The 68406-nt window shown below is 46.0% G+C and overlaps 7 protein-coding genes across 18 annotated transcripts in view; 4 read left to right on the top strand and 3 right to left on the bottom strand.

Annotated features, from left to right (window-relative positions):
* Positions 1-243: 243 nt before the first annotated feature.
* Positions 244-5209, bottom strand: LOC113578805 (G-protein-signaling modulator 1). Its single transcript, XM_027012267.2, has 5 exons — positions 4774-5209; positions 3808-4368; positions 3236-3392; positions 2597-2841; positions 244-2351 (listed from the first exon to the last, which is right to left on the bottom strand). The coding sequence occupies exons 2-5, from the start codon at positions 4318-4320 to the stop codon at positions 2211-2213; spliced, it is 1056 nt and encodes a 351-aa protein (XP_026868068.2). The 5' UTR covers positions 4321-4368; positions 4774-5209; the 3' UTR covers positions 244-2210.
* A 734-nt stretch (positions 5210-5943) lies between these two features.
* Positions 5944-13523, top strand: pbx2 (pre-B-cell leukemia homeobox 2). 2 transcript variants are annotated; one of them, XM_027012306.2, is made up of 9 exons: positions 5944-6232; positions 6999-7072; positions 9320-9564; positions 10187-10377; positions 10735-10870; positions 11370-11511; positions 11945-12015; positions 12274-12330; positions 12763-13523. In XM_027012306.2, exons 1-9 carry the CDS (start codon positions 5994-5996, stop codon positions 12835-12837), a joined length of 1230 nt encoding a protein of 409 aa, XP_026868107.1. In that variant the 5' UTR covers positions 5944-5993; the 3' UTR covers positions 12838-13523. The 2 variants fall into 2 exon arrangements, with proteins under 2 accessions (XP_026868107.1, XP_026868108.1); XM_027012307.2 differs by lacking the exon at positions 12274-12330.
* Positions 13233-19950, bottom strand: notchl (notch receptor, like). 3 transcript variants are annotated; one of them, XM_027012295.2, is made up of 11 exons: positions 19654-19950; positions 18569-18713; positions 18141-18473; positions 17556-17770; positions 17021-17339; positions 16522-16664; positions 16365-16420; positions 15879-16008; positions 15012-15109; positions 14588-14922; positions 13233-14367 (listed from the first exon to the last, which is right to left on the bottom strand). In XM_027012295.2, exons 1-11 carry the CDS (start codon positions 19709-19711, stop codon positions 13890-13892), a joined length of 2310 nt encoding a protein of 769 aa, XP_026868096.2. In that variant the 5' UTR covers positions 19712-19950; the 3' UTR covers positions 13233-13889. The 3 variants fall into 3 exon arrangements, with proteins under 3 accessions (XP_026868096.2, XP_026868097.2, XP_026868098.2); XM_027012297.2 differs by lacking the exons at positions 13233-14367; positions 14588-14922 and adding an exon at positions 15434-15491 and having other exon boundaries at positions 15041-15109; XM_027012296.2 differs by lacking the exons at positions 13233-14367; positions 14588-14922 and having other exon boundaries at positions 15018-15491.
* A 601-nt stretch (positions 19951-20551) lies between these two features.
* tap1 (transporter 1, ATP-binding cassette, sub-family B (MDR/TAP)) lies at positions 20552-29263 on the top strand. Of its 7 annotated transcripts, none has more exons than XM_027012298.2 (13): positions 20552-20709; positions 21350-21675; positions 21804-21996; positions 22329-22443; positions 22965-23095; positions 23584-23789; positions 24130-24327; positions 24722-24850; positions 25014-25202; positions 25319-25492; positions 25948-26107; positions 26231-26367; positions 27845-29263. In XM_027012298.2, exons 2-13 carry the CDS (start codon positions 21358-21360, stop codon positions 28082-28084), a joined length of 2190 nt encoding a protein of 729 aa, XP_026868099.2. In that variant the 5' UTR covers positions 20552-20709; positions 21350-21357; the 3' UTR covers positions 28085-29263. The 7 variants fall into 7 exon arrangements, with proteins under 7 accessions (XP_026868099.2, XP_026868101.2, XP_026868100.2 ...); XM_027012300.2 differs by having other exon boundaries at positions 20552-20693; XM_027012299.2 differs by lacking the exon at positions 20552-20709 and adding an exon at positions 20746-21002.
* Positions 29264-29549: 286 nt separating this feature from the next.
* Positions 29550-39276, top strand: brd2b (bromodomain containing 2b). Of its 2 annotated transcripts, XM_027012275.2 has the most exons (12): positions 29550-29678; positions 31470-31767; positions 32056-32193; positions 32449-32596; positions 32877-33049; positions 33323-33802; positions 34012-34140; positions 34368-34658; positions 35242-35486; positions 35842-36176; positions 36528-36656; positions 37050-39276. In XM_027012275.2, the coding sequence occupies exons 1-12, from the start codon at positions 29578-29580 to the stop codon at positions 37178-37180; spliced, it is 2598 nt and encodes an 865-aa protein (XP_026868076.2). In that variant the 5' UTR covers positions 29550-29577; the 3' UTR covers positions 37181-39276. The 2 variants fall into 2 exon arrangements, with proteins under 2 accessions (XP_026868076.2, XP_035382228.1); XM_035526335.1 differs by lacking the exon at positions 31470-31767.
* Positions 39277-46202: 6926 nt separating this feature from the next.
* On the top strand, positions 46203-48674 carry LOC113578811 (vitelline membrane outer layer protein 1 homolog). Its single transcript, XM_027012276.2, has 4 exons — positions 46203-46473; positions 46943-47281; positions 47750-47862; positions 48280-48674. Exons 2-4 carry the CDS (start codon positions 46997-46999, stop codon positions 48587-48589), a joined length of 708 nt encoding a protein of 235 aa, XP_026868077.2. The 5' UTR covers positions 46203-46473; positions 46943-46996; the 3' UTR covers positions 48590-48674.
* A 1357-nt stretch (positions 48675-50031) lies between these two features.
* LOC113578815 (raftlin) overlaps positions 50032-68406 on the bottom strand; it is a 49032-nt gene continuing 30657 nt past the window's right edge. For both annotated transcript variants that reach the window (XM_027012285.2, XM_027012286.2), the window contains 5 exons: positions 66488-66691; positions 62446-62552; positions 58207-58310; positions 54908-54983; positions 50032-54719 (listed from right to left, as the gene is read on the bottom strand). In XM_027012285.2, the coding sequence (XP_026868086.2) occupies positions 54162-54719; positions 54908-54983; positions 58207-58310; positions 62446-62552; positions 66488-66691 (1049 nt within the window). In that variant the 3' untranslated portion in view covers positions 50032-54161. The remainder of the gene's footprint in view (positions 54720-54907; positions 54984-58206; positions 58311-62445; positions 62553-66487; positions 66692-68406) is intronic.

Consider the following 68406-nt stretch of genomic DNA (forward strand, 5'->3'; position numbering starts at 1 on the left):
TAGTGCAGCGTGTATAGTCCGAGCTAAAGGCGTGCAGGGGCCTGAACAGAAGCGGTGTGACCTCATTACAATTTGGCCTCTGATGCAACAAGGAGGAATCGGGCGCTGCAGTCTCATTCACCCGCAGATTAGACAAGGCGCTTGTTTCAGCACACTTTAACGGCATCAGACCTGTGCTCGCGTAGGTAAGAGGAACTCAGCAGGACACTTTAAACTGCAACAAATGCACAATATTGGCACACCTCATTTTTAAAATTTATTTATTTTTTGGCATGTACAATTGTGGCCAAGACAGTCTAAGATCTTACATGCCATATGAGATATGAAAGGTCCCACGTGGTCTATTTTTCAATATTCAAGAACAAAAGGCAAGAAAATCCAGACCATGATAAATGAGGATAACCTTCGAATGAAGTCTGACGCGTAAGGTTCTGTTGCCATCTAGTGTTTGCTGAGTGTACACTTCAGATGACACCTAGACAAGGTGCAGAATGCTAAGCACGTGGGTCTTGGTGGTGAAGATCATCACATACTTTAATCATTACTTTGCTTTTATAAGAAGTAAATATTTTTCTGATTAAAGCACAGAACAACTCTGTCTTACAACATGTTCAAATTACCTCCCAACAATCTGTGGCTAAAAATGGATAAAACCTAGTGGAGAAACATTGGCATGGTGCTATTAGCTTTATGCTAAGTGTCCCTACTAGTAGGTATTCAAAAGCAAACCCGGCGGTGAACTGTACGTATGTTCTTATTTGCCAAATGCTAACTCTGCCTTCCTGGTTGTTATTTAAAAGATACATTAGCATTTTTACAGTAGCATTTTTGGGTAAAGTGTGATTGTGGTAATTTCAATGATAGTGAGATTTACTTATGTATATTCAGTGCTTGCATATGTACAAAAATAACTGAAAGACATTTTATGTTTATTTTTTATTTATACACTTATATTAATAAAATTGTTTGTTTTTAAATACTGCAGCAGAGTAAGTTATACTTAGAGTAAATGGAGACATATTGTGTCTTTGCATTCTATGAAGAAAATCAGGCAAGTATAGCCCTTCAAACTTGGCAACACTGTTCAGTAGTGCAAGTTGTTTTTGTACCATAGATTACTTTCTAGATCATTTACAATTACATACACAAGGGATTATTAATCCATACTATGTATCATACAAAAGTAGGTGTAGAAGTAAATCAGACATCACAAGTTTGATACTCATCTTTATGTTAAAATAAGAAAACAACCGACTTTTGTAAGAAGTGGTTAGGAATAAATGCTATGGTTGGCCTCTTCTCAGTACAGTTCCCATATATCAACATATCGAAATGTAGTCTATCCTACATTATAAAACAGTCATGCCGTGTCTTTAATGGGCAGCCTTTCTGTGGCGTAAACAGTAGAACTGGGTAAAGTCTGGCCTGGTAGACCCATCTTGTACCCCCACAGCAGGAAACGCAACCAGGCCTCAGCATGCAATGGCACCGCACCTGCGTGCTGAAGTTTGACTGCATGAGCTGGCGCCCTGCCCACTTTGACTTGGCCATTCTCAGCATCGATCGGCTTTGACAGCAACATGTGTGACGTTTAAAAAAGAAAAACCTTCACTGACTCACTGCCCATGTATTTCCTGTTATTATGTGTGCAGCAGCAACAACTCACATAACTCTAACGCTGCTAACTCAGATATCTGCAACACCCACCAGATCTCGGCATCTGGGTATGCACTGTTGCAATACAGTACACAGTGAAGCTGAGCTGCCTACAACTAGCTCCATCTCCCACCACCACCACCACCACCACCACCACCACACACACACTTCTCCCCGCAGTACACCACCAGTGTCTGTCCCCTCATATCAGCCACGATCACCAGCCAGGACAGGTATGGGAAATCACTGCCTCAGCATATGGCTTACTGTGTTGAATCAAGCATACACCTTCTGCTCCACAGTATGTCCTTGGAAAAGCCATTATTAAAATACACTTATAAAATTATTTGATGTATATTTAAAAAAAAAAAAAAAAAAAAAAAAAAAAAAATAGAATAGAAGCAGTGACGAATCCAAGTTTTTTTTTCTTTCAAGATATGAGTCAGATACAAATACAAAACCCTTAGAAACGAACCAGTGAAACTACTTTAGACGTATGTAAGTGATATAGTGCCCGTTTCCACCTCGACACCGTGTGCTAGCCATCGCATCCGTCAATACTTAAGTGCTACGGGGAGCTCTGTTCTCTGCTCATCCATGCGCCCACCCTGGACCTTCAGCAACAAGGAGAAAAAATCTTCATCATCCATGGGGCCAGGGGCTGCACTACGCTGCTCCTCCAAACGCCCCTGTGCCTGTGTGTGTGTGTGAGGGAGAGAGCGAGACAGACAATAAATAAATATATAGAGTTAGACAGAGGTCCTTCCAACAGGGCTTGCGGTCTTTGAAGTTGTATTCTGCCATCAGTGGTTAAACACAGACATGTTCTCTTTTTCACTTCTAGCCTAAAGTGTCTCGGAAGCTGAGACAACATTATGAAAGATGTGAGTTGGGCAAGTGGCATCGGTGGGTTGAGAAACGCGATGGTACGAGGGCACACCTGAGAGATGACGATCATGTTGTAGAGCTCCTCCTTGTGCGGTGGAGTGGGGGCCGTCTGGGGAGCAGCCGGGGTCTTGCAGCTGCCCTTCCTCACCTTTGCCTTGGAGGCGCTGGAACGGCGTCTGGGCACCAGGGGGAGACTATGGAATTCGGCACGCTGGTCGTCCAGCCGGCGGCCCTGGGAGGTGGCCACCAGCTCAAAGAACTCCTCCCGCTGCAGAGAGGTCACGGAGGAGAACACCACTGCATGGCGTGTGGTGAGAGGACAAGCACAAAGGTCAGGGTGTTAACATAAAGTTCACGTTTACATTCTTGCCAGTGTTAACAGTATTGATTAACCACGTAAAAATCACACAGTATAGGGATACAGACTTGGGCATTTTTACAAAGAAATCCACCATAACTATGGAAAAGAATTTGAAAATGAACTTTCTAAAATGTATTATTACATTACCACGGTATTGATAGTGGCTGTAATAAGCTGAACTGAAGTTTTAAAAGGAGTACAATACATATGGCCCGTGTTAGAAATGTGAGCTCAACAACCAGTGGCTCCTTGATTTAACCCATGTGTGTAGCTACTCCAAAAGTGTCCCTTCATTGGACAGCACGTAGGAATAAACAGCTGGACCTGCACCTTTCTGGCTGTGGCGGGGGGTGGCTGGCTCCGAGTGGCACCTCCTGCGTCCCTGCAGCTGGAAGGAGCAGCGCTGGTCGTTGAGGCGCCGGCCCTCCTGCAGGGCGCACAGCAGCTCATACAGTGTGTCAGGGAAGTCGTGGGATGACCTGTGAGCCTAGGGAGATGGAACAACCATGCACTTTGCTTTAGCTATCCCACTCACATAACTATCATGCCAAACACACAGGGGCTGTTCTGAATGTGATTGAAAGTCTGTTTAAAGTAAAGAACATTTAAGATTATGACTGTAATCTGTCTTTAAATCAAATAAATCACAACTTTAATAACATGGATTGTAGTACTTCTGTGAATGCAATCAACACACAAAATAACAGCAAACAAAATCCCCAAAATCCCCCACTCCTGGGCATGCACTGCTCCAAGGCACCTACCCCAGCTCATAAAAGGTTTGGAAATTAGGAATAGGGTTAAATTATGCACACAGGAATGTGCAGGGAAATGGAGTCTGTGCATGGCAGCCACTGCTGTAAGCTTGATCTGAAGCGCACGCGGCTTATTTGAGCAGTTACCTTCTGCTGTGGGTCTTCGGGCTTGAGTTGGTCTCGGCGTCGTAGTTGCACTGGCGCCTGTGCGTGAGGAGGAGCGGGCGGCTCTTCTTCAGCTGCCGCGTCTATCTGCAGATGCGTCTCCTCCTGCTTCTCACGTGCTGGCCCAGCTTCACTTTGGGCTGATGTCACCGCTGCGGCCTCAAGCAATGTTCCTGCCCAGCACTCCACAGTTTCCAGGGAGCGTTCCTGCGTGGCTTTGTCTTCCGGCCCTTCCTCCTGCTGCCTGGATAGCTCCTCCTCGTTCACTTCTGCATCCCGGCGTGCACTCCTACCATCTCCTGCATCTGGTTCAGCATCTGGGATGCCCTCCACACTCCCTTCCATCCCACCGATGTCTTCCTTGGCCTTCCTCATCCTCAGCACTCCCTGCTTTCTGTTTGTGAATGCCTCCGGATCATCCCCCTCCTCAAGAATGAGAAGGGGCTCCAGTTGCTCCTCAGCAGGGCTTTCACCTTTGACCTCTGTGCAGTCCATGTCAGTGGCCACTGATGCGTCCCTCAGTCATCCAGCTGACGTGGGAACCTTGAGCAAACATCAGTTCATGCATTTCTTTTTTGAGGATATTTAAAATACAAGGCAAATGGGAGTGTTTGTCTTTAATCCAGTGTTTATCTAGCACTCTGCCTGGTTGTGCAATAGTAACTCTGAAGTCACACAAGTTTTATATTTAATCTTTATTTACTCCATACAGCATAGAGACTTCTCTCAAACATATATTAGGCTGACAGAAGCAAAAAAAAAAAAAAAAAAAAATCATTGCACAATGCTAACATATGTCTCCCAAATTAAGAAACTACACAAAGAGAAATTACAGGCCAATGTATAATACATTGGAGTTGGTGATATCTGTTGATATGTGTTGTGATATATGTGATATATGTTGAATTGACCAACTAAAAGACGAATGAAGGTTTCAGGACCACTTACCTTCTTCAGACTTAGAAAAGTTTAAATAAGATCCTCTATACTGTAATTTATGTGCAGTCTTCATAGACTTCGCCTCCTTGAGCCAACACAAAAGAGATGCTTCATAACGAACGCAAACCAGCCATTAAAAGAATGGCTTTTTATTAAAAGAAAATAATCACAAAGCTGAAGACTGACACGGCGTAAAGTGGATTTGCACCCTACACACGCTCTTCCTGTTCCTCTCTTAAATCTGACCCACCCCTATTGACTTGGCCCATATGTTTGGCCCAAAAAAAATAAAAATCATGGAATCACCATGATATTCCACAACACCAAGCGAACGACCTGGAGCGGTAATTGAAGGAACTTATTATAAGACTTAACATAAAGCTGCTTGGAGGACACGGAACAAGCTTTCATTTGCGTTGCGTTTGTTCTCACTTGACAGCCTATTCGCTAGAAACGGTGGCATGTTGAAACTAGCTGCCTGTTTGTTTCACACACAGAACGTGTGGTTTTGCAGACTTCCTGTTGTCTGACAGCAAAACGAGAAGTTCACTGTAAAAAAAAAGAGGCAACCTTTGTTAAACCATGCATAATAACAGCAGAAATGTGTTTTATGAGAACCGCAAATTAACATAATAATTAGCAAATCATTTGTATTAAACCTTTTAAACATTACCATGTCTGTGTCTATGTCTTTGATATATTCTGATATGTTGGCATAACTACTAGTGCTACCAATATGTGATTGGCCATTTGTACTAATAGCCATTGAACCTTGTACAGGTCAAACAGCCAAAACCCATAAGCCTGTATTATGTTAATACAAACGTGTCCTCTTGTGTTAAGCTCAGTATCTGGGCGCTTAATGAGATGAGCCCAACAATTTGATAGAAACATGAAAAAATGCTTAGTGAACCTGATATGAACAAATATGAAATTGCTGAAATAGACAAACTTAAAATCCTTTTATTAGTGTTAAACTTGTCATTTGCCCTCTGGAAACAACCTCATAATATTGGTATTTTAGGAGCAGAAGTAGCTTTTGTTGCAAGAGCAACGATCCAGGCAATACAGGATACGTGTACATTACAAAATTTGGACGGTGTCATGTGTTTTCCCTGCCAGCGGATCCAATCGCTAGGGCACCCCCGTGTTGCGATCCATGGGAGGGTGTGTACGTACGCCTGCTGCCACACATCTAGCTGGCCTGTTAGATTAATGTGCGGCACAGGATGTTGCAGCAGCAGCCTATTACAGGCAATGGGCCCAACTCAGGCCGGGGGATCGGGTTGAACGCTCACCCCGGAATGCATCCCCTAAACTCCGTTCATCCACCAACACAACACCGCCCCGATGGCGATTCGGGCCTCGAAGGGACAGAAAATGGTCACGAAAACCGGAGAGACATTGGGGATATCTTGCAACAAATCATGACCATTACTGACCAAAGTTTGGACGAAGCTCAAGCAAAGTAAGCAGTAATTAGGTTTTATCAATTGTACATCGTTAATTAATATGTATTTGGCTCCGTGCCCAAAAAACAAAGTTTGACGATAAGCGTAGCCAGCACAGTAACTTATCCTAGCAAGTAGCTAACTAGCTAGCAGCGACAAGTTTAGAAATCTGATCAGAACCGTTCAAGAACAACGAAAGGCAACTCTTATGAAATACGCGTAACGATTTTTACGTTTATGTGCTACAACTACAGTTCAGGCATCTTAATTAGCCTCACTCAACTCTGAAACCGAAAATAACAAGCCGTGTAACTATTGTTTACATGAGCATGGTAGGTAGCTAGGCTAGCTAACCCTATCCATCTGACCCATCGAATAACGATTAATATCATTGTGTCTCTTGTGCAAGCTTGCTGAATAATAGTGGGTTTGATCTGCGCTAAATTGTGCACTAACTGCAGTAATGACACCCCTTTCCTTGTACCCTACGATAAAGATATGTCACGGTAGCTAGTGCGAAGAATTTAGCTAAAATAAGCTAAGCTAAGAAACTGGCCAGGGCAGAAACTCCACATTTTAGTAACCCAGCCAACTGGCTTCATCTGTGGTAGTAACTCCAGCTAGTTGATTTTAATCTGTATTGGCAATGAAAGCCGCACACACATTGAGAATATTACGTACTATGTGGACGTTTCTTCACATAATGTAGTCTAGGTTAATATATAAGTGGCACACATTGTTAGCTAGCGGTTGGCTAACGCAGTTTGTTTATTCCCTAAACAGAAAACATGCCCTGAACTGTCATCGGATGAAACCGGCTCTGTTCAGCGTGCTTTGTGAAATCAAAGAGAAAACCGGTGAGTTGACTTATTCCCCACCAGTTCCGCACCGGGCTCCGTCGCATCGTGCGAACTCGTAATTGAGTTAAAAGTTGACGTTAAATGTCTGGACAGGCCGTTTAGCGTCAGTGGCACCAACGAGCGACGCCATGTTAAGTGGGGCTCTCCCAGAACAAAGCGAGAACTACTGCATGGAGAAAAACTACTTAAGACTTACTGACATCGACTCTGACTCACTGGAAATTAAAGTTATTGTGGTACATCTGTACCGTAAAACTATTTGCGCTTATTCTCACGATGCCTTATCGGTTTTAAACGAGACCGGTTGTTGCGGGTTTGATAGTTGGCTAACTAGGTAAACTGGCTGGCGTTAAACACATGGGGTACCTTGGATTAACTACTTTAGAATTAGTTTATAGACTACAATAGGGGAAAAAATAGTTTTTACTTTAGTTTTTAATTGTTAGTATGTTATTCGTAGACTATAGAGCACTACAACGTAGACTATCTGTGAGTCTGCGCAAAACTGGATTTATAAGTTATGATTTCTTAATGCGCAACGCACCATTTATTATGTTGGAGTGAAATATGCGCAAATTCCTAACTCATGCGTAAATGTCATTTGTCACAAACAACGATATTCCGGTGTTTATCTAAAAGCTTTATTGGACAAAATAATAAATACATAGGGATTCACAATTTAGCAACAAAAATGGCCAAGAGTTACAAAAAGCATTTTACAGCGGGTTGTAAGTAGGCCTGCAGCCATCGATTATTTTAGTAATCGAGTCGATCACGACATCGATTAAGGAAGTAATCGGATAAGAAATACTTTTGCTTTATTAAAGCTCGATAGTAAATATACAAAAAAGAATGTGACCGGTCACGTAAAATTAATAACGAATTGGTTTCTATTTTAGAGGCAAAAAAATGTATTGCTTAAATTGCATGCAGTGTCTTGTCGAAATGAAGCTTATTTTAGTGTATTTACGTGTCATGTTACATTCTGGGGTTTAATTGAAACATTTTCTGAAATGCAAAAACACACAAGTAAATAAAATAATTTAAAATGATTTTTAAAAAGGTTTCCATAATATCTTTCAGGTGTTTTTCGAGATATGTGCAGAAAATTTATGAACGGGAGAGTCGTTAAACATTTTGAGGGTGTGATTCAACAATCACTTAGTGATGCTAAGTGATTTGTTGAAATGAATGGCAAACACAATATAGCTTTCTTTACACAAGTAATTTCCCATTGGCTCTTTTCCCTAACATTTACAGTGCACTCAGTGGGCCTCAGCATTTGTGTGAAGGCAGAAAGAGTTTTTGAAAACAGTAGCAACTTTGCCAGCAAACCTTCCGTAAAATAGCAACGGCATGGCTGCATGATCTCTCGTGTCATGCACGAGCACCCTGCTGTGTGAACCTCTCCTTTCTCTGCAGCAACATCCAAAGCATGATGGGACGGACCGTTCGGACTCTGGCTCGTCTTGATGTCTGCTTTTAAGTAAACATGTTTGTCTATCATAAGAGAAAATCATAAAGAAAGAAGAAGAATCATAAAGAAAATCACACAGAACTCATTCCAAAACGTTTTGCAGTAAATATAATCCCAAAAGGGATGTTTTCATGTTTTCAACACATTGGTCACAAAACAATAAATCTGGCAGGATAAAAAGTTTTCTGGGTAGCAATTCAACAACTTTATTTGTAAAACATTCAACCTTTTTCTAATTAATGTTATCAATTTTGTTTTTATTCCAAAAACTAATACAAGCCTGGACAGAATCTTGACCTTTTATGAAGAATACATTGTATGTTACTGATTTGTAAAATATTTCTTTATTTAAAAAGGCATTGGTCAATAGAGCTGAAGAATCTAACGAGGATGGGGAATAAGAAATGGCCTCTGGGCCTGACTGAAGTAATATTTTAACACCACCAGGAATCAGACCCAAAAACTATAGCATATTTTGGAGGGAAACTGGAAAGGAGTCTTTTCCAGTTAAATTTACATAATGAAACTAAATCCCATTACTGTCTGAATGGTTTTTGAGTGGCACTAACACCAACATGGATTTCGCAGGTGGAGGGGCTGAGAATTCTTATTAATTCAGCACATGTACTGATTTAATGTTGGCTTATATCAGTGAAGCCCTAGGACTCAGCCAAGATCTTTGATTTCCATTTGCCAATATTGTGCATCCACAGCTGTGATAGTCATGCGTAATTGGTAGATAACACTGGTCATGATTGTTGTTTCAGGTCTGTCTATGCGAAACACCCAGGAGGAGGAGCCACCAGACCCTCAGCTTGTGCGACTGGACAACATGCTCCTGGCTGAAGGCGTGGCCGGCCCCGAGAAAGGAGGCGGTGCCGCCGCAGCCGTCTCTGCGGCGACCAGCTCGGGGGGTATGTCGCCAGACAGCTCCCTGGAGCACTCCGACTACAAACAGAAGCTGAGCCAGATCCGCACGATCTACCACACTGAGCTGGAGAAATATGAGCAGGTACACTCCTGCCTGTCAGCCATCAGTCACAGTGCTGCACAGCTGCCACTCTGAGGCGGGGGTATACACGTCTCCTGAGCTATGTTTAGACAGCGGAGCCTAATGCACAAATCAGATTTGGTTCTCACAGCTGTTTGTTTTGGGGCGATGTTCTCAAATAACTTGTGTGCACAGAGGCAACTTGTTTGTTCTCTGTTTTTGGTTGGAAATTGCACGCAGGATCAATCAGGGAAATTGGTGTGGTCAAGATGCAAATTAAAACAAAACTTCACACAAACACCTCGGTGCATGAGGTTGTTGTCATATTATTCTGATTCTTCTGAACATGGAAGGCAAATATTAGTCTAGATCGTCTTGCAATCAGAAGTCTGATCCTGTATTACATGTGTACAGATTAGTTTTCGTATCTAGATTAGATTTTGGGGTGGGGGTGCTCGAATGACATCTTTTTGCCCTAGTTGAATGTCATGGGGTGTGGTGTCATTATTCACAACAGCAAAAAATTAAACTTGTGCAAATATAATCCACTCACGCAGTCCCAAGCAGTCAGTACACACAGTAGAGACACGGACCTCTGCATGTGTTCATTCGCACTGTGCATGTGTGTTTTCCCCTTCCACAGGCCTGTGCTGAGTTTACAACTCACGTGATGAACCTTCTTCGTGAGCAGTCTCGCACGCGGCCTGTGTCCCCGCGTGAGATTGAACGCATGGTGGCCATCATCCACCGCAAGTTCAGCTCCATCCAGACGCAGCTCAAGCAGAGCACGTGCGAGGCCGTCATGATCCTCCGCTCCCGATTCCTGGATGCCCGGTACGTGTGGGTGTTGGTGTGCGAGTGGGTGGATATTTATGGAGTGTGCACACTTAGAGATATTTACAGTCTGTTGAAGTATACACAGAGAAGCAATCCTCTCAAGCTCAGTCTACAGTCAGGGTGCTGAGCTCTGGATTGTTTGCTCTACACTGCGTGCTTTATTGTTGAGCCTGATTTATCTCATAAAGGGCTTAATAATTTAGCTCCTGGGCTGAGTTAGATTGATTTCAGCCAGAGACCACAAGCACTTAACACTATTGGCAGACTCTGACTGGACCGCAGCAGTCTGTATGGAAGTGCTGATTTGCGGGAGGGCCGTGGCCTCATTTTCTCCTTACCGTGTCCTGCCTACAGGCGTAAGAGACGTAACTTCAGCAAGCAGGCCACTGAGGTCCTGAACGAGTACTTCTACTCTCATCTGTCCAACCCCTACCCCAGCGAGGAGGCTAAAGAGGAGCTGGCCAAGCAGTGCGGCATCACCGTGTCTCAGGTAGAGTCCCCGCGGCGCCAGGGGCACAGCCAAATGTTGTGAACTTCAGGCCTTGGCCCGAACCTAGGTGGTCTGGGGGTGAACTCAAACACAGTCAAATCAGGTAAAGGCAGTAACAATTATGCTTAGTCACCAATCACTGCTACTAGCCTAAGTGTGCTGAAACCGAACCACTTTCTGTAGATGTGGTCAAGTTTGACTCCACTTGAAAAATGTTCCTATGTCCATAATTAGCTTGCTAGCTAACCCCCCCCCCCCCCCCAGATAATGTTAGGGTGAACCTGTAGATGGTGGTATTTCCCCAGAAGAACTTTTGTTCCACTGATCTGCTGGTCCAGTAAGAGAGATTGAGGGGAGGTTTTTTTTAAAGACTAGAAAGATTTAAGAACTTTTGAGAAAATACTAAAGCCACCCCCCCCAGCCGCTCCACCAATGCTGTCTGCCCACGGTGCCTGATTCTGGCTCGGCTCCGCCTACTTTTGTCTTTGACCTGCGACAGGTGTCCAACTGGTTTGGCAATAAAAGGATCCGCTACAAAAAGAACATCAGCAAGTTTCAGGAAGAGGCTAACATTTACGCCATGAAGACAGCCATGGGGGCAACTCAGAGAGAAGGTTCTCCCCACACTCCCAACTCCACCGGTTAGTCCAGACCCCTGGATGCGCGGCCCACCACACTTCGAACCTCTTGGCCTGTAATGTTACATGGTAGCTACCTCAGATGGGTAGTATGGCAAGACCTTGGCTAACAGTACATAGAAGCTAGTGAGAGTCAGTTGCTTTCTTGCTTTAAGTAGCCCCTAATAACCATTGTTTACTGTCAGTAAGCTTATTAAACACTTTGTTTTACATAGATAAGGTTTGAATGCAATGTGCTGCAATAGACTGAATTTTCGATTGAACATTTCGTGATTTGTACACTGCTATCTGATATATCGCTAATGTTACAGTGTTACCGGGGAAACTGAGCATGTGTTTACACAACGTTTTGTTCCACACAACGTTTTGTCACACACACACACACACACCCACGCGCGCACACCTCTCCTAGGCTCAGGGTTCTTCTCGCTCTCAGGGTCAGCTGATCTCTTCCTTGGAGCTCCTCCAGTGAATGGAGAACAACCTGGCTACCACATGGGGGCTCAGGTTAGACATTTCCCACATAATTCTGGTATTTAAGTGCCCTGGATTGCATGGGACCATTCTGAGCACGTGCATGCATGCACGTCGACTCAGCATTTTATGTTGTGTGTGTGTGTGTGTGTGTGTGTGTGTGTGTGTGTGTGTGTGTGTGTGTGTGTGTGTGTGTGTGTGTGTGTCATAGAAACTTGTCATAGGAACAGAGCTGTTGTTTGTGTGTGCGTGCGCATGTACCTAAACTTCCTTGTCCTCTCTCTCTGGTAGGACTCAGTCTCTCAGTCCCGCTTTGCAGACAGACTCTATAGTCCCAGAGAGAGCCGGGTGAGGAGCTCATCACACGCATGGTCATGCTCATGGGATCGTACTGTCTCTAACAAGCTCACACCAGCCCAGCTGGCTGCTTGCTGGTCTGTCACGAAAACCCAACAGGCTTCCTGAAGCTTCCCATTCAGAACAGGCCTATTTGGTTTTGTATTCACTAATTCATACGCTCATACACGCGCATGCCACTTTGCTTTGTGGCGGTGCGTGGAGAGGGCCTGCAGGTGTGTCAGACACTGACATCGTCACGACACCCTGCAGTTGCTGCTGTTAGTTCTAAAGTTGCTTTTGTCTTACTGGTAAAAATGCTATTGATAACAGAGTGGAGTAGGATGAGTGGAGAATTACTGGGTATTTACACTCATGTTGTCTCTTTCTCTTTGTGTGTGTGTGTGTGTGCACGCACGCACATGTGTGTCTTTGTGTACACAGACTAACGGGACCTGGCAGGAACAGAACACGCCTCCCTCTCCACCTGGAAGTGAGCATTCCGACAACTCTGACTGATGACGCTGCTCCTCCCGCTGACCGTCGTGTCGAAGACAACCAAGGACAAAGGAGAAGACGGAAAGAATGATGGTCACTCTTCTGCCCAAGTGCAGTTGGTTTGGGTTTTGTTTTTTGTTTTTCTTATTGTTTACTTGTTTGTTTGTTTGTTTTTGGTTTTGTAGATCATATTGTCTAACGAGTATGTCTGTACATGTGCGAGAGAGAGAGAGGGTGGGAGAGAGGAAAATGCCGGTTAGGGGCGTTCGTGTATTTGACCGTTCTACTTCTCTTTGATTCTGTTTTATTTTTCATGTTTATCACTCCACTACTTCCGCTACTCGTTACTGCAATATTTGGGTTCTGAAGAGGGAACTTTGTAAACTGCATTAAGACTGCTTTCTTTATGACTATAGTCCTATTGTTATTATCACTGCTATTCTAACTCATATTGTTTCATTAAAGTTCAGATAGAGAAGAATTGGCATGGGTAAAGGGGGCAATAGAGAATAATCCAAAGATTGTTTGTTTTTGGGTTTTTTTGTGTGTTTCTCTTTTTTACTGTGTGTACCTATTATATGAATGGGGTGTGTTTGCTGTCTTTATTTACAGTTTGAATGCGTATATCAACAGTGCTGTCTTTTCTCTGTACAGTGAAACACCTGTATTCTCTACCTCTTTTACAATAAAGACTGTGTACACATTCACTACCTCTAGGAGAAGGCTTCTTATTTCAGAGAACTTACAGAAGCTGTTCCTCACACGCATGTGTCGTGTCATACAAACCCAATGCGAGCCCCAGGCGAGCTGTCTCGGGGACCGTTCTGTGGTTCTCTTGTCGAAGGCATGAGCTCTGTCTCTGACCATTGGAGTTTTTATCATTTCTTTTTATTGATTGAGTTGGTCAACAACTTAATCATTTTCTTATAGTTAAGCCAAAATAAAACTTGATTGGAAATGTTATGGTTATCAATTTCGAAATATATTCATACACACTATATTTATATTATTGCACTTAATACATATTTTGAACTCAAACATGTCACATAACAGTCTGGACTGACATGGATTCGTTACTGACTGTCGGTTTTCTGTTCACAGCTCTTCTTGCGTTCTCTTTCAGAGTCTGTTGGAGCCATGTTCGTGAACATCCATGCACTTTTACTCTCTGGTTGGCTGGGGATTGCCTTAGGATGGGGCACGATCACTATCTCTACGTGTTCATTGGCTCGTTTCTCTGGTGCGATGGGTGCAGGCAACTCCGATTGGTTGCTAGTCGAGCGGCGCTGCAGCGCATGCTGAGTGCAAGAAAAGGAACGTTGCCGTGGTGCTGGCTGGGGAGACAGGAAGTGATGTGACGTCACCCTGGAAATGTCCTGCGGTTCGCGTTCTTCTTCCTCCGCTTCTGAAGTCACTTCCTGGAGTGTGCTGATTGGCCGGGATGGGTGACCGAGAATCCTGGGGCTTACCAGAGCCGTGGCGGATTGGTTTGGCATGGGGCGCCAGTTCTGGAGAGAGGCGCACTGTGCTCTGCTTGTTAGCCAGTCAGTGCTGAAAAGACCAATAACGTGGCTTAGAGACATTCTGGCAACACAGCCGATGAGTGTCATGAAGATAATGCTGCATTTTAGAGTTCCAGTCACAGTTTTGAGATTTCTGCTCCAGAACTCCTCTCACCAGCTAAGCGTATAGACATTTGTGAGCCAAACTGAGCATAGTGAGAACTGAACAGTGAATTTTAGTTTACTGAAAGGGGTTGGTTGTAGTTTACCTTGGGGGTGGTGAAGACAGGTCTCGGTTACCTATGACCCCAGAAAAGGACGAGCTTCTTCCTGGTAGGCTAGGAGGTGATGCCGCCCACGGGGAATACAAGTAACCACGATCGTCCCACAGCACCTCAGTGGCTGAGTCCACAGGAAATGGACTCCGCTGGAAACTGTGGGCCAATAGGAGCTCGAGCACCTGATGATGCAATGCTTCCTGAGCCACATCTATTGGCCGACGGCCCCTGCGGTCTGTCAGGTCTTGGTTTGCCCCATTTAAGAGGAGGAATCTGGCAGTCTCGTAGCAACCATGAAGGGCGGCGAGAAAGAGAGCAGTCTCACCCTGAAATTGGAAGATGGAAAGAATTTAAACTGACAAGATGACAAAGATTTAGAAATGTTTGCTTTTTTTTCAAATTCTGTTTCGTTTACCTTGTTATCCTGCAGATCTACTGCAGCACCGTAGCGTATCAGTATCCGAGCCAATGAGAGGTGATTTACTGAGCATGCCCAGTGCAGGGCAGATCTCCCTGGCAGAGAGAGTGGATTTAGACAGGAGGGAAAAAGGAAAGAAAACAAGGCCGGAGAGATTCCATCATATACAGAATAACAAAGGGAAGCATGCAGGATGGTTAGGGAGTTATGAAAGAAAAGAGACTCAGACTAATGAAAGCAAAGAGTAGAACTGTTGGAAATGTGAGAATGGGTGTGGCCTCGAGTGGGAGTGGGCGTGGCCTCAAATGGTTAAAGAAGAACAATGACAATGAGAGAAGAAAAAGAGGCCGTGTCTGAGGGAGCATGAGAGAGAGAGAAGCAGGGGAAGCTGCTATTTATACGTATTAAAAAACGCCCACGCTGAATGCGCCAAAGCACGTTAACTTTGTTCAGAACTGTCGTCAGGTATCAGGGGTTCTGGGATAGACAAGCAGGCACAGTGTGAGGGGAGCGAGGGAGCCAGTGCACACGTGTGAGCAGCGGGGGGGGGGGGGGGTTCAGAGGGATAGGAGGAGGAAATAGGAGAGGAGGGAAACGCATATGTTACTCCCCATCCACCAAAAAAAAAAGAAAGAAAAACACAAACAAACAAAAGCACTCTATCGTCCATAGTGACTCCTCCTGGCTGGAATTTAAAAGGCAAACATAAGTGCCACAGTAAAACAAGTGGCACATAAAATGCCAGCGAGGTCTGGCACCGAGAGGCTGGCAGTGTGTGACAGAGCTCAGCTTGCCCCGGCAGCTCTGGCAGAGCTGTGGTTCCCGCGGGTCGCTCTACAGGTTGAATGTGAGATCAGTGCCCACCGGTGTGGTCGGTGTTGTTGACGGGCACGCCAGCCCTCAGCAGTTCCAGCACCACCCGATCCAGTCCGCTGCGCACGGCTCGGATCAGTACGACGGAGCCGTCCGGGCCACACCACTGCACCGGGGCCGACTGTATGGGAGGAGTCACAAAGACACAGCGTGAGCCCAGCTGGAGAAATGCCCGTATCCTTTCTGCTGAGCGGCAAAAGGGCGGGACTTCTGGAAGTGGTTTGGACTTGATTTCTTAAAAATATACATTGGTAGACTACGATTACTTGCAGATCTAAAACAATTAATGAATTCATTAAATACTAGAATAGATTTTCAACATAAAGAATACATTATCCTTTGATATTCATTAAGACTAACAAAAAAGCCTTTACATTATATTTTGCTCAAAATAAAAGACAAAATACTGGCATCCCTGAAGACTGCCTTGGCAGGGGTGAAGGCAATACGTTTTCCCCTCTACGGCCCTCCACTCACGTTGGCCGTGGTCCGCTGCTGTGCAGGAGCAGGGCTCCTCTCCCACCTTGGCGCTGCTGTTAACGCAGAGAAATGGCAAGAAGGTGAAAGGAATCGGCATGAAACTCGTGCGTGTGAGAAGCTGTCAGTTTCTCCTGAAAAGGTGCACCCATCCTACCTTGTGTGGTTGGCTGCTGTTGGCTGAGCTCGAAATGCTTCTGGGCTGGCGACCTGTGGTCGCAGATTGTCCGAGTGATGTCCTCCATGGAGCTCTGGGTGACGTCTGTGTCGCTTCCGATGTCCAGGGCTTTCCTGAGAGGCCTGGAATCAGGGTCCAGGACATATTGCAGTAAAATATGGCACTGCCTCAGTTTCCTCTGACGTAGCTTAAGGAGTTCCTCTGGCTAAAGCGGTACTAGTTACGGAAATAAGAAAAGTAAACGGTAGTTTTCCCCATCCTGTACGTGCCTTTAGGGGTGGGAGCAGGACGTATGGAGAAAAGGCTATTTTTGTCTTTGTTGCTTAACGAGTGGGAAATGTTTCCAAGACCTCTGCAACCCACCTCGCTCCCTCCGCCTGCTATCAAGCACAATGAGGGTTCTTGGAAAAACTACGCTTAAGGAGCAACAAGATCAAGCTGGACAAAATCAAACCCTCGTCCAGACGGATGGGCTCACCGCATCTGGATGGCGTCCTCTCCGAGTGGCTCGCTGCGTCTCTTCCCCGTCTCCTTCCCTTTCTTCTTCTTCTTCTTCTTCTTCTTCACACCGCTCCTGTCCCTATCGCTGTCCCTCCTGCCCCGCCCCGAGCGCTGAGTCCAGGCCTTGCTGCCGTTGCTGTCGTCTGTGGCGGCGGACCTGTGGCGTGCTCTCTCGCCTCCCCCTCTCCTCTCCCTTCTTCTCCTGGTCCAAACAAGCAGTGCCACGCCCACCACGGCTAGGGCCACGCCCACGCCTGCTGCCACACCCACCACAGGCCACAGCCAAGCGGGCGAGTCTTCAATGTTTGTTAGAGAAGAAACGGATCGAAGAAAGAAAATTACGGTGGCCGTAAAGTGCCAAAAGCCATTTGTCAGTAGAGTGTATAGGGTAACGAAATAAACCATTTACAATCTAAACCCAAGTAATTATACACAAAATGTGCACATTGCTTATGATCCAGAGATCGTTGACATCAGTTGTCCATTAGTGTGTGTGCTGAACCCGGACGTACCACTGGGCACCCCCGCGATGGTTTCTTTCACTGCGATCTCTTGTTCGATCCCCCGGATGGCGACTAGCGAGACGAACTCGGACCGGACCAGGTCCGTGGCATGGTTCAGCTCCAGCATGGCGCTCAGGAAGCCCGCTCCCTCAGCCGCGTATGGGAAACAGGCGTGCTGCAGACGGGTGCATGGTCTGTTGTCCACCTGTAGGAACAGCAGTGACCTGGGCCATAATGGCCCAAATGCTCCAGTTTACTACCGCAGTCCTGAGATACCATGGCAAACATGCCTGGGTTCCTCCCTCCCAACTCTGCAAAGCTGCGGAGTACCGTGCAGTTCAGCGTCTCCCGTGCTTTAGCAGAGCTGACTCGCGTTAAGAGCCCAGACTTCTCTGGACAGGATACTACGTTTAAGACACAGCAGCCCGTCGGATCCTTCATATAGGAGACACCTCACCCAGGCTGTTTGGTGGTGCTGTTTATAACAATCAATACTTTAAAGGTTTAATACTATGTAGTAACATTTATTACCACATTTCTAAGGGCATGGGCTCTTGCACTATGAACATAAAGTGAATATAAAGGACCCAGTACCCGTTGCTCCTGTGGGCAGGTTGCTGGCGGTGCAGCTCTACCAGCTGCTGAGGTTCCAGGCTGGAGAGGTCACTACTGGTGGGGAAAGGCACTGTCCCCCTGAGTTTGACGCTAGTCTGGAGCAGGACACTGAGAGCCCATAGCAGTGACCCATTCTGAAACGGACCCTTCTGGAAGGGGATGGAGGTCTGCAGGACCAGCGTGCCCTTGGCCCAGTTGGACTGCTGGGTTTGGAAGCAGTCAGAGCCGTCCCACCCGCAGGGGGCGGTGTTGCAGCTGTGCTCGCAGTACTTGTTGTTGTAGTGGTCACGGCAGTACTGCACGTAGCCTGGCCTGAGAGAGGCGAGAGACACAGCCTGGTACCGTTGCACGTGCATGGGGGGGGGGGGGGGGGTGTCTTCGCTGGCGCACAGGGGGCGAAAACTCACCTGCAGGGTTCTTTGGCTTTGACACAGTCAAATCCATCTCTCAGGCACTGTGGAGCGGTGCACTCCTTATCACAAATGCCGTTGGCAAACTTGGCCTTGCACATTTTGTCGACAGGACAGCTGCTCCAGGGATCACTGAGATATCCTTTTAGTTTAGAGAGAGCAGGGGTATGTAACAAATGACACAGATCTACAAATCAGATTTTGGAATTAATATATATCGTAGAAACTATCCATGGTACATTTGCCATGAATTGTCTTCACAGTATAATTTAGTGGTCATAGGAAAAAAATACCGTAAATTCTGTATGTTTTCATCTATGTACATATCGTTACCTTTCGGACAGAGAAGCCAAGGCTGAAAGCCAAGGCTGAAAAAGTGTGTCAAATGCAATAGAGACTGTGGGAGGTGAGTCCTGGGCCTGAACTGAAGGGAAACAGGAAACTTGGGGCCTGACACAAACAGGAAATGTCCAAGAGAGGTGAATGGCGACAGGAAATGGAGTGGAATGGGAGTGGGTTACAGTTGAAGGGCATCGCCATGGTGATGAAAAATGTAATGTAGCAGGACAATAGAATTACAGGTGTAGTAGATAATAACGTCCAGGTTTGATGTATCCATTGTAAACAAACAATGTGAGCAGAATTTAAGACAATGGCTCTGAAGTGACCCTAACTTCATGCTTTTCCTGACATTTTATGTTAAAGAACTGACGTCATTCGAATAGGCTTATTTCTTATGACATTATTTTGTGTTAAAATAATGATTAAAGCAATAATGATTAAAGCAATGGGTCAGAAGATAGTGGTCTTAAATGAAAAACTTTGGTTTAAAGATTAATTTGATATTATTTTGAAAAGGGCTATTGGCTGTCCTTCAAGACAGAATTCAAAAACGTAATCAAATAATACGCAAATGTACCTCATTACTTTAGTAACCAAGTAGTTCTCCACTTCCATTAAAAACTATTTCCAACGTCTTTCCAACATCATTCCATTCCATTCTGTTTATCCATCTCCATCCATCCATCCATCCATCCATCCAAATACATTTCCTAAATCACTGGCAGATTATTTTGACTCACCTTGACAAACTCTGCTGACAGGCCATAAGGTGAAGATGAGGCCAAGTAGCGGGGCCATAATAAACGCTCGGCCAGCCGATATCTCCTCCCTTTGGTTTCCGAATGCAGTATGTCAATCACAGGCCGTCTGGTATAAACACTGTCTCGCTGTGAGAAGTCTGGATGACCTTTTCTCCCAAGACGACTGTCTACGAGACTGTAGGCCTCCTCTCTGAGCTCCTACAGAGCAACACCTTTCAGCCGTGTGAGCGTCTGTACTATAGCCCCTACCACCATCACCAGCATCTCGCACGTCTCTCCTTTCAGAAGCACTGCAGATATCCGCATGACTTCCTGCTACTGTGTGGAAAAGATTAGAATTGTGTGTGTGTGTGTGTGTGTGTGTGTGTGTGTGTGTGTGTGTGTGTGTGTGTGTGCGTACAGTTTGCCGACGTGAGTGTTTTTTTTTTTTTGTTATTGCTTTAGTCTGACTTAGCACAAGAGGGGGTTACAATACAACTACTAACAGAGTTGCTTGGAACTTATTTCAGGAAGTCCAAAAATGACTCAAATTAGTTTTAGTAATGCCTGCTAGTGTGGGTAATCATTACCACTGAGCCCAACGGTGTCAATTCCATGTGAATTGGGTTTAAATAAAACAATGCAGTTAGTGATCTTGAAATAAAAATATACCATGATTTTTCTGTGCTGAATAGAGCAAAGCCTAATATTGTTACTTTATTGGATTACACTTTGACCTAACTGGGTAATAAGACCACGATATACAGGATAAGTGACTGCCTACACCAAACACTATGAGATTAGGAACCTTTAAATTAATTTTCACGTTTTTAGTTTTCTTCTGTTGAGAATATTCATGTGCTAACCAGTAGATGTCGCTGCAACCCTTGACCTTATCTTATTGGTCGACGACACACCGACTAACATGTCCTACAAATAAACTGTATATACTTGTGTATTAGACTTTGTTTAAAAAAAAAGAAAAGAAAAAAGATGCGTTTATTTGGCAGAGCAATTTCTTCAACATTCTAACGCTTACTGTAAGTCACGATAAAGGTTTGTCTGGATCTCTTTTAAACTGTCTGGGCATTTGACCTAAGGGGTTCCCAGTGCAGGTAGGCTAGCTGGCTACTTTCGCTTCAGACGCTCATTCACTAGGTCTTGAACTCGGCGCCATCGCGCTTCGCGATTGTCCCAGCTGCTGGGTCTATGTCAGCAGATAAGACTCCGTTATCTTCCATAACACGTGTAAGCTCGTCTTAAACGTTTGGTGGTCGAAGAGAATAAGAGGATAGCTAACAGTAGGAATTCTTAGACAGCTGCTTCGACTAAACTTTACCTCTTACAAAGTAAGTAGCCAGCTAAAAGCTCTATTTTAAAACTGTATTCTTATAGCCCAACTTTCGAAAGACGTTTTATAGCTAAAAGGTAAACGACTGTCCATGTAATGTTAATATAAGATTATAAGGGATAGCAATAGTGAAAGTGAAAGCTCGATCTCCGTCGTTTATATAATACGCCCAGGTTAGTCCTTTATATGTAACAGTTTGCATTAAATAACAGGACTTTATTAATTTATTATGACTATATTATGACTAAACCTTTTTGCACAACATCTAATTTCTTTCTTGCTATCAACCTGTTTGTCGTCTTGGACACTGCACAACAACCCAGCATGTTGTTGTTTGTTCTCCAGGGCCGGGAATGAAGGCTGCTATGGCGATGTGCGTGTTTGCGTGTCTGTTCCTGTGCGTGGACGTGTGCGTGGTTCTATCGCTCGGAGTGGCCCGGCTACTCGTCCAACATGCTTTTGTCACTATGTGGGTTGGCGGCCTGTTGAGATGGGGCCTCCTCCTTCTCGTAACCTGTTATTACCCCGACAGTCCGGCCTGGATGAGGAGCTTTGAGGGGTTCCAGACTGTGACCGTGCACTGTTTATTATACCCAGCCTACGGCACCCTCCTCTGGGCCTGTGGCCGGTCGACGGTGGAACTCTTCTGGGGTTGGCAAACCTGGCAAGGGGTGAGCAAGCACTTCATCTCGTCGTCTGTGTTTGGGTCATGCTTTTATATGTGTGCCTGGGATGGAGCTGCATGGCTCTTTGGGGACGGTGCTTATAGAATGTAAAACACCCTGTAATTGCTGTCCAGCTGCTGCAAGGTTACGCTGTTATGGCACTGTCTCTCCTGCTGTGGACACGCTACGTGCGCTCCATCTTCTCGAAGGCCTCTGCCCCGGCCCGGACGAAGGGACAGGGCTCCATCCAGAGGCTGCTCAGCTACGTGACGCCATTCCGCTACCGCTTCATTGCTATCATCTTCCTAGTGTTCATTTCTTCTCTTGGTAATAAACAGAAACCCTTTTTTTTTTTTTTAACCCTTTTGTGTAATTTAACTTTGCCCTTTTGAAATTGTTGAACAAGTCTGTGATGAAGTTTGTAATGAAAGCGTGCCCTAGAAAAATTAAAGTGTTTTGAGCTAATGACGTGCTGCTTTCACTTTCACTTAAGTGACAGTGCAAATGCTTTTGAGAATACTTTCATTTTGTATTGGAAATTCCCTAGATTTGTTTGCTTATTTGTATTACTCTAAAGCTCAAAACTGTTTCTTATTGTTTTGGGTTGTCATGAGAGCTTTGGTCTATAACCTGTTGTGTAACCTGTGGTGTAACCTCAGGGGAGATGGCCATTCCTTATTACACGGGGAAAATTACTGACTGGATCATGAAAGAGGATGAGCCGGAGGCTTTTAGTAACGCCATCAAGATCATGTCGATCCTGACCATCATGAGGTAAAACGCAGCGACTTTAGGATGAACCTATGCTGCAATAGGGGATGTGCTTAGCAAGGAAGCTGGATTTGTAGTCGCGGTCTCAGCATTAGAAAAGAGATCTAGTACTTTGCATTGAAGTGACCTGGAGTTTTTGCATAAATGAGTAATGGAGGGAGTGATGTATAGCTTGATCTTGGTAGTCCTCTACTCTAAGCCCTTTCATAACTCCAGCTGGACCAGGACACCTTCACTGCTTAACTGAGGTTGAAACCTTTAGGTTTCAAAAATAAAGTTTTGCAATTGTTTTTTGTATCACTCTGCTAGCTTTGCTAATTAATTACACTTGCTAGCCCGAGCAATGTGGTGAAGCCAGGTGGCTGGAAATAAGATGGGTATTTTTACTTTCTGAGCCTCACCCTTCCACCCCAGCTGAGTGCCGCCACTGTGTGTTGATCATGGCAGTTGATAGAGGCAGTTATGGAGGTGCTTTTCCAAAAGCTGCCACAGGTTGTCTCATTTACGCTCGTCCCTCTGTGCAGTGCTGTGTTCGAGTTCTTGTGCGACCTCATTTACAACATCACCATGAGCCTCATTCACACCTCCATTCAGAAGCAGGTCTTCGAGTGTGTGCTGAAACAGGAGGTCGCCTTCTTTGATCACACTTCAACAGGTAATCCATACTTACATGAATGTTATTTGCATTATGTTGGCAGGATGAAAAGACGAGCCGTGTAGAACACAACGACATTTATTAACAGACAAAACAAAGGCAACGTAGCGCATAGGCTAATGTGAGATCAATCACTGACAAACACCAATGACTGCATAATACTTATATACATACATGATAACAACATAATATGAGGAACAGGTGTGACATACAGGGAGGGCATGGCTATGCAAACGAACACACACACTCGGAGTTGCCTGGGAGGAGGGGGCCCTACCGTGAAACATTAAAGCTGCATTCTACATGTCATGTCTGTTTCCACTAGGGATATGGTGCTTAATGTGGAGTTTTTCTACATTCTTTGTTGAGCCACAGCCTACGTTGTTTTTACGGACAAAACACAATGTCTGCTTGACTTGACTGCCTATTGAGACGTGTGGCGTGGTGCAGGGACAGATCTCAGGTGGTTGGGTTTGTGTTCTCTGCAGGGGAGATTGTGTCCCGGATCACCACGGACACCAACACCATGAGCGAGTCCCTAAGCGAGGAGCTGAACATTCTCATATGGTACTCCATGCGCCTGCTCTTCCTCTATGGTTTCATGCTGCTCCTCTCCGTCCGACTCTCCATCTTTACAGTCCTCGGACTTCCCATCATCTGGATCATCCCAGAGTTTTCTGGAAGGTTCCTCCAGGTTGGTCAGCTTCAAACAAAATGCTACTAATTTTAATTATTTCCCATAATGCTTTTATTCTAATTATGGCTGTTCTGCATAAGCTTCATTGACAGATGAAGTAGAGCGCAAAGAGACGTGATATCATGTTGTGTCCCTGAGCTGTGAGGATCTCTGTTTTTTTCTAACTATCGCACAGTCATTTTTGAATGATCGATCAGTTGCCAAAATTCATTCACAGCGAATCCTTCTTTGAAGCGTCTATCTTTTCTGGTCTGTGTGTTCAGGAGTTGTATGTGTGATTTGCTTAATTGTTCGATGTGCACAGCCAAGCTTCACCAGTCAATGTTTCTCCTTTCAGGGACATTCCGTGAAAGTTCAAGACTCTCTTGCCAAGGCGAACAAAGTTGCCACGGAGACATTCTCCTGCATGAAAACAGTGAAGAGCTTTGCTAACGAGGACGGTGAGACGGAGCGCTACCGGATGCACCTGGAAGCTACCTACGCGCTGAATAAAGTGGAAGCCGCGGCTTACACTGCCTCCACCTGGACTAACAGCGTAAGAGCGGCCAGTAGACTTACCCATGATAACCAAACCGACCCTGGGTCAGAGTTCAGGAATTGCTAAAACAGTTTCCTTGCCATCCAGGAATTATGTCTGAATTATTAGGGCAGCGTTTTGACAGTTTTAAAGGAAAGGGGGTCACTCAGAAGCCTGTGATGTTTCCAGTGCATAATTGCATAATTGCAGCGATTCTTGATAGCGTGTAGTGTGCAAATGTATATGAAGGGTACTGATTAGCTTATGTTGCTAAGAGTCGACAAGGGCTAATGGAAACAAGTTAGCACTATTGTAATAGTGTTAACTATCCGCTGATAGCGCAACACCATTATGGATCCTATCGTTTGCTTTTCCATGATTTCATGTTCCTGTAAACATTCTGTTTCTACAGATGTCCAATCTGGCCTTGAAAGTCAGCATCCTATACTATGGGGGGCAGCTGGTGGCAGGAAGGGATGTCAGCAGTGGCGATCTGGTGGCCTTCGTCCTGTATGAGCTTCAGTTCAGTTCTGCCTTGGAGGTAAAGGGGCATGTTGGGAAATGTTCAGTGCTTTGTGTTGGGGTAAGATAATGTTGACTGACGTACGCACTGATGGGTGCTTATAGCTTCCTTGCCACATAACCTTAGTCTGGTTTTGATTTGCTGACTCACTGGTGACAAAATTGGTCTGCTGTTCTTGCAGGCTCTGATTTCCTACTACCCTCACGTGAAGAAGGCCATCGGTGCTTCAGAGAAGATCTTTGAGTATGTGGACCGAAAACCTGACATTCCACCTGAAGGAACCTTAGCTCCCGATGCACTCGAGGGTCACGTGCGCTTCAACAATGTTACCTTCGCCTACCCCAGCAGGCCTGGTGAGAACATCCTCAAGGTGAGTACATAAAAAAATCAAAACAAAACCAAAAGCAAATGGCTGCCTAATGCAGCTTTTGTCCTTTTCGTCGCACACAAGCTGCTGATTGTGTGGGTGTGGCTGGGACTTCCCAGGGCGCCTGTCTGGAGCTCAAGCCGGGCAAGATCACCGCACTCGTGGGTCCATCTGATGGGGGGAAGAGCACCATCGTCAGACTGCTGGACAGGTTTTATCATCCTCAGAGTGGCGAGATCCTGCTGGATGGAAAACCGCTGCAGAGCTACAGGGAGCAGTATCTGCACGAGAAGGTAACGCTGTTCGTGACCGCATGTTCATGATGTCCGACTGGTTTATATGTCTGATCTTCCCTTTGAAGTCTACAGCATAAAAAAGCACATGTAGCCTCGTCTTTCTGAACTGAATTAGAACCGTCTTCAGATACAGACATGTCACTGACAAGTGTAAGTACCAGATTCAAATCCAAGGAAGGATTTCTCAGTTAAATGGAGCTAAAGGTCTTTACTCTCCACTGGCAGTCACTCATTTTCTCACATAGACAAAAACCCCAGCTAAACAGACAAATAAAGAATAAAAGCAACATTACACTCTTCTGTTACAAACATAGCTTCAATACGCAGAAGTACGCAGTACCAGAACAAAAAAGTAACTCCAAGCCACCCTACCATTTCCACACCACCATGTCTGTTTGGGTTCCCTGTTACTCAGACAAGCTGTTTGTTTGACTTGTCGTTGGTTGATGTAGATTAGTGTGGTCGCTCAGGAGCCCATGCTCTTTGCCCGCTCCATCACGGAGAACATCAGATATGGGAAGGAGGATGTAACAGACGAAGAAGTGGAGGCTGCTGCCAAACTTGCTCATGCACACAAATTTATCAGCGACTTTCCAAAGGGCTACGACACTGGTGAGACTCAGTGAGCAAGAATGTTTGATTTCCTGAATACTTTATACCTGCTGTGGTCCTAATCTGTGTCACTATTACTTAGCTGTGTCCATTTGTGTGTGTGTGTGTGTGTGTGTGTTGCAGATACTGGTGAAAAAGGCAGCAAGGTGTCTGGAGGTCAGAGACAGCGAATAGCCATAGCGAGAGCTCTGATTCGGAGACCACAGATCCTTGTGCTGGATGACGCTACAAGCGACCTGGACACAGAGAGCGAACACATGGTAACACTACAGTCATGCTTGTAACAGAGTAATACCATGTCATACACATAATGCCGCAGTACTACATTGTACTTATTACAGAGTAATACCATGTCATACACATAATGCCGCAGTACTACATTGTACTTATTACAGAGTAATACCATGTCATACACATAACACAGCAGTGCTAAATTATACTTATAGCAGAGTAATACCAGTCATACACATAACGCTGCAGTACTACATTATACTCATTATAGAGTAATACCATGTCATACACATAACGCTGCAGTACTACATTATATTCATTATAGAGTAATACCATGTCATACACATAACGCTGCAGTACTACATTATACTCATAACAGAGTAATACCATGTCATACACATAATGCTGCAGTACTACATTATACTCATTACAGAGTAATACCATCTCATACACATAACGCTGCAGTACTACATTATACTCATAACAGAGTAATACCATATCATACACATAAAGCTGCAGTACTACATTATACTCATAACAGAGTAATACCATGTCATACACATAACGCTGCAGTACTACATTATACTCATTATAGAGTAATACCATGTCATACACATAACGCTGCAGTACTACATTATACTCATTACAGAGTAATACCATGTCATACACATAATGCTGCAGTACTACATTATACTCATAACAGAGTAATACCATGTCATACACATAACACTGCAGTACTACATTATACTCATAACAGAGTAATACCATGTCATACACATAACGCTGCAGTACTACATTATACTCATAACAGAGTAATACCATGTCATACACATAATGCTGCAGTACATTATACTCATTACAGAGTAATACCATGTCATACACATACTGCAGTGCTATGATACATCATACCCTTGTTGATGATAGAATTACTTACCTATGCTTGTTTAACATGTTTACGTGTTTGCACTGGTGCATTAGTACTGGACGTTTGGCTTTTTGGCATTTAATCATGTGCACTAAGGTGAGCTATGCTAAATGAACCGCGTGCAACACAGAACCTCGTGTGACTTCACTCAGAGTCTGCAGATCTCCTGACTTCAACAAGTAGATCGTTGTTTTATTTACAGAGTGCACACTGCACAATGAGACCAGGTCACAAGCAGCAGGTGGGCCAGTCTGAGCACTGATTCTTTTCTGGCCTTTCAGAGTTACAGCAGGCACGATGTTTCTCGTAGTAGTGGACTGGTAGATGCTATTATTAGTTATTTGGCTGATTTTGATATGCACATTTCTTCACTGTTAGCTTTATTTACTTAATTCCTATGGTCTGAGAAGTTTGACACTGATTGGATTACTTATTCACCGCCTCCTCCCCAAACAAACAAATAAACACACTTTGAGCTGTGACTGGGGTGGTTTGGCAGTGGCTTATTAACATGAACAGCCTGTGTTTGGGTAAGAAGAGTCGATCAGACTATACACACTGGGTCCTATCATGTCCCACAGGTGTACCAGGCACTACTGCGCGACTCATCCCGCCGCACCGTCCTGCTCATCACACACCGGGCAAGTGGTGCCCAGATCGCCGAGCACGTCCTGTTCCTGCGCGCGGGCGAGGTGGTGGAGCAGGGCACCCATGATGACCTGGTGCGCAAGAATGGTGCCTACGCCGAATTCCTGCGTCAGCAGAACACGACCTTCCACCGCTACACAGACGCCGAAGCCGCAGACCTGCCTTTGGCGTAGGCCTGCTGCACGGAACCTCAGAATTAGCCAACGCCTAATTCTGAATCTACATCTGTCATTGTGCTAGATAAGCGTGATGTATTGTAATGTGGACTGTATTATGAACTGATTGTCATAGCTGGTACCGGGTCAGATTTTCAGCAGGACTGGGGTGGGTTATGTACTATAAAAGTGCAGAGGGCTGAAAGATGCTACACATCTAAGGGATCTCCATACTTGAGCACCCAGATGCTAGAGCCAAATGTTACAAAGAGCCTAAGTTAAGGTAGTCTCTATGTAGACTCGAATTGAGGGTAATGACACATCATTATTAAGCAGGACAATATTATAATCATGTACACAAATGTACATGTTAGAAGTGTTAGAATAACAGTTGCCTTAAAGTATCTAAATAAAGTTTATTACTTTGAGACAGAATTTACAAAATATGTGAGGTGTTCAGTGTGCTTTCAAAGGGAGGAAGGGAGGAAATCTGAACTTGTTTTGGGGTTTTCTGTGAAGAAATGTGTGATGTTGTTTGAGTCACACCATAGACAGCTTATTGACCTTTTTTGTTATTGCATTTGGATTCTTTCCAAAAGTTTTGATATTGATTTTGTATTTTATGCCTTCAGTTTATGTAAATGCTAGGATTTTAAAATTAGGTATAAATATCACAAACATTTCCTTGAAGATCAGCAATTCCAACATTATTTCCAAATAGTCCACGTGTAACAGTAGTATAAATGTTTTGTATATCTCCTTTAAGTCTCACTTTTCCCTTGAGCAGGTTTATCACATCTTGGAATTTTGTTCATGATTGGCAGCAATACATTTTTTGTTGTTGTTTTGTTGCTTTATCAAAAAGAGTAAGCTCAGGTATTACTCTGAAACCTCCCCAAGGCCAGTTAATAATTTTTACATTTAGTGAATGTTTAGTTTCTTTTGCTCAGTCTGTAAGTCTATAGGTTTATTTCCTGCGAGTAGATGTTATATAATAATGAAGTAGGTATTCATTGAAATAAAAGTAGATAAATAATTATGTTTAAAAGCTGTTTGATTTGAAAAGACGACCACTGCTTTTGTACCACACGAGATACGCGTACAAAACAAACAATACCTGGCAATCCTAACAACCTTTAAATGTAATTTGTACCTTTCATAGTTTTTGTTAATAAAGTTTTAGGCACAAAACAGTCATACTGCGTTGTTAGGAAATCCTCGGTGTCTTAGCGCTTTATTGCCATAGACTGCAGCGGGGGAAAACAGCCACCACTAGAGGGCGAGGAAAAGCTTTCGCTGCATTGATGCGTTTCCGTAATTGTGCATTGACGTGCTAGCTAGTTTTGATAGGCAGGAAAGGAAGCCAGAAGGGACCAATGGGAAGTGAGGTGGGTGGGCGGGGCTGCGGCGCGATAGGCCGAGTGCGTCCTTGCTATTTAAAATCTCGAGGGCGGAAATCGAAAGGCGCCATTTGCTTGTTGGACTCGCGCAGTGGAGCGAGACGGCGGCGAATGACAATAAAATCAGAGACCAACCGACAACACTCGCCACAAACAACCCCCGAAAACACCCCACAAACAATGGACGTAACGGGCAACCCGGCTATTGACAGGTACATTTTAAGCATTTTCAGACGTGGACGTTCGGACATTTCCAGGAATGCCTGCAGATCAGTAAGGATCTAGTGGGAATGATGCGCTTAATGCGGTGTTCTCGACTTAGCTTAGCGTATTTTAGCTTATCTTAGCTTATTTTATCTTAGCTTAGCGTGGCGGTCTCAGTATCGTTAAGCTTCTGCCGTTTTCGCGGTGTCGTTGTTTTCTTGCCACCTGAAAAGCCGACGAGCCCCAGCTAACGTTCAACGACGCGTCCCTGCGGCCGAGTTCGCTCGCCTGTCGTGAATGTCTCGACATGTCCGGTTGTAGTAGCTTAGTCGGTAACGTGTCCCGGTTTTGTGCTCTGGCTTTCCCAGCTGGCTATCTTACACGGGGGAAGGCTAGCCCGTCCTATAGCTAACCGCTAACCTAGCCTGCGCAGTGTTTATGGTACTGGTACTGGATTTAGCTTTCGCTTCATTTCTCATCACCAAACATCAAAAGCTGATCGAGATGTGAGCCGTAAGCCTGACTTGCAATTTAATTCCATCTGTCGACCTAAGAGCTTCGTCTGCAACCTGCAGATCTCTACAGCATGCTGAGTAACGTTAGCGTGTCTAAAGGTAGCTGACGCTGGCTAATGTTGGGTGCTCTTCTTCTTATGGCCTTTTTACTAGAATTTGACTTTAGCTTTGGAGCTGAGGACAGTGCACCCTGTCCTCTGGAGTAGAGAGAGTGTAGGTTTGTAAGACGATGTCAGCGCAGCTCTGTGGATGGTAAAGCTAGCTGGCTGGCGTAAGTCCAGGGACAACAGTGACATGTTTACAAACAGTAAGGCTAGAGAGAGTGAGACTGCTCAGCAAACGCAGCGACGGAGTTTTTGTTGAAATTAATGATCGTACATTTTGGTGTTTTGTTAATAAGTAATAAAGTTCCCCATTTTTCTTTTAAAAAAAGAAGAAAAGTCAGATTTTGGCTATACGCTTCCATTCCTAGAAAATCTATTTAAATCTTTTTTTTTTTTTTTTTTTTTTTTTTTCCATTATTCCATAATTTGCTTTGTGTATGTGTTCAAACTAGGTTTGGTGCCAACATAAATTAATTTATTAATTAACACTTGTACAGGTGTGTGACACTTGTTTTTTAAGATATTTTCCACATTGTCATATTTGTTGTAAATATGAGGCAACATAAACAAACATTCCTTAGGCTGGAAGACATTTTTATTTAGTCTGTATATGTCAAGTATCCATCATCTCGGAGAGGTACCTTCATGCAGATTTTAATTTCCGTAGCTCAAACATGATTCGGTTTATTACCTTGTTCGTTGTGCTTCAGTTGGCGGAATCAGGCTGAATCAGATGTCACATGGGTTGAAGCTAAACTGTGTATTACATTAGATAGCCAGGATAGTGCTGGAAATCTTTAGTCTAAAGAATATAAGCATTCTTTGTGTTTTGTAGAAATGAGGTTAGTGATCTTATTTTGTTTCTGTGCATGACTGTGAGTGTGAAGGCTTATTTGGATTCTTGCTTTCCATTGAAGTTATGTCAAAAATGTCAAACATATTTATATAGCACTTATATAGCAACAACAATTGCTGTCACAAAGAAGCTTTACAAATGTCCAAGTCCAAGCCCCCAGCGAGCAAGCCAAGGGTGACAGTGGCAAGGAAAAACTCCCTAGAACACGAGGAAGAAACCTTGAGAGGAGCCAACACTCAAAGGGGGGCCCATCCTCCTCTGGCTGTGAACGTCCATCACACCTTCTTCCTTGTGTACTGACACAAGACTGTTCTCTAACATCAGCAGTTCCGTGGGAGTGGGGCTGCCCTCCGTGGGTGCAATGGAGCTGTCTGTGCCCAGTTCGGGAAAGCGCATCCGCAAGCCATCGCTCCTCTTCGAGGGCTTCGAGTCCCCGGCACTACCGCACGCCCCCGTGCCGGTGCCTCCTCCCCAGCAGCCTCCCGTCAAGGACCCCAACCGGCAGGGCCGCGCCACCAACCAGCTGCAGTTCCTCCAGAAGGTGCTAGTCAAGGCTCTGTGGCGCCACCACTTCGCCTGGCCCTTCCATGAGCCTGTGGACGCGGTGCGACTCAACCTGCCGGTGAGCCAGCTGGATCAGACTCAGGAGTGCCAGCGCTGTGTTCGCTAGATAAAACATTGCACGCCGTTGCAGGCTGAGAGGGTGATAAAACACCAAAGGTGATCATCTGGGCTAAACCTGTCCAATAGCTGTCAGACCTTTTTAAGATTTGGAAAAAGGCCCATTGAACGTGGCTGCCGGAGTTGTATAGGATCACTGCTTATTTAGGTGGAGGGGTGTGATTTGTTGCGTGACACCCCCCCTCCCCCTCCCAATGAAGTGCTTTAACGGCATGCATTCTTCTCTAAGGACTACCACAAGATCATCAAGCAGCCCATGGACATGGGCACCATCAAGAAACGTCTGGAGAACAACTACTACCGCTGTGCCAGCGAATGCATTCAGGACTTCAACACCATGTTCACCAATTGTTACATCTACAACAAGGTAAGAGTGCTCGCCTTAGCCCCAGAACACCATGTTCGCTGCGCCAGAAACCATGGTGGTTGCTATGGAGATTCAGTCTGGTGGTTATTCATTACCCTGTTGCAGTGTTATTCACACTGCACAATAGCTTAATTATTCAGGGAACATTTTTTTGTAGCTTCTTTTGCTCCCAGCACATATGGAGCAGGACGTAATTCTGTTAAGCCCCTGTTTTGGGGAGTGAAGGAGAGTTAAACGGTGGTGTTTGCATCACAGCCCACGGATGACATAGTACTGATGGCCCAGTCCCTGGAGAAGGTCTTTCTGCAAAAGATTGCACAGATGCCCCAGGATGAGATTGAGTTACCCCCTCCCATCCCAAGGGGTAGAGGGGTCAAGGCTGGCAAAGGGCGCCGGGGTAGAGGTGAGTTCAGGAGTGATCGGGCAAATTTCATGTTCATGTGCAGTGAATAGGAATATTTGAAAGTCCATTGGATAACTAGAGTGTGTAGAGTCAGCAATTAATAGGTAATAACAGATTATTTGGCATAATTTCATCAGAACTAACAATACATGAAAATAAAGATGGTAAATAAAGTAGTTAACCCTCTAATTAGGGTTAGAATTACCACCCAATTCATCTTAAATTAGCACGTTTCGTTGCTAATGTTGAAAATCTCCCTTTCTCTTTCCTTCTCATCCAGGAGGTGGTGTAACTGCAGCTCAGCAGGTCCCCGCTGTGTCCCAGTCCGCCTCGTACTCGCCTTCCTCTCCAGATACTCCGGACTCCAGGTTTTCCGGCTCTCCTCACATGCTGCTCAGCAAGCCTCCACCCCCCTCCCTCATGGCTCTGCCTCCCACACAGCCTACAGCTAAGGTACCTGGCAGGGTCGGACTGATCACATTAGATGTATTGCATACATTGTGAACATATTATCGTGATATGGAATTGAGCTGAAGTGCACTGTATTTGTGCCATTTTTGATGCCTGCATTATAAGCAAATGTCTGGATGGCAAGGCCAGACTCCTGCATATCTGAATGATGAGTTGCATGTGATATATGATATCCTTTTCTCCCTCTAATGGGGGGTGGAGAGAGAGCTCGGTTGCACGCACCACCTCATTCACTTCGCATGCCTCTGCCCTCAGAAAAAAGGGGTGAAGCGCAAAGCGGACACCACCACCCCCACCACGGTGGCATTCCCCGCGGCAGGCCGCATGGCAGGTATGGGGAAAGGAAGGGGGGCCATGCCCGGTGGCAGCGGCGTCGGCGTCGGCCTGCCCCTCTCGCTGTCCCCGACACCCCTGGAGCGCGTGCCCGGTTTGGTGCGGGGCGTCGGCACCGGCGAGCCCGTGCGCCTGCAGCCCGTCATGGGCCGGGCGCCATCGGGCCGGCCCGTCAAGCCCCCGCGAAAGGACTTGCCCGAGTCAGCGCGGCCGCGGCGGCCGGCTCGCCGAGGCAAGCTGACGGGGCAGCTGCGCTACTGTAGCGGCATCCTGAAAGAGCTGCTGTCCAAGAAGCACACGGCCTACGCCTGGCCTTTCTACACACCCGTGGACGCCTCCACCCTGGGCCTGCACGACTACCACCACATCATCAAACACCCCATGGACCTCAGCACCATCAAGGTCTGCCGCGGGGGTGGACTGAGTTTGAGTTTGTGATCTGAAAGTGATGCAAAGCTTAAAAGATCCCCTTACCCCACTCTGTGGTTTTTGTTCATGCAAACATGCACTTCTAAGCACTGAAAGTGCATGTGAGTTTTGAGTTCCTGACTCTGTGTGTGTGTGTGTGTGTGTGTGTGTGTGTGTGTGTAACCCCTCCATCTGTCCTCCAGAGAAAGATGGATGAGCGGGAATACCGGGATGCCCAGGAATTCAGCGCTGATGTCCGGCTCATGTTCTCCAACTGCTACAAGTACAACCCCCCCGAGCATGACGTGGTTGCTATGGCACGTAAACTGCAGGTATACTGCGCATGCACTCCCAGGGTTCAGTAGCATCTGGCTCTAACAAGAGCCTCTGAAGGAGGGGGTTGTTACCATGGCCCGGTGTGTGGTGAGCGCCCCCACCTGGCGTTTAATCGTTAGCGCAGTGATGTCTTTGCTGCATGTTCTTGCGCTTTAAGATTGATTTATTTGTTCCGTGTAAGGCATTAGAAGCCCTCTAAAAGCCGGTCGTGGTTATATTTCAGGACGTGTTTGAGTTCCGCTTTGCTAAGATGCCGGATGAGGTTCTGGAGGAAGAGGAGGATGAGGAGCCGGCGGCCGCTCCCCTGGGCCGCGGCGCCAGCATGGCGGCCATGCACCGCTCGTCTTCGTCCTCCTCCTCCTCCTCCTCGTCCTCCTCCTCCTCGCCCTCCTCTTCCTCTGAGAGCGAGCCCAGCAGCGAGAGCGAGCCCAGCAGTGAGAGCAGCCCCAGTTCAGACAGCGAGGAGGAGAGAGCCCAGCGTCTGGCCCAGCTGCAGGACCAGGTGTGCACGCAGGTATGTGCGCGCACACACACACACACACACACACACACACACACACACACACACACACGGTGTGCCCAGTATAGAAGTAATTACACTTTTTTAAAACTTAACATTCTGTACTTCCTCATAGACCTTGATCTTCTTCCTAGCTTGGCTAAGCACAGTGGCTAAACACACCAGTGATAAAACAGTACTGATAAAGTGGTCAGAGGTGGAGTTGGATCATAAGTTAGGGCAGTTCTGTGACTACTAATACTAATAATCTCTTGTCATAATTATTCATCATTAATTTTTTAAGGACATTTGCCCTGGCCACCAGTAAACACCACAGATTTCCAGCATGGATTTGGTTTGTGCAAACAGAATGTCGATTTGAAAGGGCTTAAGTTGCCCTCGTGAAAACACGAGCCACAGTCACGGTTTAATTTCTTCACCGTTTCATCGCATGTGCCAGCACACAGAGCCGGGAACTCTGTTAGGGTCCTCTGTCGCGTCCCAGACTGACCGTCCCCGTGCAATTAAATGCACGGGCCTTTTGTGGAGCGGTGTGTCCGCTGGCCTCATGCTAACGCGGTTTGCGTCTCCGCTGCAGCTCCGCGCCGTGCATGAGCAGCTGGCGGCACTTTCCTCTGGCCCCATCGTCAAGCCCAAGAGGAAGCGCGACAAGAAGAAGGACAAGAAGAAGAGGAGGAAGCCGGACAAACGCAAGGGTGGCCGTGGCGACGAGCGTGACAGGGAGAAGCCGGCCAGGGTGAGCAAGACCAAGTCCAGCAGGGCGACGCCCTCGTCCAGCCAGAGCAAGAGAGGCCCCGCCAAGAAGAACAGCAAGAGCAATAAGTAAGAGAGACTTCGTCTTCACCTCATTTCATCTCTCGTGGTGTTTCTGGGAGATGCCCAGATTTACAGAGGAATACTAACTAGGGGGTTTAGTAGATTGTAATATCAGGTTAAGTTGACGGGAGTAATTGTATTGTATTCTTTTAATTAATTTAATTATACTTGCTAAAGAGTACTCATTACAAACAATGATCTTGAGGAGATATTCAGTCATTTTGCTAGTGGAAAAAAAGTTATTCCGTGTGTAAATGTACTTGTAGCTTTAAAGAGAGAGAGGTTTATTATGTACATTTGCATTCCATTCTACACTCAGCTGTTTCTTGGTGGCTATTATTGACACCCCCCCCCCTCTCAGGGCGTCTAAGAAGTCTTCTGCGGCAGCAGCAGCGGCGGCGGCGGCGGCGGCAGCGGCAGCACGCTTCTCTGCACCGCCGTGCGACTCGGAGGAGGATGAGGAGGGCGTGCCCATGAGCTATGATGCCAAACGCCAGCTCAGCCTCGACATCAACAAGCTGCCCGGCGAGAAGCTCGGCCGCGTCGTGCACATCATCCAGTCGCGCGAGCCGGCGCTGCGCGACACCAACCCCGAGGAGATCGAGATCGACTTTGAGACGCTCAAACCGTCAACGCTGCGTGAGCTCGAGCGCTACGTACTCAGTTGCCTGCGCAAGAAACCGCGCAAGCCATATGGTGAGAACATGGAGGAAACCGCCCTGAAGACCCAGGGGAGTGCAAATGCAAATAACACGGCAATGGTTTTAGGCATTTTTAAATTTTTATTAAGACAAAACATCTCATTAAAGTTTCTCATTTAAATAATCAGAGGCAACTTTATTATTAGGGTTTTTTTCATTAGAGTTGTCAAGATGATCATGGTCATCTTTTGGTTTATGCCAATGTTTGTTTTGAAAGGTAAAGTGAAACAGTTTATTTTTATATGCTGTGATGATTCTTATATTGTAACAGGCCTGTGGTAACTGTAAAAAAAACCCCAACAACTTAAAAACAACAAAATTATTCTCCATATGTGTGTGTGCGTAGTGACGAAGAAGGGGGGTGGTGGGAAGTCTCGTGAGGAGCTGGCCCTGGAGAAGAGGAGGGAGTTGGAGAGGAGGCTTCAGGACGTGAGTGGCCAGCTCAACTCTGTCAAGAAGCCTCAGAAACCCAAAGGTGAGGGCTTCATTGATTCACCGCTGACAAGAGATGCTCTGATCATAATAGTGTTCAGTGCCAGTGCTGAAATACCTTACTGATATGGCTATTCAAAAATAATGATGTATTCATTTTACTATTTGAACCTTTGAGAAAGGAAATATTTCACCAGTAGATTCAGTGCCCACTTAGAGCATTTCAAATCTGCTATCTAGTGAATAAAACAGAAACCTGGTACTAACATGTGATGTCACTACAGTGGTGGTCTAGTACTCAAAATGGTCCTAGTGGTTGTGGGATGACGCATACGGCACTGGAACCTTTCTACTGTTCAGTATTCCAGAGAACAGCTTGGAGTCGAGACAAAGTGATCTGTTCCCTGTGTGTCTGTGTGTGTCCCCGTGTGTGTAGTGGAGAAGCCCAGCGGCGTAGAGCCCCATGCGGCGGCCACCCGCCTCAGTGCTAGCAGCTCCAGCTCCGACTCATCTTCATCCTCCTCCTCGTCCTCTTCCTCAGACACCAGCGATTCAGATTCCAGATGATCTGTGTCTTAGTGAGGCCATGGGATGGGGAGCGCAGAGCAGCGCTGTACTGCCTGCCCTACGGGAGGTTGCCTAGCAAACTGGACTGGGGTGATGTAGCCCTTGGCTGAGGTGATGTAGCCCTTTGGGTGGGGTGATATAGCCCTTGGCTGGGTCGTGGGGGTGGGTGTAGAAAGAGAGCTTGACTCCCAACACCGATTTCTTTGCAGAGGACACAGTTACGTGAAACTGCAGATTCCAGAAACATTGTTAGTGTGTTTTGAGAATTGTTTGTTTAAAAAAAAAAAAAGAAAAAGAAAAAAATGTACATAATCTATCTGATTACTTTTTCTTTTATAAAGAAGAGTTTTATAAAAGTGCCCATAGTGGGAGACTTTAAATGGGATGATGTGGCTATAGAAACTGCTCTGCTATCTTTAGTTGGAGATATCTGAAATAGGTCTTTTTGTTTGTGTTCTGTGTGGATTTAAAGATCTGTAGAAATCCCTTTTTCTCCACACCACACCGTTTGAGTTCCTGAAATTTGACCTTTTTCTTAATTTGAAGCAAAGCGGTGATTAAATGAACATGTAATCCTTTAAATAGTGGGCCTGTCTTTGAGGAGCACACGCTTCAGAGTTTGGAGCACATGTTTCAAAAGAGAAACAGGAAGCAAACATTCCACTACATATGCAAAGGTGGAAGGAGCCTCCTGCTCTTCTGACTGCATTGGCAGATTTTTAAAAAAAAGTTTCTTTATGTGTAATGACTAGCCAAAGGGAGACAGATCTGTCCTAATACTTTGTACAGACAGACTCCTGGGTTCATCTTAATGCACTGCAGACATTGCAATGACCAAAAAATAGATCATTTAATTCTGCCTGCTTCCTCTTGAGTATTCAGGTTTCTTTGTTTTAATGTTTTTACATCATTACGAACATGACTTCCAGGTTTTGCTCTTCTCCAGCCATCAGCTTTGGGCCGGAGTTCATTAGCGTTGTCCATTACCAAACCAGATTAGCTGGCCCATGGATCCTGTTTGAAGTTCAGGCTAATATTACCGGGTTAGTATGACATCAGTCGCATAATGCTAACTGGGTTCCTGATAGCATTCATTGAGCATTAGCCACATTAGGGATGCGGGAAGAATGACTGCATTACGGGGAGGGCTTTGGCCCCTGGGGCCCTTACCTAACTTGGCGGCAGGGACATGGCTGGAACACACAGGCGAATGGACTTCTGGTTGGACTAGAGAGGACCGCAGAGAGACATAAAAGCAAAGCAACGATCTTTTATTATACATTTACTGTATATAAACTCAGCTGACCATGTTTGTAGTTTATTTTTTTCCCTTTGTATGAAGTGGCGTTGTTCTAACTTTTTTTTTTTATTATATAGGATAACATCTGATTCTGTGACCCTTGTTAGCCACACGTGCAACATTTCTGCGATATTTATATTTAAGATATTATTCTCATTGAATTGTATATTTAGTTTGATTTTATTTGCCTGCAAATACAAATCTGCCAACTCGCTTATACAAATATTGTGTGTTGTTCCTGGTAAACCTTTTAGTCATTGGCTCCTGTTGCATGTTACATTAATTTTACTTTACTGGGAATTGGGGTGTGGGTGTGTGTTCTTGTATTAATTCCCCTCTTACTCAGGAGAGAATCCTGTGTATGAAGGCAGTGTGATTTGATTGTGGTCATTGGTTCACACATTAGTGAGTTTGATCGCAGGACGAACAGCTGTATATGTCTGAACATCCCGTAACATTCTTCACATGCACACCAAAAACCAAGACACAGATGCATTTGACTGGCTGAGGCAGCCCACTTCCTAATATGACTATGCTGCAGCCATTTTTGGACTCCTACTGTAGACGTCTTATTGACTGCAAACTTGCCCAATATTAGGAGCATCTGAACATGTCAGCATTCAGAGGCTGGAAAGCAACAGGGGCACGCCATGAGGTGACTGGATCACAAGTGATGCTTGTTGGTGGCCGTTGAAACTCATAGACGCACAGTTACCATGGAAACAATTTTCTGGTTTAAGTGACATACACCCATGCACATTGAACAAAAACAAGTTTTCTTTGTTTTGCAGTTGCAGCCTCAGCTAATGCCTGTTTCTTTACTGTGTTTTGGTAGGTAGTGTATTTTCTAAGTACATTAACTCAACAGTACTTCAGAGAACCTTTTATGTTGTAAGGCTATATTTCAGTCTAATGCCTTCCACAAATAAAACCCCTTCATTGGTTTCTTATGCCAAAAATATTATCCAAACTACAGTTTAGTGATGGCCCTTGATGAATGGCAGTCCCAGGTCTTTCTCATTCCATAAGGGGATAGAAGGTTGAGCTAAGATCAATAGCAATACGCATGTCGTAATGTTGAGAGGTCATGTTTATGTTGTGGATGCAGTGAGCCCAGGGCTGGGAAAAGCACTGATTGACAAACCATTGCCAACTGTGTTGCTGTGAATTGCATCTAAAGTTGACAACACAAAGGTGCGAATGACTGATTGCCCTGGGCATGTAAATTCATGCATATCTGCTGTACTGACGTGACTCTTACATGAGCTCCACTGCTTTCCCTAATTCTCAGACAAGTCATAGTGGTGATGTTACAGATGACTGACTGGTTTTGTAGATCTTCAAGTACTCTCCAACTCGGGCAAACAGGTCTTTGGGGGGGGGGGGGGGGGGGGGGAATTGACGTTTATAAAAATGTTCAGCCCTAAAAACCTAAAAAATCTATCCAAAAGTGATGTGTATTAAAGTAACCTAATTTGCATTAAAGAGACTACAACCCCACAACCACACACACAAACCCATTAATGTACCTAATTTTCACCAGACTTGAGTATTGGGGGGGGGGGGGGGGGTATGTGTTTTAATGTTCTTCACAGCATCCAAGAGCCTATTTGAGGTTTGCAGGCAATACATACCTTCCCACATTCCAGTACAGACTTTTGTTGTACATCTATACTAGACACTAATGGTTTGGGTCTGGAGTTAGAATAGTGCAAAAACAGGACACCTAGTGTATGCCAAGGACCAGGGAAAGAAACTGCATTACACTATGAGCAGTGGTACCTGCAGCAGGATTGATGTAGTGCCTGCTACTCAGCTTTTCTCGGTTCAGTGCAGTTTTTCATTAATCGTCCATGCCACTAGTTGAATGCTGTTACTCATTAAATTATAGTCAAGACGGTTCAGACTACCCCTCATAATTATACTGTCATATTGTCTGCTTGTGGGATGGGTTTTGGTAGGGAATAAACAGGTAACATAAATCCGTAATCCCGACTTGTTTCTGTGTGTGTGTGTGTGTGTATAATTAATATTAATTCATATATATATATATACACACACACATATATACACACACACAGAGAGGTCCTTCATCAGCTGTGCAAGCAAAGTGTGTGTGTGTGTGTGTGTATATATATATAAACACAGATTAAAAAAGCTATCATGTACTCCATGAGGTAGTATTGTAATTACTAGTTTTTACTATTGACCTATATATAATTGACCTATAATATAAATGTAAACAATGTAAAGAGGGCACATATCCATGGAAATAATGGTTCATGTCAAAGCAAATTTTGATTCCAGCTGTGTATTTATAGTTCACATTGAAAGCATCTACCCATCTTGATACTTAATAATCCATAATTCTGCATCTCTTGCAATTTGAAAAGTGCACTCTCTTAATCAATATTTTGATATAAAACTTTCATTATTCAGAAGAGTTCATCAAAACTCCATTGTACGTGATTCTTCTAAATATTCCTGATGCTTCCATGACTCCTAAAGCCTGAGTTTTTTAGGCCATGACCTGGACATTATTAATTGTCTGCCATAAAACGATTAATCAATCCCATAAATGTGTGAGGAATTACGGAGTGAGGTGAGAGGACGCGTTTAGAGCAAGGATACCTAGGTGCTTACTACATGGAAAAGTCTGTGTTATAACAAGTGACGTTAGCCTGTAGAATAATTTCAGTCATCAATAAACGACATCGTTTTAGAGTGACCCTTCAGTGAACTAGAGCATCTTTGGCGTCCATTCTTCTGCCCTTGTGTCTTATCCCTGTATCTCCTCGTCCCACCCCCACAGCAGGAGATAAGTCACACAAAGAGGAAATGAAGCATGTTTAAACAAATTAGAGGAACTTGTAGTTTCAGTCAAACCCAGCGTGAAAGAGACAGACGGTTGATTTATTCTCTCCAGGTGCCTGACATTAAAGAGAGTTGTTCATTAAACCCTTATTGAAGACACAGGAAGAGAGCAATGCGCTTGTACGCACACGCTTTCTCAGACAAAACAAGACTCGTTCTGGGGCCAAAATCTGACCGACTGCAAAACTGCTCTGTGTGCACCCAGGTGGAGCAACTATTCTATGTAACTCACTTGGATATAATGGGCTCATTTTGCTAACAATCGTTACAGTAGTGTTCCCAGGTTGTGACCTTAACCAATGCAAAAGAACTTGGAGGCTGTCTCAAATCACTATAAAAATCGAAGCTTCTGCCTGCTTCATTTAATGCAAAGGACAGGTTCTGTTTGGATGCAGAGCTCCAGTTAGGGTTTGCCTGATTACCATCTAGACCACTGCTCTCCCGCCGCAGTCACAGGGATCCATCAATCAACGGAGTTCTTCTCTGGCCCGCGCTGCTGGAGTTCTGTGCATCTTTTTAGCACTGGTGGCGACGTGGGAGACTTGGCCTGCACGGCGGTTCCGGGGAGCCGTGCTGTTTGCGGGCCGGTGCCAGATCTGGCCAGGTGGCGGGTGGCCTGTTGGTGTCCCTCTGTAGTCGTCTTCTGCCCCAGCCAGATTTATCGATCACGAACGCCATGGACTGCCTGCGATCACACTGGTGTTACGACCCCATGGCAGAGCCTAATCACAAATCAGAGCCAACACAGGAGGAGATACAAACAGGGATGAATCACGCCGTTTAATTCCAACCGAAAACAAAGTCCCACAAATACAATGCACACATGCCACAGATCAGGCTGTGCAGGGAGGGTGAGAACCTGCACTGTGGACTGTGTCAATGGTGAGAAACCATCACAAAGAATATGAAACATAAACGTAATTAAACCTACATAACCCAGCACACACTGTAAATAAATAACATGAATACAAGGGTTGACACCCACCCCTTACCTTCAGTGTCTATACATAAAAGCAGATTTAATCTAGCCTTGTCCAGAACTCCAGTACAGCTCCCATGACACCAAATGGTGGTACATCTGTTGTATTACTCAACAGAGCCATCACTGACTCTACCATTGTGTGTTTAAACTAATTGAGACTAGAGGGTGAATGAGCGACGCAGAAAGCAGGTGCCTCTGTGTGTCTGCGCCCGTCTCTCCTCGTCTGTGTGTCTGCGCCAGTCTCTCCCGACGGCTTTAAACGGAAACTCCACCTTCATGGGAAACCCATTAGCCACATCAGCTGCACCTGCAACACTCATTACATCAGTTGTCCTGGAGACACAATATGCAGGACACTTGCGTGCCCTCGCACGTTACACTAGAGAAAAACACACTCATACACACACCCTACTATATTTTCTCCAGTCATTAAAACGAGATCACTGTCAGTAAAGGAGAACCATCCCATAATTCATATCCAAGCATAAATCTGCTCTGAAAAGCATTCAGATGAGTGCGTTCATATGATGCACTGCATACAGTTGCAGTCAGGATGACGAATGGATGATAATAGCTGCTTACTTAAGAGGCTGGTACTCAGAATTGCCGGATGTGAAGTAAAGGTTCTTAACCTTTGGGGATTGCAGGCTGAGAGCTGCATTTCCTTAGCTTCAAAGCCTGCACAGTGAAGCAATCAATCTATATATATAGGCCAATCCACTACATTTCCGAGTCTATCTGTATGAGTACCACACAAAGCACATAAAATATCTTTATGAAAGTGACTTCCGCGTGTTTCAGTAACCCAACCAGCCAGGCTGAGTCTCGCTGGGTAAGACCGCTATCTTGCCTCGGTGGCGTCGGCGTCCCGCAGCTCCCCGACAGGGCGTTTGGTGGCGAACAGAGCACACCTCTTCTGTCCGAGCTCTCTCGGGTGGCTGGCAGGGCCAGGAGGAGCCGTTGGGAAGATGGAGAATCCATCAGCTAGCCCAGGACCGACATATCTGTTATCAAAGGACTCCGTGAACGTTTTGGTGTAGCAGTGGTGTTTGTCCCTGTCCGAGGTGCATGATGGAGCGTTAGCATTTTAGACTAATATGTGGTGTTGTCAGCTACGAAATTTAGCTTTTGATCGAGAAATTATAAATCCGTAAACACTTAGAATTCATCTGATTTGCTGTGGTGAGAACAGTCAGATGTTTTATCTGGCTGTACTCGTGTGCGCTACGATGGAGGTTGATGGTTCACCCAGAGCACTGCAATACGGGGCTCTCTAAGTGATTTGTTATGTAAAGTTTGTCACTCAAACAGTTTTAATTACAAGAAAAAAAATATATGTTGCACCCATAAAATGAAATTTAATTTAGTTAACGAACGCAACAAGAAGTCAAAACCTTAATCATAGTTTGGTATGCAACATTAAAATTAGATTTAGATTAAAATGTTCCCAAGGTTTCAAACGTATACTCTTGTTAATTATGCAGACCGAGGTGTTGTCTATGCTCCGACTGCTCCGCTGCTGCCCTCTTGTGGCAGACGTGAGCAGTAAGAAACACAGTGTCAGAACAGAGTGCCGATTAGCATCCAAGTCGTCCGAGTTGTGTCTTTGACGAATTGTGATTTTTATGACTGAACGGATATATACATGCAGCCTTTTACTGCCTTTAAAAAAAAATGCTGTGGTACAGAGGCTTGGCTACGTACCACGTGGGTTGTATGGCTGTTTGCACTGTAGGATGAATCAGCAAGTTTCTTCGTTTTACTGTTGAGTAAGCATATATTTGCGGTAACAACCAGATGAACGGAGATTTATTGTACGCCCAATAACAAGCCATTTAGCTAGCTAGGATATTTGGCAATTTGAATTCTTATATTTGATTTGTCTGTATTTGTTCTTGTTATAGACTACACACAATTCAGTTCTCGCCTGTAAGCCTTAATGGTCGCAATGCTGTGCTGTTGTGTTGCTCATCAAGTCAGTAAAGAGTTAACGGAGTCCGAGTGTGTGGAAGGTTCCACCAATACTCAGATCGTGAACACCTTATTCAATGCAAGTTGTGTACAAACAATACTCCTTCTAGTCGCCCTGTAAAGCATGAAATATTCATTCAAAAGTCAGACCTGTCGGGTCGAATTTGGCGGGAATTTTTTTTTTGGAACACGTCAGACATCTCTACGTATTTATGTCACACGCACAGGCTCAAAAACAAGGCCCACCTGGCCGGGCTGTCTACCTGAGTGACGTTACTGGAGCTGTGGCTCACAGTGCTGATCTGTACAGCGGTCGGGACACTGAGGTGTGTAACTGGAGAGAGCTAAAAGTGAGGAAGATAGAGCTCTAGCTAAGACCTGAACGAACACAGGCTTGACTTTTCAGGTGTTGCGACACCTCCGTGATCTGAAGGAGTCCAGAGTATTGTTGAGGAATATAATGTTACCCTTGTAATGTATGCAATGTAATCTTGTCATTGTGATGTTTTAGCTGTATAGCTAACGTTAGCTAGCTATTTAACTAATATTGCCTGCTTACTTCGTAGATCATCCTTCGTTTGATAAACCAGGCTAGACCTTATTATATTATAGGTCTACATTAACCCAACTGACATTAACCTAACAAACATTAACCTAATTTGTGTTATTTGGGCTCTCATTTGGCTAATGGTGCATGTATGGTTACACTACCTACCATTTGTTTGGTTATCTAATAGCACGCACTGTCAAAGCAATGGCTAGATATCCAAAAAAAAAAAAAAAAGCGAACCCTGACAATAGCAACCTAGATACACTATCAGACTAACCGGCCGCTATCACAGCTAATGTTTAACCCAGTACAGTGAAAGATGGGTTATTTTCAAATGGTTTTTTTCATACGTAGCTGCATATGAAAGGTCTCAAATACAAACCAACATTAAACTGATAAGGATATGATTACAACGGTAGACAGTTCACTTACGTCAAGTCATTTCCATCACTGAGTCCTCGTTGAGTTCTCTGAATATTGCTTGAACGTAAATTCACTCGCAATCAGGAGCTATATTATGGATTTATAAATAGGGGGGTGATAAGACCCCCAGGACAACTGCAAAAATGAAAAAGGACAGGCCATCCATCATCACATGCACTAGGTACTTCACTGTTTAACGTAAAAGTCATTTTTAATTGGCTTTTTATGCAAAATTACATTACCATGTCAGTGTGATTTCATTTTGGACAATTGTAGCAAACATTCAAATCATGTATTCTTTACTTTTAGGTTTTATGTCTGCAGCAATATTCTCTGACACAGAGATCCTCTGTCTCACACATACTGATTGACATTTTAGCAAAGCAGGGCAGACTGATGTCGCAGTGGCGTCATAGAGATCGATCAAACATGAAATCTTTCAGACTCAAATTTCAGGCCTTTTCAGGTTTCAGAGCTGTTGTACAGCAGCAGCACCTCTCCCAGGTCTTAGTGCTCCTATATCTCAATAGAATTGTGAATTTGGAGACACAATGGTACAGCTGAATAAGAATGAATGAGAATTATTGACAATTTAAACTCAAATGCATTCTTATTTGGTGGGGGGAATTTAAAGGTGGCTGTAGCCCCCCTAAAACAGGCCTAACGACACCCATGTTTTCAATCAGCAGATTCTTCTGCACATTTTGTGCAATTACATATTTCCACCCGAGTGGTCGACAAATTCCCCAAACATACGTACTGCAGCTTTAAACTGAACAAAAAATTCTTCAGAATTTTCTACAGATAGCATGATGCTATCTAGGAAAGGCACACAGGATACAGTTGAAAATTTAGATTTCACCTAGGGCTCCCAATAGGTTAGCGTCGCCACCTGGGAACGTCACCTTTGGGATAGGTTACTGCAGGCATCGATCATCATCACATCCTGACAAATCCGCCAAAAGCTGCCCATCCATCCCACCACATGAGCTGTTATTGTACTGTATGGATAGATCTCCGATTGTCAGCATGCACCTTTATGTGTGAATCTCGGTCCTGTTACAGAAGGACTACTGCATTTAATGCAGACCAGTACTATAAGTGTGGGAAAAAGGAGTGAAAGCACACCTTTCTTTCTGTGCTCCACAGAACTGCGAGTGGTGGGGGCTCCTCCAACAGCCTGCCTGACTTAAGTAAATAATTGTTAACCTTTAATCGTCTTTCACCTCTGCTTTGATGTTCCCTCAGGGTCAGGATTAGCGTGAGCCTTGAGGATCCATTTGTGGACTCAGCATCGTGGGAAAGCCACACACTGCTCGTTTAACCTGGACTGACTTTGGGTCACTGACATTTTAATATTGAACAGAGGTTTTTGGTTTTAACTTTGCTTGTTGTAATGCCTTTATTTGGCATGTTCTTCTGCTGCACTTAGCAACTTGCAGCGTTGTCAGACTTGTAGAAAAATAAGTTTGATTTTAATACTGTGGAGTATAGACAGTTGCTAATTGCATTCAAAATATGTGCTAATGTTGTTTTGACAATTTTGAAAATGAGGTTTTATTGTCTGATAGAAGAAAAATGATCTCTGAAAGCTTTTAGAAACACTCTAAAAACACAATGTCACAGTAGTTTCTCTAGTCATCCAAACTTGTTCTCTGACAGCTGTAGCTTCCCAGGCCCAGGAAAGTGAATGATTAACCATGATAAGCCCATGAGATGACAGCATGGTGTCTCAGCTATAAAGCTTTGAGAGGGAGTGTGTGTGTCTGTGAAGACATGACCATGGCGTTCACCCGTGTTCTGGCTCTGTGCTTTCTGGCGCTGGTGGGCTCGGCACAGTGCGGGTCAGTGAAGAACCCCTTTGTGATTCGCTCTGGCACGAGCTTTGCATCCCGTCCATATTCCTCCTTGCTGACGGTGCCCAATGGCGAACAGTTTGGCCTGTGGACATGGCCTGAGATGTGCCCTGATAACTTCTTTGCTGTGGGGTTCAGCCTGAGGGTAATGTCACTACAGTGGGAGTCAGTCTGAGGGCAATGTCATTGCCGGGGTGGGGTGGGAGTGTCAGTCCGAGGGGACTGCCGTGAGGGAAACATCTGATGGGAATGTCATTTCTGCAGGGGTCATTGTTGTAGGTGTCAGTCTCGAGGGGACCATCTTGCTGTGGGGGTCAGTCTGAGGGGAACACTGTTACTGTGGGGTCAGTCTGAGGGGAACATCTTGCTGTGGGGGTCAGTCTGAGGGGAACACTGTTACTGTGGGGTCAGTCTGAGGGGAACATCTTGCTGTGGAGGTCAATCTGAGGGGAATGCCATTACTGTGGGGTCTGTCTGAGGGGAACATCTTTTGCTGACACTCTTAGTGCCATGTAGTACTTTGGGCATCCTGATCTTATTGTTTTGCTCTAAAAGTGAAATAGAATAGTAGAGTACTTATTTATGCCAGTAAGAAGTGCATGCCTCTCCGCAGGTTGAGACGAATCAGTACGGGGGAGATGACACTGCTCTGAACGGAATCCGTCTCTTTTGTGGTCAAAACGGAGACAGGAGCTTTCTCTACACTGTGGAGTCCAACACGGGCTAGTGAGTCCAGACACAACCTTCCACTGGCCCTTTCAGTGGGCCAACGCGCCTTGTTTCTGTTACAAAAAAAAAACAAAAAACAAGCAGGCTCATAACTTTGAACACAGCAGCAAGATCTAGCCATGCAGGCTCTGTAAGAAAAGAGCTCAAATGACCTCCACTGGAGCAGCTGGTGCTTGCTTAGCAAGCACTCAGTATCTAGGAGGACAACTGCAAATCCACGACCAAACTCAGCCCTTGTTTGTGGACATAAGACAAGGTTCTGGGCGCTGCACTGCATCTCACAGTCCCTTCGTGAATCCTTTTATCCACAAACCGTGTAGGCAAAACAGCTGCCCTGCGTTTGATGGAAAGAGCCTGCTTGTTTGAAAATATGGCAACTGCCCTGCTGCCCCTTAACCGCCTCCTGCCTCTCAGCTTCGGCGAGTGGACCGATCCGCAGTGGTGTCCAAGCGGAACCCTCGTCTCCTTCCAGCTGCGCGTGGAGACGCACCGGGGCATGTTCGGCGACGACACCGCTGTCAACAACATCCGCTTCCGCTGCAGCAGCAACCCCACGCTGGAGGGCCAAGGCATGCCCTGGGGCGACTACAGCCACTGGAGCCCTGAGTGTTCGGAGGGCGGTATCTGTGGCATCGAGACCAAGATGGAGCCGTACCAGGGCGGCCTGGATGACTCGGCGCTCAATGACGTGCGCTTTCACTGCTGTAGCAGGGGTGGGCAGTGAGGCAGCACTGCTTGAGTAAGAGACACAGGGAGGGTGGGCCGTGGTGAGCGCTTATGTTCATGTTCGTCATGAATGGTTTGAATGCTCCGAGATATTAAACGGAGGCTAGCCCTTTGTTTTGCGTCTGATTCTTTGATTTTCTTTATTACAGCAGTAATTTGTTTTCTGACTAACGGATATTGACGGGATCGTACAATCGGCGCCTGCGCTGCTGTTGTTATTCGTAAGACGCTTCGGCCCTCAGTTCCGTCTTTATCTTGGGTTTGTTCTGCTGATTCAGGAATCAGGCAGTCAACATCGGCGCCGGCCCAGCGGACTTTCAGCACAACTCTAGCGCTGAATGAGACTGTCAGCGGGAAATGTCCCGGGCAGAACAAACACGCAAAGCCGTCGGGCCCATCTTCCTGTCGCTATGCTTATGCCTGCTGTCACAGTAACGCACAATTATATTACCATTCGGACGCACTCAGCGTTATCTCTTAACACACGTCACTAAAGCTGCGGACATGGGCGCAGCCAGGAGAATAGCGCTTCCCGTGATTAGTGGGTGATAATTTGCGGCATCGGAGCGAACCATAGCTCAACACTTCTGCTGACACATGATGCTTAGCCTTCTGTTCTGATTCTCATTACCAGCGGAGGAGACAGAGGTAATTAATTCGTGTGGAGTTTGGAGCCTGACAGCGCCAGATAAGCGGCCTCATCGGGAGTGGAAATGTAATTGTGTTAATTAATTGACTAGTGGATAGTGTGTTAAACACTAAGTGTACCTCCAGTAGTTATTACTGTCAGCTAATATTAAAACACTAGCGTGACAGTTTTCAGAAAGATCACGGAAAAAAGTTTAAAAAGATACATAAGAAAATGTGACCCTGTTTAATATTTAGTCATATAGATACTAGTAACCTATAAATGGCGTAACCAGTACCAAGATAAATAATGAATGAAGGTAAGGTCCAATAGCATCTGTATACGAGCTTCAGTTACATGACAAAGTTAAAAGGCGGGTTGTATTAACAGGCCTGCTGAAAGTACTGAAGTGCAATATGTAATGTGTATTTACATAGCTTTCTCGCTACATAATGCAGGACTATCTTGTAAGTGCCCTGGTACAAAATATGTATAAAAATAACCCAGGGGCCTTGGCGTAAATGCATTAACCAGATCATAAGGTTTATGATTTATGATTTATGAAATGCAGTACCACATATCTGACCCGAACATGCACTCCCAAGCCTGCGCTGACAGGGTTTCTGCACAAACGGAATGCATGTTGGACATGCGATATCTTGTTTGTTGCACCAGCTAGCAATCGGTCACTAGATGGCACTGTGGCCTTCTGGGAATTTTGACAGAGAAGGTTGACTAAAACCTTTTATCAGAGCGTGTCACTTATGAGTCTGCAAAGAACCAGCGTCAAACAAGGACACACAACGTCAGAGTAATCTTAGAATATTTATGTCAGAAATACTTAAGGCAAATCAAATATAAATCATATTTATAATATACAAATTGTACAGAAAACATGAACGCACAGTGCAGCCTGTGAGGCATTTCACAGTGACAGTTGCTTGTTGCTTTGGCTCTGTATCACAGCTCACTGGACAGAGGTGGGTATTTACATCGCCGTTAGGTGACCCATTTAGGATTTACAGGTGCTTTTACCCAAGGTCCTTCCATCGCTGGTGAAGACACTTGGACAATTCGATATGATCTTAAATAAAACTGCGATGCACGGTACTTGTTTGCAGATCATTTGGAACGGATGACTGCCTGAGGCTGTCAGCTTACAGACATCCCCAAAACACTGGCTGTCTTCTCTGATGATGCTTCATCATCTGCTCCCATAGCTGTCCTAATCTGCCGGGTTGTCTGTCAGTGCCGAGCTCACCTCACCTGTGCGTTCTTCTGCTCGTACAGTCAATTCCGACATGCCAAACGTTTCCGCTTTGTGTCGGACTGATTCATTTGGATGTTTTCAGCCCATGATGCCCTGTGTCTCTGTCACTGACTGACACTATTTTCATCCACATACTGAGAGAGGGAGCTAACAGACTCTGGATACAAAAGCCACGTCCAATTTTTCATTTTTGCTGTCTTGTAAATCAGATAGTGATGCAACGACTACAGGCCGTAAAAACAACTGTGTAACCAACTGGTTATTTATGGTCTCGTAAAAAAATGCCTTAATGGTTCTTTTATGGTTCACCCATTTAACGCTGACAATCTGCACTTGAACCTAATAGTAATAGTTTAATTATAAGAATTCAAATCCACTGTGCTGGGGTACAGAGCCAAAACAACGTATCCTGTCACTGTCTGATGACTTATGGATGGACTGCATTGCATCTTATACAAAGTAACAGAAGGTAATGTTTTACAAATGTGACAACAATTGAAGAAACGCCCTTTAAAATGGAGGCAGATTTCAAAGCACATTTTCAGATATGCAACACCATTTGTACGGACTTCACCAGCAGCAGAAAAAAGAAGAAGAAGAAAAAAAAAACCCTTCAGCATGAAATCTCGCACAGTCCTCCCGCAGTTCCGCCTGTCTTTATGCTCATTTCAGCAGATCAGGAAAGAAAGGAAACAGACAAAGGACCAAAGGAGCTGTGTGTTATTACCTGTAATAACCTCTCTCCCTGCTGCAGAAGGTTCTGTGCATTATTACCTGTAATAACCTCTCTCCCCGCTACAGAAGGTTCTGTGCATTATTACGTGTAATAACCTCTCTCCCTGCTACAGAAGGTTCTGTGCATTATTACCTGTAATAACCTCTCTCCCCGCTACAGAAGGTTCTATGCATTATTACATGTAATAACCTCTCTTCCCGCTGCCAAAGGTTCTGACACATGAAAAGGTTACGCTGAAATGAACAAAGTGCGCATGAGATCACATGAGATCTGTACTTGAGGTGAGAGAATGTTTCTGGGGTGAGACGTGGAACGCCCTAGGCCATGCACTCCACGTCTTCTGATGACTCTGCGGTCCACGCACAGATCTCTCCAAGGCAGGACACAAAACACAGGGCAGCCCTTATCACACAGGCCGCGGTGTCTGCATTTTGCGAGGAGATGCTGGGGAGCGGTGTGTGTTACTTGCACAGGACACATAACACATACATCTATCACAACCAGCTAACTCTGCCGTCCTTGTTCCATTTGACGTCCAACATCTACGAAGCAACAGCGTAAAGTTTCTTCAACACCTTTCCAGGCAGCAATGACCTCCCAGTCACAATTCCAAGAGACTTGAGGTTTCACACAGGAGTCTGACTGCTAATCCACATTAAGCGACCGTGTCAGGGAGCCCGAGACACTAAGCTATATTCCACGCACGCGTGACACAGGCACCGACAGCAGCCCGACACAAAGCCAGGAGACATAAACCATAATAAACAACCAAAGAGACCACATCAGTATTTCCTAATTTATCAGTACTAAGAGAGCTTTAAGATAAAGGCCAGTTTGGAATGTTTTTCTTTCCTGTTCGGCAAAGAACGCTGTGATCACGAAGAAAATGCACTCTGCCATTCCCATTCCGAATCCCATTCCGAGCAAGCCCATGTCCCATCCCTCCAGCGAGCTCCTCACTGACTAGGACCAGTTAACAGGATGAAAGCAGAAGCAGCTCTGAAATGCCACACATCGCTGAGCGTCCCCCGTCAACACCTCTGTGGCAAAGAGGGAAAAAAAAACCCAAAATACAACCCTGAATGTGGACAGCGCCTTTTTTGACCCATTATGAAACTGAGAGGACGTCCAGTGCTCCCAGTAAAGGTCTGGGGTGATGTCGTCGTGAAGATCCATGAGTGTTTAATTCCTCCTCTCAGGCCTTGACAGCTACCCAGACAGTTTACAACGACCTTTGAGATTTAGGTGGAGCCTCTTTTGTCGTTAAGAGGTGTACGTAGGCCAGGCCCCCTGGGCCGCCACAGGGCGTGTGGCGAATGGCATGCCACCAGGGACCTGGGAGCCAGGCACCACCGTGCTGGGCACCAGACGTGCCCACTCTCCCATGCCCACTCTCCACACATCTGTTATCTGTGGGTCCTTTGCCGCAGTCACGTGAAAGGACTCAGGGGTAAAACAATTGTCTTTTTGGCCAGTTTCCCTGGGCACAGATTAAGCCCTGTCTTGGACCAATCGACAGCAGCACTGGTGGTTCTCTGTGGAAAATCCTTTTGGCTTAATCTTTGTGTGGAAAGCCAGGTTGTGAGGTAAGGTCTGCGCCATGTGGACGCTAAAAGCCTTTTCCCTCTCTCAGGTTGGACGATAATCCCTGCAGCTGCGACCGGTCGATACTGAGGAGGGGTGGCACTTTTGGGACACCTGGGACAATTCTGAAGCCCTTCCCTCTGGGGCACTTTCTGCCTCTCTAGACATCTTATCCATGAAGAGAAATCCTTGCCCTTGAACCACACAAGTTGATTTCCTACATTTGACACCATACATCTTATGACAATGTACGACTAGGAAATGAACTGTGAACTGAACGCCGAATCAGACGCGTCCTTGTTGTGGTTTATGAGTGAACGAAAGGTGTCCTTCGGCTAACACGTGTGTCTTTCTTTTCTGATGTTGCCCTAACATGGGCCTGCCCAAAGAGGCGAGACACACTAAGTTTTTCCACTGCCCAAACAGACTCCACACTAGCTGTTCTGCAGCTTGCATGGTAACAGCTGTTTTCCAGCACAGAGGACCCGGTCCTCGTTTGTCAGCGGGGTTCTTCAGTCACGTTCCCATTTATTAGCTTTTTTGTTTCTGTTGGCTGAAGTTACCCTCAAGACAGCAAGGGTTTCGACATTCATTACCTCGGCAAGCGAGAAACAAACAAAGGAGAAAAAACTGTAATAAAAGAGTTGTGTGACAGACTCAGCACAGATTGGTTTAAAATATGAATCAGAAAGCAAGTCTCACTCTGGATTCCATGGCTCTTCTCAGCTGGGTTAGTCATAAAAATGTGCTCCGATAGCCAACAGCCCAAATGAAACTGAAGCATGTCAAACGCTGTTGCAAAGCAATTCTTCTCCGTGTGCGTTTACTACTCTGTGTTTGCAGGGAGGGTAATTGAATATACTCATAATTGTAAACAGAAGGACACAACAATACCGAGATCATGTTTACTTTACCACAGATTGCCTTTCGCAACAATAGCTGACTGCTCTCCTCTGCTGTTCCACTCACGTTTAAGCACATGGGATGTACTTTCTGCTAACGTAGCACGGTTTATTTTGGACTGAGTTTCTGGGGGGCGGGAGAGGGCAAGAGAACCAGAGTCAGTGGATTCCGTCAGCCCTGGGGCCCTCGCGGCTCATTTATTCTACTTCCCCAGGTGGTTTTAATATCCAGTGCTTTTTCTTGATAGCAGCCCTCCCACCCTTTCCCCAGGCCGTGTTGGGAGTCGTGAGGAAGATCTGCTCGTACGCCCCCACTCTTCGTAAGCGTGCAGTGCGGATTATGAGAGGTCATGAGAGCAGGTGTGAGGTTTTGGTGCGACGGTGTCCGTGTTTGGATGCGGAAAGGCTCGCGACAGCCCGACCCCTACGGATAAGGCAGGAGCGGTGCACTTACTCCTGATTGGCTGGAGAGCCGTTGGCTGCGGGCGCCGATCCGTCCACGGTGATGCTGCTTTCCTGTTGGTTCTCCCAGCTGCTGTCATTGGCTGACTGCTTCTGCCCCTCTCCGCTTTCCTGCTGGCGGCAGGTCTGCGGACTCTCTTTATTCCGGTCACTCCCCCCCTCTTCACTCTCCATTTCTCCGTCTTTAACCTCTGCTGCCTGGTCGTCGCACTCTGTCTTGCCCGCTTGCTCATCTTGTCGCTGTCCTGCCAGCTCCACCCCTCCCTCTCTGCTCACCTCTGTCTCGACCTCGCCCCTTCCTTCGCTCCTCTTCTTCCCCTCTCCTACCCCCTCCTGCGCCAGCTCCCCGTCGGATTGGCCGCCTCGCCCCTCGCTGGCGCCTGTCATCTCGTTTGCGCTCTCGGGTTTTTCCGCGCCGTCCTGGAGCTTCGGACCCTCGAGCTCTTTCTCGGCGGCGGTGGCGGCGGCGTTTTTCTTCTTCTTGTTCTTCGGCGCATCTTTGACAGAGTTCTTGCCCGACTTGTTCCGCGTTCGAAAGATGAGTTTCTAGAACAGAGTGTTTTATAGAACATTTTAGTTGGTACACAGCTCCTGTGCAGGTTGCTAGGTGTGCATAAGTGTGTACGTTTGTGTGTGTGTGTGTGTGTGTGTGCGTGGGTGTATGTGTGTGTGTGCCTTTAGAGAAAGTCATGCATGAAACAGCAGAGTAGAGTAATCTGAGCATTTAGGCTTACCTTGGATTGTCTCTTCTTTGCAGGCAGAGCTGGTCTCTGGAGGAACACTATCTGCTTGGTGGACAGGCTCCCATTGCTTAGGAAAACAGAGAGAGAGAGAGAGAGAGAGAGAGAGAGAGAGAGAGAGAGAGAGAGAGAAAACAGAAGACATTAGGCATGAGCGTAACATTAGTTAAAGGCTTGTGGATTTACATACATTGGGGTACATGGGTCAAGTCCTCGTTAGTGATATTTTTAATGACTTCCTCTTTCATGGTAGTTGGGAGCTGTGTTGATTAGTTACAGTCTGCTATGCATTCAGGAACCTTTTTTCCCAAGGGCACTGTGGCATTATTGTGCTGGTGACAGGAATTACATAATCCCAGTTAACTTTCTGTGATCTTCGTACTGCAGTGCAATTGGGAACCTCAAGCCACAGTAAACATATTCAAATAGACATTGGTAGGGCTCACTGTTTTGCTAGTTACTTTAAGTATATTTGCTCTCTTCTCTAATGACATCAGGGCCAGGCAGGCTGAACACTACGTGCAGGTGTCGAGTAGTAACGCAGTGACTGATGCAGGACTGTCCAGTGAGAATGAGTTTGCAGAGTTTGCCAGTGCCAGTGTGAAGAGTCCAGCATTCTTCCTTGTGCTCACACTCTCAGTGTCGCAAAGCAAGACCGGAGCCAAAGTGAAAGTGCGTGGCGTTTCCATATATAGACAGGGCACAGACAGGGCGAAATTCCCTCTCTCCCTGGGAGAGATATCCAGAGCATCTCCCTCACTCTCTCCATCACTGTCAGTGGGAGAGAGGAAGGAATGGCAGGTTGGGTCAACCCCAAGCCGCTGGGTCACGCTGTGGGCTGGGAGCTTCTGGAACATCTCAATGAAAAATATATATATATATATATATATATACACACACACACACACACACACACACACACACACACACACACACACACACACACACACACACACACACACACATATAAATACTGTGTGTGTATATCTGTGCAGATGAGTTATGCTTCTAAACATTCTTCATCTCTCTCATGCTCCCTCCTCCTCTCTCCTCCTCTCCTCCTTTTCTCCTCTCCTCCTCTCCCCTGTCTCGCTCTACTTTCCCAGCTGTGCACACACCCCTCCAAATCTTCACCAGAAAAGCACTTAGAGGGTCTCTAATGTTGTCAAGCTCAGAACAAGTCCTCCTCTTTACCTTCCCTCAGCACACACACACACACACACACACACACACACACAGAGAGGAATAATTCAGCTGCGGAAATTCTGCTACAATCAGCCAACATCAAATAGGCCTCAGATCTCTGGCACAAGCTGACAATCCACACCAAATACCTCATTTACCCCCCGCCTCTGCGCTCCTAACGGAGCTGGATATTTCACCAAGCGCTTCCTACTCAGGAATCTATGATGAGAAACAGGGAGCCTTGGAAGTGCTCGCCTCACCTGGGTAAGACATGCAAGTATGGCTGAGGAATTGTGACCTTTTTCCTCGGGTGGTTGTCTTTGTCTCCATGTCACAGCAGAGAAGAGGACGACTCATACAGTCCCTGGCATAACAGACTTCATCGCACAGTTCCTGGAATTTTTCAGGTAGTGATTTGACAAGCAGAGCCCAGGGTGACCTCCCTCTAAGACTGGAACAGTGATTATAACAATGCCGGAGTGCTGAGATCTGAACCCTACTGTTCCTTAACCTGGGCTCTAACAGAGACTAAACGGACTCTCCCCAAGTATGAAGCATTAAGCCCCTCTAGAGTGTAGCACAACTCTGATGAATTATCCCATTGCTGGTGTTGTGCTGCAGCATTTTATTTTTGAAACTTTGAAATAGGCCTGTAATTAATCAGGCGAGAGTGTGGCATGGTTAGAAAGCCTGATGGAGTTTGTGTGGGGTGAAGTTGTGTGTGTGTGTGTGTGGGGGGGGGGGGGGGGGGGGGGGGGGCTGAGGGATCGGCTGAACGCAGGTGCCGATATGACAGATGGAGATTACATGGTGAGTGTCTCCGCCCGCCGTCACCACAAGCTTCCGGGCACCATTATGGAAATTATCATTTTGCTCCATTGACATTCCATTACGCTGAACAAACAAGCAGTCTGCTCTCCCCACCAACACACACACATACACACACACACACACATACACACACACACACACACACACACACACACACACAAATAGATTGAACCAGCCCTTGACTCATACACTGCCAGACACTCTCTTACACTTGCAAAGGTCTGTCGGAAGGTCTGACACGTCATGGCAACAAGACAGTGCACGGGAAGGACTTTACTATATGTGCTAACTCTCCGCCCCCAACAGGAACGTGGGACATGCGCTTAAGAAAGATGGTGCCTCTCAAACCATCTGGAGATCCCCCCCGACCCCCTGTCGAGGTCCCACTGTGACCTGCCATCTGATGTCCTGCTGGGTCTGCTCTTACAGCGCTGCCCTAGGACACCGTGTCCAGCTCAAGAACCGTCCAGCCGCTCTCCCAGCGTACCCCATACCATGATCTGTCCTTCTGAACAAAGGAAAACAAATCAACAATGATGACAACATTGAAAAAACAACAACCCAGCAGGTGAAGTGACCCTCCTTCCCCAGAGCACGTGGCTACAGATGGCGGGCAAACACTGGGCAGGCAGCAGGCAGGCCTGATCGATCGGCTTCTGCTAAGACCTTTCTGCGGTGCTCCGTCAGTGGGAGCAGTTTGGCGGGCGGCGTGCCTCCTGTGCGCAGCGTGGACAGTGATGAAGAAGCTGTACAGGAACACGACAACGCTTGCTAACGGAATTCTGCTGTTTTCTGCCATGGATGTGTTTTCTGTCTGGCGCTAAACTGCCCCACGCAAATGCACACACTGCCAAAACAGCATGTTTTCTGTACAATAGAGTATCTATTCATATCGCACAAGGAAGACAACGCCACCTACACTTTCTGACGAACCGCATTCTCTTCTCACCACGGGGTGAAAATGACAATTCGTTAGTGGAATTCATGTGATAAACGTCTGTCTAATTTTCACATGAATGTTTCATTTTCAGGCCTGTGCATGCTGGTGAAACTGGCACTGGGTTTGTATTTGTAACTTCCATGGTTCTGTGGTTAACTTTGGCATATGCAGAGCTGGCAAACATGTCCAGGGGTCCCAGAGAGCATGTGCTGTTTTTGTAGGAAAGTCACTAAACTAGTGAGAAAAGTTAAGAAAGAATAAGAGAAGTGTGAATGGGTTTTGATAGAAGCCTCCCTGTGCCTGCTTCCCAGGCCAGCGGGCGGTGCTAGTGTGCTACCTGTTGGTCTTGACGATGGGTGTAGGCAGCACACAGGTGAGCCTCCATCCAAACGAGGCCAAAGACTCAAGAAGGGGGATGTAGTCCGTCTTCACCTGCACCCCCTATACAAAAACATACACACACACACAGACACACACACGAATATGCCTTATGAACTACATGAAGTAAGAACTGTAGTGACATCAAAGGCTTCTCTGATTCTGAAAGAGCCTCCTTTCAAAGGAACAAGTTGTTTTGCATGATTTTGAAACCTGCGGTTTAGTTGCAATTGCTGGTGAGTTCATGAGAACACAGGAAAGTAAGTGTGGTTTAACTGCACCTGGCTCCAAAGGAAGCCATGTTGCGTGTCTCACACACACACACACACACACACACACACACACACACACACGCCCACACACACACCACATACATACTGCGACAGGCACAGTTACAAAATGCCACCGGTTGCATGTATATGACACAATGCATGGGTCTAGATTTTCATGGCATACACACAAAGGGAAACAGCTCTCCTGCAGTTCTCTGCCTGTCTGACATCACCGTGGCTGACATCATGGCGGTACACCGTGCGTTGCAGTTGTAATGGCATGACAAACCGTCTCTTACATCTCCTGCCTTGACCTTTATGTTCACGTTGACCAAAGTGTGAAAATCAGCAACCAGGGCGAGACATGAGGCGGGGCATGGGGCGGGGCATGGGGCGGGGGCATTTGGCAGGGCATGGGGTGGGGCGTAAAGTGAGGCAGGGTCTGCACTGGGATCAACCCTGGTGAGGTGTCCTGGAGTAAAGGGCCCAGGTGCACAAGCGGAACACTCCAGAATCGCCCTGGAACCAGCAGCACACGATTCTTTGGCCTCTCAGGCTCGAAAGAGATTTTTCGCATTCTGAGCCTCTCGATTAACAGAACTCACACACTTCAGGGGGTTTCAGAGAGCAGCATTCAGCTCAGGGCTCTGCAGTACCATAAAGCATGTGACCCACTGAGGGGTAAACAGAACCATGGCATACGCCCTCACTCTCTCTGACTGGCGCCATGTTGATCCTGCCAGCAGGAGGGAAATCAGAGACAACTCGCACTGAGGAGATTATTGGGCAAAATTCCAGAATCCACATTTCCCACCTCAGAGGTACTGAACATGCAATGCCAGCTGTATGTACTGACAGAGAGATGACCTCATCCATTCCACATCTGCAGTAGATGTTAATGATGCTTTTAACAGTACAGTAATATGTGATTATTGTGTTCTCATCAACCATATAAGAGAACATAGGTGAGTTAAGCATGAATGCCCTAGGACACACTAGAAAGGTAGGAACCGAAATTACAGTGGAAACAAACTAGATGAGTAGTGTGTATCCAACCAAACTGTTTAAACATTTTAAGGGGAAAGCACCTTTGACTTTAATTACACCTGCTATTTTTTAAGATGAGATATCTTCCCCCCTGAGAGATCAGCTGAGCATATACGGAATTGAAAATTGTTTTTTGAAAATATGGGTCACATGTTTTTCTCACCTCTGCAGGAGTCAGACAGATACTATTGCCAAAGGACACATTTTAATGATCTTTCCTCTGTTCTGATGTCCCACTGGTTCAATGTCTGGTTCGACCTTCATACTTTACTTCTGCTGCACCAGGTGACACTTCATGAGCATTCAGGCACACACACACTCCTTATCCTAAACTTTGCTTAACGTGCCCCTTGTGTGACTCTGTTCTTCAGAGATTCTTTAGCTGCATCCTGGTGTGACAACTTTAGGACAAATCTGATCTAATCTGAGGTCTAATCCGGTTTCTGGTGACTGATGATGGCTATCACCCTGTCAACCACAAAAGGCGGTGCCTTGATATAGCCGCAGCACGCCGAGGCCCGCTAACGACATCAGCTTGGCTAACTCTCTCCCTCCCGCTGGTCGCATGAGCCCTGAGGCTGGGAACTTCACAGTCATAGCTCGGGCTTCCAAGAGTCAGTTCAGGAGAGCGGGGCCGGAACATTCCAAAACACGGAGACGCAGGGGCTAAGCCGATTAAAGGGAACACAGCTAAACTAGCTGCACATCAGGAAGCAAAGTGCTGGCGGTGCTCAGAGAAGCTCTGGCATTGCTAGGTCGATGTCCTTCCAGCTGCTGCGGCTGTGTGGCGTCTTCTCAATCTCCACGATGGTTTAGATACTGCCAGCTCATGCCAGCCCTTGTTCTTCCTTTCCAGAAGAATGGAGGCTCAGTCATCGGAAATCACCTACTATGTGTAATATAGCTTTAAACAAAAGCTGGATCTGGGCAACAGGAGTCTCCTAAAATGCTGTCAAGATCTGCTCCTCACAGGATCAAAAATAATACATATGTTGTCAAGCAGTAAATCTTCAAGGATTATCCCTCACAGAACTCTTAAATGGGAATAGAAATGTCTCATCATGGCAGGACTTCTCTGCAATATGTATCTAAGGTTGTCTATTGATTTTCTTGGGCAACCAGGAATAGAGTGCACGCACAATTTGAATCTCCTTGTAAAGCTGTGCTGTGTGATGTGCTGTGTGATGTACTCTGAGATGTACCATGAAGAGCTCTATTAATACTGGGGCTGTAGTCTTTTTGTGCACGGTTTGCTTTTCTCCATAGTGTCATTACAGCTCCAAGTAGATGCCTTAAGGCCCATTCGAAAAGAAAAGAACACTACAGAACACAGGAGAGTTCAAAACACAGGAAACAACAATATAGTGCATTTGAAGATGTTCAATTGCTATGCAGTGCTGCGTTATTGCTTTCTTGCCCTTATTGGAAGAAAAGAAATCCAGTTATGTCTCTTTCTCTTATGAATAATTAGTAACGTTATGGCTGTTGAGACCTCGCGATATGAGAACAATGGCCATCAGGGCGCTAACATCCTGCAAAGGTCCTGCTGTGTCCATCTGATTGGGGAGATCAGGCCCGCCAAGGCTGCTTAGATCTGAATGCAATCTACCCATCTACCTGAATGCTGTCAGGTATCAGCAGGGTGTTCTACCCCACAGCTAGTGAGCAATGCAGTTCACAGAGCAGCTGAGAGAGAGAGAGAGAGAAGGAGAGAGAGAGAGAGAGAGAGAGAGAGAGAGAGAGAGTCGGTCAGGAAGACTAAGAAAATGAGAGGTAAAGACTGAGAGGTAGAGACAGAGAATGACAGACAGAAACAGACAGACAGGCAGACAGGCAGATAGCCGTACAGAATAAGAAAGGCAGGATGAGTCATAGGGTTAAGAAACTCGATTACTGTGATAGCATCAGAATACACAGCGATTACTATGACAACACTGCCCACACACACACACACACACACACACACACACACACACACACACACACACACACACAGAGACCCCGAACCAGACCAAGCGTGACCAACTTGAAGTGAATCAATGCAGAACCGGCACAAAATCTCATCTGAAGCAATCACACCTGGAACATGCCTCTTGGCCGTGAGCCATTGGTGGCCCTTGGAGCTGCGGCCCACCACACAGTCCACTTCCTAACACCTCATTACCCGTCATTTTCTGTTCTTTGTTTCTTTTTTTCTTTTATTTGTTTTGTGTCCCTCACAACATTTGATTTTATTTTCTGTGGTTTGTAGTCTTCTATTGTTTGCATACGTCTATTTGGGTTGAATCTTAAAAGCATGTACCCACCAAAGCGTTAGCCCAGCTTCTCAGCATATTTACATAATACATTTTTTAAATATAGTCATTCTACAGCTGGTATTTTTCATTAAAATAGAAGGATCCCTTCGCATCACAATATGTCAGCAAACACAAGTTGTTGACACATGTCTTTGGTGGCAAATTATTATTGTTATTCAATATGAGGTGTTTAATGCAGGTGAAGCATAACGAACATCACAAAATGGCCCCTGGCCCGGATTCTATTTATTCTCTAATTAGACGGAGCCGTTGTCCTCCTTTGCCTCAATTTGCTGGAGTAGGTGTGTTAGATTAGGGTGGGATGTGAAGTGGAATACAGATCTCTAGCACAGGGGGACCCCCATCTTATGGAGTCCTAACGCTTGCTGGATTCAAATGTGTGGATGTGAATTCAGTTCTGCTAAGCTGAATTCCACTGTTTACCACTACATGGTTGGGCACAAGCATGCTCCTGCGTCTCATTGGCTGCTGCTGTCAGGTCGGGGCACCTCGCTTTGTGCGAGGCTCAAAGGTGTTCTGCACAGTGCTGTGCAGAAAACGAAACGGCAGGAGCCCACTCACATCAACGACGCTCCACTGCTCGACCACGATGGCGTCGTAGGCCGTGCTCGTGCTGGGCTCTGCCTCTTGGAAGACGAACACGCCCTCGATGACCTTGGGCAGCTTATCTGCGGGGAAGAGATAAGGAAGCCAGAGGGGGCTGTCAAACGCGGGGTCACCGGGGAAGAGCATTCAGCTCTGTGGAGCTGCGCAAACAGGAAACGGTGTTTCATTTCAGCAAAACTTAGTGTATGTAGCGAAAAAAAAAAAGTAAGGGGGGAAAAAAGAGAGAAAAATACAGGTTCAAGTACAGCTCAGTGACCTCAATCTGGCCACAGAAATGGGCAGACACATCGGACCCCGCCTACCCTGAGAGAGAAGATTGTGCGGTCAGTGTGAGAATGGTGAGGTCGAGACTGAGCAGCACTTTCTCTGCCTTTCTTGATAATTCACACGGATTGGCAAATATACTCCCTAATTTTGAAATATTCCCCCATTAATAATCTAAATCTCATTAATCTAACAATAATAGTCTAAAAAAAGGAAACAGCACCTCTCGCTTTAATATTTGTGGCAGCATGTCACTGCCTGAGACACAGGCACACTACATTAGTTATTATTACTGACTTTGTTTCATCTAGTTTATTATCATTTGTTGTCACATTATTGACTTTTATTATTATTTTGTTAGTTATGACTATTATGACTTAAACACTATTGTATGTTCAATACCAAACTACTTGCTTTGGCAAAATGATACATGATACAGCCATCCCACTAAACCTACCTTGAAGTGAAATGAACTGAGAGAGAAAGAGAGAGAGAAAGAACGAGAGAGAAAGAGAGAGAGAGAGAGAGAAAGAGAGAGAGAGAGAGAAAGACAAAGAAAGAGAGGCAATCGAAAAGAAAGTTATGAGGAAAGACACCTGAGGCTGCCATTTTGAATATTCCTTCAAACACGAAATAGCTTTTCAACTAATGGCAGCTTTAATTAGCAGAGAGTCCCAATGTTATCAATTATGAACACCGGAACGCTTTCGGCGTCATGAAATAAAGAAGCCGTGCTAAGCTCGATCAGAATGTCAGTGCATGTCAGCTGTAATCGAGGGTTGTTGCCGTTTCTGCCCAGCTACAGGGCTGGACGGGGTTTTGGAGGTGACGCGGGACGCATGTGGGCCTCCCCTCCTTCTGTTGTTCAGGGTGAGGAGTCCACTCTGAACAGGAGTGCTCCATTTCCACTGTGTTTCCCAGAGTTGGGATAGATAGGGGTAGATAAGGAGAGAGAGAGGGGTGGGGGCAGTGGGAGGGGCAGTGACTACCTCCATTGTCCAATCTCAAATACCCATTTTAAGATCAGCTCATTCGGCTGAAGACGTCTCTCTGCCCTCTTCAAACAAGGGCTGTTGTTCTGTCTGCCATACCTCAGACAGGGCCTGCCTTGCCAGCCGTGATCGGAAAAGTCCGCTCGTGAGACTGCCTTGTGTACCAGTGCAGCCTCTGGCCGGTTGCCTGGCCCGAGAGTGCGTTATAAACACGTGCCTCACACAGCACCTGGATTGAATGTGACACTCGTGTGACATTTATGCGGGCCGGTTTTGGGCATTTTGGGGATTGCGCAAAAGCCCTGGGGTTGCCAGGCAGATTTTAGGGTGGTCAGCGTGTGGAACTCCCATGTTTTTTGCAGGATTCATTCCTGGTGTGAGCGTACACGCTCCATTTGAAGATGAATGCCAAGTTTGGTGTGAGGAGGCGTGTAATGTGTTTGTGCAATGTGTCATTCCTCTTCCTCTGTCCCTCTCTCTCTGTCTCTTTCTCTCCCCGTCACACTCTCTCTCTCTCTCTCTCTCTCTCTCTCTCTCTCGCTCTCTCTCTCTCTCTCTCTGTTATCTCTCTGCAGTGTAGCCTCACCTCAGCTGCTTCATTCACCACCAGATTTCTTTGTATTCTCCACCTCACAAATAAAAGAAAAAGGAAAAAAAGCCAGTTGAGGTATCTCCAAAAATCCTTTCAGAGGAGTATAATACCTTATTGGAAATTCATACGCTGAATAGCAGCGTCTGTGCCGCATCTGAATATAGAAGACACAGCATGGCTAGTTATGCATATGAATGTCTCACAGCTGCGGATGCTAATCCATTTGTGAGGGAGGTAGCGGAAAACCAAAACAACAAAAAAAAAAAAGACGACGGGAACGTTTTAGCCTATAATGTCGCTGTTTGAAGTGGCAGTGGTGTGCCGCCGGGGCAGCCCGTACGCCTGTGCTGACCTGTGTGACCCTCCTGCATTGCCTGCTGTCAGAGCAATCTTTAATCTCACTGTGCCAGTGCAGTGCATGGGAGCTGAGCGCGCTGAATCTGCAAATTCAACAATCTGAGGATTTCCGACCCTCGATGTCGTCTCCGTCAGGACTCTGTACACCTGGAGAGAGCACCGCCCAATCCAGCCATTAAACCCGAACATCCCCGCGCCCCTGGAAACGCGCTCGCCATGGAAACATGTCTCGGAGCAAGGAGAGGGCTGTTTGATGTATGAGACGGCCCCCCATGCTGCCTGAGCAGGGCTGAGAGACAGAGAGAGAGCAGGTGAGCAGAGAAGGACACACAGGCAACAACCACAGCACCACCCAGAACAGACATGGATGAAGCCCTCCTCACCTAGCACAGCCATAGGCATCTTTCTCCTCCCTAGCACAGATGGCAGGAGCCGTGCCCTCCTGCCATCTCTGGCCAAACTTGTCTGAAAGGCGGTGGAATTCTTTGTGCGGGGTGTGCCCTCCCACAATCCTCTTTGCCTTTCTCTGGAAGATCCAGGGGTATAGGTCGGGGGCTTTTCATTGGCTGTTTGTTCCCGGCGAGGGACGGGCTGCTGTGCTTTGCGAGCTGACACATTCAGAGCATATCACGCAGGGTTCCTCTCATTAAGAATTCAAATACCAGACTGAAAAGACAAGCTAAATTTGGAACTGTGCCGTGCGATCTGTAGCCTGATAACACATACGTCTTCGCCCTCTCTTGCAATTAAACACTTATGTACAAAAAAAAAACAAAAACCCCCCACCCCTGGTGTTTCGATACAGCCACTGTTTCGCAACTCTTCAATCACCTGCCTCCTCCTCTTGCCCTGTGCCAGCTGCTCCCGTGCTTGACTCCAAGCTGGCTAAACAGATCCCTTATTGCTAATTGGTGTGGCTGTCCTGCAGTGCTTGTGGCTGAAGCGTGGTGGGATGATTTATGTTTCTTCTCAGTATCTATCGAGTGGGTCCGGCGCTCCCGCTGGGACTTCCCATCGTCTGTACCCCTGTTGTAGCTCGGCAGAGCGACGCGGGTTTATGGACGAGCCATTTGTGAGAGAGCATTATCTAACAAGGGCCACTTGATGTTGATACATTGCTGTTGTCACTAATGTCCCGATGCCATATTGTTCCCAGCTAAAAGGTCTGTAATATTCCAAATGATGACAAATGTCTTTTTCCGAAGAGTCGTCCATTTTACCCAGCTATACAAAGCCGTGTCAGAAGGTTCCCTGACAGCACGAGGCTTAACTCCAACCACTGGGGGAGTTCTCCTTAATGGAAATGCAGTGAAACACCATTCTTTGTTTCTGATGCTTGTCTTGATCGCACATTCAGAATGCGTTGTGGAACATGCACAAGGGTGTACTAAACCTCCAAACGCATTACTGCAGAAAGTTTCATTATTGAGACAAAGAGCGTAGCTGGATGCGGTGATTTGATGACGTTAATTGTATGTTCAAGAAACAATGAGCCATTCATTAGGCAATGAACTAATGAATTATACTGTGTATTTGCTTTCAATGTTGAGATGAGGAAACAGAGCACAGGAACTGATCAAAACAAATGTCTTAATAGCAGAGCAAACCAAAGAGAAAAGGCCAGTTTCCTGGTCAGTTAGACCCACATTTTATGGAAAAACATCCCCTGTGTTTAAATATATATATCTCTCTCTCTCCCTCTTTCTCTCTATATTTCTCTCTCTCTCTCTCTCTCTCTCTCTCTCTCTCTCTCTCTCTCTCTCTCTCTCGTATTATTGCCCAAAACACTCACCATTTTCGTTGCCCAGGTGAAAGTAGCCGTCGACCAGTGAGGCACCACCATTGAAGTGCTGGGTCATGTGATCCAGCCAGTCGGCCTCGACAGCTGGCATCCCTGCCTCCTCCGCCCGCACCCGGAGGGGAACCTTTACCGTGTAGTACTTCAGCGGGCCCCGCCTCCGGCCCGGGTAGTTAAACAGGCCAAAGAGCTCCACTCCTGAAGACGACAAGGGAAGTGCTCTCAGCAAAAACCCCTCCCTCAAATCCCGTCAGAACAGCACGAGCAATGCGGTGACCCCACAATCAGGGGCCTCAAGCTGCAAGCTGTTACAGACAAGAGCTGAGATGTTAGCGGGGCCTTTTTTTGCAAAAGGATCCATCGAATATTGAAACAGATCTTTGCGTGACCTGGTCTGCTGTGGTATACAGCCATTTGATTATGTTCTCTGTAGCTGCATCCTGTACTGACAGTTGTTCTCAGGATGCAGATCAACTATTAATTTAACAAATTTCCAAATATTAGACCAATCAGATGATACGAGCAAGCGCATTGGTTGAGTGCCCCCACCCCCCCCCCCCCCCCCCCCCCCCCCCCCCGAGTGGTCCTAGGTTGAGAGGAACAACGCAATTCTGCCCGGTGACGACTTGATTCTCCTTAATATTATTCCGCTTTTTCTGTGCCCTAAATGAGCTTTTACATCTGCAGCGTTGAGGAACAAAATGCATCTAATGGATTAAAATAAGGTTTGATAAATCTGTTTGTGCACTTGAGTGCTGCCACGCTCAACCACTCCCTTTTCAGATCTATGTTGAAAGTGTATTAATATGGACTAATGGATATTTGACCAAAAAGATAAATAGGGACGCACTTTGGCTGCAGCAGCCGTCGCCTGGTCAACCACTCACTGACCCTCTGAGGGATCTAAAGAGAGCATGAGATGTTTGGTACCCGCCCATGCCTGGCTGTCCAATCGGCTGTCGGGAAGATTGACTGATTTGCTGCGAGTTCTCTTCAGGACTGGACAACCGCTGCGACAGGCAGCCAGCGAAGACGCAGCTCCGCCCCCCAGCGTCCGTCCTGTGACCAGCTGTGCATGCATCGCCATGTGCCCTCGAGCATGGCAACGATTTAAGATTTAGGCGTTGCCCCCGTCCACGGAACTTTCCGGGCTAACTGAAATCCTGCTCTTAATTCACGTCTGGCTTTTGCTTGTCCTGTGTAGATCAAAAGAGGCAATACCAGCGTTGGGAAAGCTGCAGCTGGTGAAGTGTTAAAGCAGTCAGATGACAAACTGTCTGTGTGATGTTGGCTGTCTGGCAAGGGGACCTGTCGGAGTGTTGCCGTTCAGCTGTAAACACGAACAGATCACAAGCTTTCACATCTCCCGGCAGCTCGGCGGATCAGCTGCCCTAAACGCTATGACAGAGCAAAAACAGGGCCACAGTGTCAAGCGCTGCCCGAGAACATGATGTTTCGTCCTCCGCTTGCCTAAGCTCCGATCTGAGCTATTTCAGTTAACACAAACACATTTCTACATCAATCCTGAAATCCTTGACCCTTTGTCTTCTCAAGGATTTAGAAATTTGGAAGAATTTGGACTTGCTTCCAGTGGCTGTTTGTGAAATGACTCAAACACTAAATAGTTTTCATGGTCCCAGCAGCAAAGCCGGCTTGGCTCACAGCACACTCTCAGCTTGGAGTGTGGAGTAAACTGTTTGGCAAACCTGGACTTTATCCCTCTTGTGGCCCTATTTCACATTTAGCGACCCCATGCACCAACACAGCTCCGAATGTCAGGCACACATGGTGTGCCATCTTTCGGAGGCCGTACACCTACAGGATTGGGAGGAACATTTGAAAGAGTTGGCCTTGTTGTGCCTGAAGTTGCGTTGTGCTGTCTGTAGTGGGTGTTTGGTAGGGTCACGACACCA

Source organism: Electrophorus electricus, chromosome 5 (assembly GCF_013358815.1).
Source record: "Electrophorus electricus isolate fEleEle1 chromosome 5, fEleEle1.pri, whole genome shotgun sequence".
In the NCBI taxonomy this organism is placed as follows: Eukaryota; Metazoa; Chordata; class Actinopteri; order Gymnotiformes; family Gymnotidae; genus Electrophorus; species Electrophorus electricus.

Excerpts from the sequence above, each read along its gene's own strand:
- LOC113578805 (XM_027012267.2), bottom strand. The coding sequence starts at position 4,320 with ATGGACTGCACAGAGGTCAAAGGTGAAAGCCCTGCTGAGGAGCAACTG. Across the intron at positions 3,393-3,807 it reads CCGAAGACCCACAGCAGAAG|GCTCACAGGTCATCCCACGA; the intron begins GTAACTGCTCAA and ends CCATCTCCCTAG. Across the intron at positions 2,352-2,596 it reads ACATGATCGTCATCTCTCAG|GCACAGGGGCGTTTGGAGGA; the intron begins GTGTGCCCTCGT and ends ACACACACACAG.
- pbx2 (XM_027012306.2), top strand. The coding sequence starts at position 5,994 with ATGTTGCAGCAGCAGCCTATTACAGGCAATGGGCCCAACTCAGGCCGG. Across the intron at positions 10,871-11,369 it reads GCGGCATCACCGTGTCTCAG|GTGTCCAACTGGTTTGGCAA; the intron begins GTAGAGTCCCCG and ends GACCTGCGACAG. Across the intron at positions 12,331-12,762 it reads ATAGTCCCAGAGAGAGCCGG|ACTAACGGGACCTGGCAGGA; the intron begins GTGAGGAGCTCA and ends TTGTGTACACAG.
- notchl (XM_027012295.2), bottom strand. The coding sequence starts at position 19,711 with ATGGCCCCGCTACTTGGCCTCATCTTCACCTTATGGCCTGTCAGCAGA. Across the intron at positions 14,923-15,011 it reads TAGATCTGCAGGATAACAAG|GGTGAGACTGCTCTCTTTCT; the intron begins GTAAACGAAACA and ends TTCCAATTTCAG. Across the intron at positions 14,368-14,587 it reads CTGTCTTCACCACCCCCAAG|CACTGACTGGCTAACAAGCA; the intron begins GTAAACTACAAC and ends TGGTCTTTTCAG.
- tap1 (XM_027012298.2), top strand. The coding sequence starts at position 21,358 with ATGAAGGCTGCTATGGCGATGTGCGTGTTTGCGTGTCTGTTCCTGTGC. Across the intron at positions 21,676-21,803 it reads GTTGGCAAACCTGGCAAGGG|CTGCTGCAAGGTTACGCTGT; the intron begins GTGAGCAAGCAC and ends ATTGCTGTCCAG. Across the intron at positions 24,851-25,013 it reads AGTTCAGTTCTGCCTTGGAG|GCTCTGATTTCCTACTACCC; the intron begins GTAAAGGGGCAT and ends CTGTTCTTGCAG.
- brd2b (XM_027012275.2), top strand. The coding sequence starts at position 29,578 with ATGACAATAAAATCAGAGACCAACCGACAACACTCGCCACAAACAACC. Across the intron at positions 32,597-32,876 it reads CAAAGGGCGCCGGGGTAGAG|GAGGTGGTGTAACTGCAGCT; the intron begins GTGAGTTCAGGA and ends CTTCTCATCCAG. Across the intron at positions 36,657-37,049 it reads GAAGCCTCAGAAACCCAAAG|TGGAGAAGCCCAGCGGCGTA; the intron begins GTGAGGGCTTCA and ends CCGTGTGTGTAG.
- LOC113578811 (XM_027012276.2), top strand. The coding sequence starts at position 46,997 with ATGACAGCATGGTGTCTCAGCTATAAAGCTTTGAGAGGGAGTGTGTGT. Across the intron at positions 47,282-47,749 it reads CTGTGGGGTTCAGCCTGAGG|GTTGAGACGAATCAGTACGG; the intron begins GTAATGTCACTA and ends GCCTCTCCGCAG. Across the intron at positions 47,863-48,279 it reads GTGGAGTCCAACACGGGCTA|CTTCGGCGAGTGGACCGATC; the intron begins GTGAGTCCAGAC and ends CCTGCCTCTCAG.